Raw genomic sequence first — 72,089 nt, 5'->3', positions numbered from 1 at the left:
TTTCATGATGTTGTTAATATTATATTCAACGTAATGGTATTAAAATATAGATCAAAACTAATCCATCACTGAAAGAATTTTTGAAATCCATCAATAAATGACTTAGAAATAGATTATTAAAGTTTACGTATTTTAGTACGGAACGTCTATAGTTTACGATTCGCCTGTGACGTCATTTGACCTGTTCGGTATCACCGCACCACGAAACGAATCATTCAAGTATTTTTCGTGTTTTTTAACGTAAAGTCGTTTTATTATTTTTTATTTATTAGTGTTTAGTTTTTATTTTACTATAATGGAAGAAGGTTTTGTCAAAGGACAAAGTGATAATTTGCCTAATATTGATATATACACAGTGATGGACTTTTTTTCTTCAAAGCCGTTTTATGTTAGTGCTGAAATAAAAGGAGTTAAACTTTTTAAGTAAGTACATCCTTTTAAGTTTATTTAACCAACCACATGGTCTAACTTACAAATATGATTTATAAATAAAAAACCTAATTATAAGTAAAAAACAGATTCTAGTTTAGTACTGGTTGTTGGTTGTTTACTTGAACTCTTTTGTTTCTCTTTTTATTTGGATGATTCGAATCGATTGATTCTGGAAATGTAATGTTCTCTGGTAGCGGATCCTCTGTTTCATGTGACTCCATGGCATCACACTCAATAATTTCGAAACATTGAATAGAAGACGATTGACTTGAAGTCGACGGTGCTATTTTTGTTAAGACTTTCATAAAATTCAATCCGACATCTTTTTTCATATGCTCCTCGTTCTTTTTGAGGTTTCACTGCCTTTTGACAGTCAAATTTATGAGAATATATTTCGGGTTTTAACTTTAATGTTCCCCCAACCAGTCGATGTTTTACTAAATTTTCTGTGTCATTTTCAACCTGTAAATAAATTATATTTTCACAGCACTTAAATAAATTTACATAAAATATATAGTTATTTTTACTGAATCAGTTATTCCAAACTTACTCACGACTCAAAAGATATATTAATAGTTACTTACATCAAAATGATCTTCACACACATATTTGGTGCTTTTAGGGCCAATTAAATCACGCTTCATTACTTTGCACCATTTTTTCCTTATTGTTATATTATTTGGTACACGAAAAAATATTTTATTGGGATTTTTAAATGTTGTGCTTTGACACATAAGAACAATATAATATTTGTAAGCATTTTTTTTAACTTCTGCCATCGGGTAATAAACAAAATACGAATCGAATGGCGTGAGCAACTACACAACAATACATTCGTATTTCGTACGTACTCGGCGAACACCCGATGTGTCGTCTAGGTCAAATGACGTCACACGACCGAACGCCACGTATAACAAAATTATTCTTAAAACCCCAACTTCAAAGTCCCATAACTTTCTTATTTCTTAAGATATTTTATCGATTCTTTCACGTGTTTGTTTTATTTTATCTAAATTTTTATAATGTATCAAAAAAAAAATTATGTAAACTTCTTCATTAAAATTACAAAAAAATATCTCGTAACGTAATGATGCGGCGAAAAGATCGACACGTCTGTGTAGCATCAGGCCTCGGCCGGCAATGTCTGTACACGGCGTTTACGCAACATGCCTACGCATTTTGTTCGAAAATAAGAATATCTGATTTTAAAAAAATCTATTGATTTTACTAAAAGAGTGACACACAGGTTAAGTAGTATATTGCTTGTAGAATAATCTGACAAAAAACAGAATTATTGAATGTATATAAGTATAGTTATTATTTATTAAAATATTTTTTTAGAGATAACTGTGATTTTTTTCTATCGTACCAAATTAATTACATCATGTTTTCAAAATAACAAATAACTAGCATGTATCCTGAAGATTACCATATATTTTTTTCATTTGGTTTACTGCATTGGATCATATACTTTTTTGCATTATAAAACTTGCATTTAGCTCATGTAGTCCCCTTAATATACAATACGATCCGTAATAATTGTAAGGACCGTAATTTTATAATAGAGATTAGAAACGTTTTAAAAACTTATAAACAGTGTACCTATATTGTTTTTAATATAGAGGAATTTGAGTTAAACTGTAACTAACCTAACCTACAAGTATTGTAAATTTAATTTCCTTACAATTTTACGTTGATATACTTATACATATTTAAATTGTTCTAATTTGTTTATAAAGTTTAATTTGAGACTAAGTGGCTTACTTCGCTTTTAATTGCGATGTGTCTTGTGTGTTAATTTAAACAAACATATATAGATTAATTTTATAGATAATATCCTCTTTCGTTTGTGTGAAAAATTCCGTAATAAATCAAACTTAACCAATTCAAACTTATGTTTAAATGATTACGTTATATTGATAATACCCAAATGATGTTTGCTTTTCAGGATATTATAATAATATGTATATCTAATTATCAAATTTATATCTAATTATTTTTTTATTATCTAATATTTCTATCATTAGATTATAATTTTTCTATTATCGTGATTATTTTATGTTTGTGATTTTTTTAATAAAAAAATATTGTTTGTGATTACAGCTCCAAAGAAGAAATACAATCCTAGACACTACTACAAATACATCCATGCTGCATTTTCCAGTGTGATGCTACATCTATAACTTCAAGAACCTTTGTAAAAATATAGTTTAATATATTTAAAACAAATAATAATTATTTCATAACTTGTGTTTTATTCTTCCTAAAATATAATTATATGTACTACATATGTATATAAACTTTTTATTTCAATTAAACAATAAAGAGTTAATAGTTTTAATTGTCTGTTTTAATAATAACAACAACATAGTATTTTACTAAACAACAAGAGTGTTTTTGAAGTTGATTATTTATTAGAGTATTCATAACAAATCACAATAGTGAATAGTATTTATATATATGTATTGTAACGCTATATGCTAAACCAAGCCAAGCCTAGCCGAGCCGAGCCGAGCCGAGCCGAGCCGAGCCGAGCCGAGCCGAGCCGAGCCGAGCCAAGCCAAGCCAAGCCAAGCCAAGCCAAGCCTTAGAATTGAATAGCCGACCCAGTCTTTTCCGAACGTTACTCATTAACAATTATGCAAAAAGGATTGTCGCCCATGGCAACCGAACAGAAAAGAAAAGACGGGGTCGCTATAGCAACAAGGCGGAAAAATATAACGGAGTGAAAAAAATATAAAGGATTAATAATAAAAAATATATATAACATAGTTGTTGTTATTGCCTTTCGTTTCACTCAGAAGTGGGATATGAAACGTAATCGCCCTAACGAGTTTGTTGGCAATAAAATCCGTCCGCCTGGGTGGCATAGGCAAGAACGAAATGATTCTAGTGAAGATGAAGAATCTCCGCCACCGCTCGCTAGAAAACTACTGAAATATTTACTAGAAAACGAAGTTGATAGGGCGATACGGGAACTCAATCAAGATTTCTTATCACTCAGTCATTTCGAAGGTCATCGTGCAGCGTCTCTTATTCCAGAATTTGATCCCGAAGGAGAAGATTGTACATTAACGGCTTGGATAAAAAAAATTGACCAGTCTGGAGATATTCACGGTTGGAGTGACAAAGTAAACGAGATAAACTTCGTGGTCAAGCCAGTAAGTGGTATAATCGTCTTGATGAATTATACCTACCTGGGACGAATGAAAGCGTATGTTGTTAGAGCTTTTCCCAAACAACGTGACTTCAGTGCATTATTTGATGAAATGATTACTAGGAAGAAACTGCCGAATGAAACAATGACTAAATATTATCAAGATTCAATCGCAATGTGCTTTCGTTGTAATTTATCTGACACCGCTAGCGTTTTATGCATAATAAGAGGCGGCTTAACATCTTCATTGTAATCTAACGCACGTGCATTTCAATGCCAGCGTCCGGATGAATTGTACGAGGGTTTCCTTTGTGCTCTCGCGATTACCGTTCACCTATATTCGAAGCAAAGGACAAGCCGAATAAGGATGCTAAGCAGTTGCCAAACCTGGACAAGAAGATAAACTCTGAATTTGATCCCTGTCCGCGTTGGAAGAAGACTTCGACACATCTTACGAAATTGCTCATTACCTGATTAACGGTTTTGTTTTAAGTGTGGTTTACAAGGTCATATCGCTGCCCTACCTCTTTAACTACCCAAAATAAACCATATGTCGATTCGAACAGCAACATTAAAGAAATCAAACTAGTGCAAAATTATAACGAGATTTACAAAAAGGTTGTGAGAGTAAACGGATTTTTTTGAAATCATATATGGATACGGGAAACCAAGTGAATGATATAAACATTCAAATTGTTAATATACTGACGCTTAACGTTACACCATCAAGTATTTTTCTAAATTTTTCTAGAGGCCTACTAAGAAGTCGCGGTGTCATAGAATTTACCTGAAAATCGATAACAGTAAAGTAAAATGTAACGCACATATAACACAGATTGACAGGCAAGATATTCACTTATTGATCGTCCAACCAGTTATTAATGCTGATCGCATGTCACCTGTGGTGACTAATAAGATTGGAACTCGATCCATTAGTAGAATTTCAGGCGATTGAAGATGGCCAGAAATTTAGGGTGGTGACAACAAACAAATAATCCTTACCACCTGGTACCTCTATCATCAAAGTTCGGGTTCCAGGCAATTCCCAAGGAAATAATGTCTGCACAACAACGCGTCATTTTGAGCTGCAAGAAGTGTCCTACTCAGTACCAGCAACATTGCTTCGAGGCGATGAGGATTACTTGAAGATTATTAACACTGGTATTAAGAACGAAAATTGAGAAGCAGGCGAGTTTCTAGAAAGAGCAGATAGCTGTGTTGAATCTGCCAATTAGCCAAGCCGGGTAAGAACAGCCAAGCCATTACTATCTAAATTGCGTAATGTTTTGCACAACCATAAGCCAAACTGTTTAATGACTAAAGTTTTAAATTCATATGGTTCTACATTTCCGTCTGCCTCCATCTTCCTCACGAATGACATAGATAATAATAGTATTGTAGGGGTACTGGTCCCTAGCTTACTTGTTGTTACTATTCGTAGATATTTCTTGAGTAAAAGAACACTTTCTTGCTGGTCGGATCGGAATGATTTTATTTTAAAAATGTGTCGATATATATACAGAAACTAGGAATAATATTATCCAATGAAATAATTACAGTGCATATTTACAAATTCTTTCGTCCAAAGAAAACGCTTACTTTTCTACCAATAGAAAGTTACACAATTTACAATGATAAAAATTATGATTCAGCCAATTAAAAGTTATACATTACAATTGAAAATATTTTGTAAATTAAACTACGAATTAAATGTTCGATTTTTCGACCAATGACGACGCCGCAATTTCGTATGTTCATTTCGTGTGTTGACACGAAAATCCGATAGAGCGCGCTGGGTAAGCGCCGTATGCGCTTGCCGATTTTCGCGTAGTATAAATAGCTCCCGAATTTGGTTTTTAATTTAGTCGGAGCGCGTCTCTGGACGTCGACGCATGTATGAACAATAATGTTGAATGCAATTCCTACATCACTCCCCTTCAAGAAAATCGTACCTTAGGTTTGATTTTTCTTCCAGATCTTGTTGTATATTCAGATGTCGTATTGGGTTGACGAGGTAGTTCTTCTGGTGATGGATTCGTATTGTAGTAGGCTGGTTTGAGTCTATCTAAACTAACGACTGATGTGCGTAAGGGCAATTGAATTTTGTAAAATTTATCGTAGCGTTTTAAAACTTTATAAGGACCATCGTACGGCGGCGTAAGCGGAGCTCGAACCATATCATTGCGCACAAACACATGCGTACACGTTGTTAGGTCTTTGTACACGAATGGTTTATGTTGAGAAGTGTGTTTGCGTGGCGCTGGTTGTAGCGTTGCCATGGTTTCCGTTAGGCGGCGTACGTACTCTGTGTCATTTATATTTGATTGTGTAGGCACGAAGAAATCGGCAGGTATTCGTAATGTTGTTCCGTAAGTCATTATTGCAGGACTAAAATTATCTTTTCTTAACGCCGTGCGTAAGCCCAATAGCACGGTGGGTAATTTATCCGTCCATTGTATTATGGCTTCTCGTGCTATCAGTGCCGCTTTTAATGTTCGATGCCATCGTTCGACTTGGCCATTCGATTGTGGATGATATGCAGTGGTTCGAATTCTTGTTATTCCGAATTTTTTCATTAAGGATTTGAATAGCTCGGATTCGAACTGGCGGCCTTGGTCCGTAGATATGCGTAGCGGGCAACCGAATCGTGCGATCCAGTTTTCATAAAAAACTTTAGCTACGTTCTCGGCGGTAATTTCCTGCACCGGCACTGCTTCGGGCCACTTCGTACAGCGATCTATGATAGTGACGCAGTATCGATGGTCGTTTGACGGTGGTAGCGGTCCAATTATATCGATGTGTACATGTTCGAAGCGCTGCGACGGTGGAAATTGGCCTAAGGGTGTTACGACGTGTCGATGTATTTTTGCTCGTTGACAATTAATGCATGCTTTAGTCCATATTCCGACGTCTTTATTCATGTTGGGCCAGAAGTATTTCGTGGTTAGTTGTTTTCTTGTGGTCCGTACGCTCGGATGACATAGTTCGTGTTGCGCTTTGAATGCAGCATAGCGATATGTGTTCGGCAGGTACGGCCGCGGTGTGTCGGTAGACAGCTCACACGTGATTGGTTGGCTTATTCCGGGCATCGCGATAGTTGTAAACCGTAAGTTCGGTTGATTTCGAATTGACTTTAATTCTTCGTCATTACTCTGGTCGATTGCTAATTGAGTAAAATCAATTATGGTTGGACACTGGATGTCTTCTATGCGAGAAAGAGCGTCGGCGACTTTGTTTTCTTCGCCTTGTATGTAGTTAATACTTGAACAAAATTGACTGATGAAATGTAGTTGTCGTTCTCTACGTGGTGTGTCGGTACTCTTAGCTTGGCAATGTAATGCGTAGGCGAGCGGCTTGTGATCTGTGTACACGTTTACTTCGCATCCCTCGATGAGTCGTCGGAAGTGTTTTACAGCTGTATATATTGCTAATAATTCGCGATCATATACACTGTAGCGGCGTTGTGTAGCGCTCATTGCTTTTGTGAAGTAGGCGAGTGGTTTCCATTTATTATTAACTTTTTGTTGTATTACGGCGCCGAGACTATGATCAGAAGCGTCCGTCATGATACTGAGAACACTACCGGGGACTGGATGAGTCAGGGTTGTAGCTTCTAAAATGCTTTGGCGGCAATTTTCAAATGCTGCATCGGCTTCCGGCGTCCAGTCGATCGGTGTTTTATCGTTCTTTTTGCGGTTGTGTAAGTACTTATTGAGATGGTGTTGAAGTTCAGCTTGATGTGGTAGACAGTCTCGGTAGAAGTTAAGCATGCCGAGAAATCGGCGTAATTCGACTATGGTTTTAGGTTTCGGATATTTTGAAATAGCTTCGATGCGATCTTGAGTAGGTTTTATTCCTTCTGCCGAGACTTCGTAACCGAGAAAATTAATTTTGTTTTTTCCAAACTCACATTTTTCGATTTTCAATGTAACTCCGAATTTTTGTAATCGTTTTAATACTTCATGTAATAATTGAATATGTTTTTCTTCATTTTCTGAATATAGTAGAATGTCATCGACGAAACAAAAGCAATTTTCCACGCCTCTGAGAACTTCGTGCATGAATCGTTGAAATGTTTGACTCGCATTGCGTAGTCCGAAAGTCATGCAGTTGAATTCGAAGAGGCCGAACGGGGTTATAATTGCGGTTTTCTGTGCATCTTCTTCAGCGATTGGTATCCAGTAGTACGCCATTTTTAAATCAAGCTTTGAAAATACTTTTTTGTTATGCAGTTGATAGGTAAAATCTTGTATGCGTGGTATTGGATAGCGGTCGGGTTGAGTGACCGCGTTTAATCTCCTATAGTCACCACAGACTCTTAAACCGCCGTCCTTTTTCATTACAACATGTAACGGGCTAGCCCACGGACTATTAGATGGTTTACAAATGCCCATTTCCAACATATTCTCGAATTCAGTCTTCGCAGCTTTGTACTTATCCGGCGGAAGCGGACGTGGTCGGGCGAAGAGAGGTGGGCCAGTTGTTTCTATATGGTGGACGACGTTGTGTTTCGAAGGTTGATTGAGAGACATCGGTCGAATTACGTCTGGATATTGCTTCAATATATGATAGTAGGCTTGGTTAGTCCCGATAACGTGTAATGTTCTTGTTTCAATTTCAGCGCCTGTTGATATTTCAATAGCATCAACTGAGAGATCAGTGACTTTATCTATGAGTTTCTTTTTGTGCAAGTCTATTAGCAACTTGAAATTACGTAGAAAGTCTGCTCCCAGGATCGATGTTTTAACGTCGGCAATGATGAAGGTCCATAGAAAATTACGTCGCAAGCCTAAGTCGAGTTTGACAGTCTTTACACCATATGTGTTGATTGGTGTATTGTTTGCGGCAAATAATTTGCAGGCGCTTTGAATTTGTGATTTGTTCCGATCTGTTGCTTTTAAAACAGATATGTCTGCGCCAGTATCCACAAGGAAACGTTCATTTGAGTTGCGATCGTAGACACATAGGCGGTTGCTTGTGAAGGGGACATCGAGATCCGCCGTCGTCGATGTCGGAGCTAGTTTAAATGATTTGTAGTATATTTTTTCATTCGCCTGCAACAAGGTGATTCGCAACGTTTTGCTTTGTCGCCGAATCGGTAGTGATATTTGCATTCCCATGTTGCGTCGCCGGGCTTCACAGCTGATTTACTGCGATATGACGAGCTAGGACGAGATCGTGATTGTGAGCGGTAATGTTGTCTTGATTGATGTCTATATTTTGAGCGACCGCGTATCTCGTTTATTTCAAGTGATAGTTTTTCTAATTGTTTTGTTAATATTGCAAACTGAGTAGACACGGCATCGTTTGTCGGTGTTGATGTTGAGATTGCAGCTATTGTCGTCGGCTCGGAGTATTCGACCATCTTGTCAGCCATGGCCGCGAGTGTGTCTAGTGACGATTCCGTGTTGACGGACAGTACGACGCGTACCTGAGTGGGTAAATGATTGAGCCACTCGATCCGGAGACCGTCGTTGGTGATCATTCCGGAGCTGAGCTCTCTCATTTTGCGCAGTAGCTGCGAAGGTTTTTGATCACCTAACTGTAGACCGCTGATGAGCTTCTGGAAGTTTTTAACATCAGATTTTTCATATACCGCGAGTAGGCGGTTCTTTAATGTATTATATTTTTCTGTAGCGGGCGTTTCATACAGTATGTCAGTGACGTGCTGTAGGTCTGTTGTTTGCAGCTGTTGCAGGACGTATCTGAACCTCTGGTCATCAGATGTCTTCAAGGGGTCGACGACTGCTTCAAACTGTATAAACCAAGCTCGTGGTAGGTCTCGCCAGAAGGGTAGGATCCTTGACTGGACTGAGATTGCAGCGAGGTCCACTTCAGCAGGGATTCTGCAGTCTTGAGCAGTATTTTCTTCCATTATGAGTCGGCAGGTCACCACTGTAGGGGTACTGGTCCCTAGCTTACTTGTTGTTACTATTCGTAGATATTTCTTGAGTAAAAGAACACTTTCTTGCTGGTCGGATCGGAATGATTTTATTTTAAAAATGTGTCGATATATATACAGAAACTAGGAATAATATTATCCAATGAAATAATTACAGTGCATATTTACAAATTCTTTCGTCCAAAGAAAACGCTTACTTTTCTACCAATAGAAAGTTACACAATTTACAATGATAAAAATTATGATTCAGCCAATTAAAAGTTATACATTACAATTGAAAATATTTTGTAAATTAAACTACGAATTAAATGTTCGATTTTTCGACCAATGACGACGCCGCAATTTCGTATGTTCATTTCGTGTGTTGACACGAAAATCCGATAGAGCGCGCTGGGTAAGCGCCGTATGCGCTTGCCGATTTTCGCGTAGTATAAATAGCTCCCGAATTTGGTTTTTAATTTAGTCGGAGCGCGTCTCTGGACGTCGACGCATGTATGAACAATAATGTTGAATGCAATTCCTACAGTATATAGTGGGTAGCTATAGTTGAAATCAGTATAGGGAAATCATCAAATAATCTTGAGTTGAAATATGCCTCTCTAGTTATTATAGTAAGGAAAAATAACGGTGATAGTCGGCTATGTGTTCATTATCGTGCTCTTAACGCTATTACTATAAAAGAAATATATATTTTGCCAAATATTGACGATCAGATTTCAAAGTTAGCCGGTAAAATATATTTTACGACCCTTGATATGACTCTTAAGTTATCATCAACTGTTAATTGAAGACACTCATAAGACTGCTTTTATTACACCACAGTGTTGTTATGAATATCTGCGTGTGCCGTTTGGTTTAGCGAATGCACCTTCAGTCTTAAGCGAACGATCAATAAAATAGTTAATTCGATACGCTGTACACAAATGTCACAATCTTTATAAAGTGACGTTTCAGCAAATAACATTCTTACCTTCTTAGATGATTAGTTAGTAATCACTAACTTCTACTAATTTTACTTCCGGTATAAAAATGTAAGCATCTGTAGTGCAAAAATTTAATTTCAAAATTTAAAATTAAATATAAATACTGCTTTTTTTGCAAAACTAAGTGACTAAGGCCATGAAATTTCACATGACGGTTTGCAACCAGCAAAGCCAAAGTTAAAGGCAGTTTCAAAATTTCCTGAACCTAGGAATATACATGAAGTACGTCGGTTTATACGTCTTTGTAGTTACTTCCGAAAATGTATATATAAATTTGCAGTTATAGCTCACCTTTAGCGGAATTAACTAAGAAAAATGTGCCGTGGTCATGGAGTGGTAAGCAAGTAAGTTAAAGAAACATTTGTGCTCCAAGCCAGTTTTAGCTTTGTATGATCCAAATTTAAATATAGAAATACATACCGATGCATGCAAACTAGGAGTAGCAGGTATATTGTTACAACACTAGTTCGATAGTACCTTGCGTTCCGTTATGTATATTAGCCGAGTGGCGTCTAAGGAAGAAGCTATGTATCATAGTTATGAGCTTGAAACACAAGCCGTTGTTGAATCCTTGTGTAAGTTTCGGGTATATACTGTGGGCAAACATGTAAAGGTGGTCGCAGACTGTACCACTGTCCGTGCCACTCTTACAAATCGCGACATGATTCCCCGCATCGCAAGATGGTGGTTGTAAATATGATATTAGCTTAGAATATTGACCCGGCGAACGCATGAAACATGTAGACGCGTTTAGTAGGAATCCAATTGACGCTGTAAATATTAATCGCTTAGAAGTTACTAATTGGTTTTATACTGTTCAATATCAGGATGATAAATTGAAAAATATTATCGATCAACTGAAAACCGGATCAGCAGGACCCGATATTGTTAATAATTATGTGCTGTTAGACGATATGTTATATCGGAAGGCGTTCACTGGTAATAGACTCGTAGTGCCTGGAGAAGCTAGGTGGAAAATTGTACAAATGCATCATGATGATATAGGACAGGTAGGGTTTAAGGGGGTTACAAAAACTTTACTGGGCTGGTGTCTGCAGATTCACTCTGACCCTATCGTAGTGTAGCTTCTGTATCTGACAGTGCAAGCAGCTATGGTGACCAACTAGAGACAGAAGATCAAGATTGATTTACTAGAAAGCTAATCAACATTGTGTGCCCCATTGCGGGAGCAATTGTTACAGGATGGCCGATTGTAACGCTATATGCTAAACCAAGCCAAGCCTAGCCGAGCCGAGCCGAGCCGAGCCGAGCCGAGCCGAGCCGAGCCGAGCCAAGCCAAGCCAAGCCAAGCCAAGCCAAGCCAAGCCAAGCCAAGCCAAGCCAAGCCAAGCCAAGCCTTAGAATTGAATAGCCGACCCAGTCTTTTCCGAACGTTACTCATTAACAATTATGCAAAAAGGATTGTCGCCCATGGCAACCGAACAGAAAAGAAAAGACGGGGTCGCTATAGCAACAAGGCGGAAAAATATAACGGAGTGAAAAAAATATAAAGGATTAATAATAAAAAATATATATAACATAGTTGTTGTTATTGCCTTTCGTTTCAGTATATAATGTATAGATGTATCTTATATAATGATGCAAAATTTTTAAATCATTCTTAATTCAATTTCATTTTATAAAATCACAGGAACCATATATTCAATAAAGAGACAAATCCATTCTTTAGTATATTTATTGTTTGAATTAAATAAATAGGAAATTATGTAGAAATGTAGATTCAATGCATGGTCACCTGTTTTTTGGATGTTGTCTGCACCAAATCATCATTAATAGTGTATCTGCTCCAAATAAAGGATAGATAAACTGATAGCCTGAAAAATATATTTATTTTATTTTAAAATGATTACACTAAAGAATAATAGTTAATTAATAATACTATGCATGATCCCCATCATATCTTCAAAGCATTCTCAACTGCCATAAACCAATGAATATAAAAAAAAAGTATTTTTATTGTTTTTGAAAATATTAATTTAAACAATATACATATCACAATTATATCTTTTGTTTTAATATTTTGTTCTCTACTTTAAGCAATTTAACGACATTATGATAGTTAAATTAAATTAAATTCTTTTACACGATTATCACTTATTTTCAATGTAATTAAATAACGTGTTAGGATGCCATTTAAAAATAAATTTTAAATTTAGACTCACCTTGCGTTTGTATCATATTTGTAAATATATTTAAAATAAATTAATATTTATTATTCATTAAAATAAATACTTATTAACTTTTTTCTAAGGCAATTCTCAAGAAAATGTGTTAGTTTAAAATACGACTAATTAAATTATATCAATTTCACCGCAGAATTCAATTTCGTTGCTTTTTATTGTTATAAAAGGCTACCATAACGGTTGTAGCTAGTCTTCAAGCATAATATTGCCTCGCACGCTTAATAGTTAATTTTCAAAATAAAGTTTCACTTGCTCTCACCTAAATAAACAAGTGAGTTCAAACTCGATAAGGAATTAACGAAAACGTCAATTTACATGCGTAAATCTGTCAAAAGTGTTACTTGTACTACCAAAATGTCGAAAACCGTTATTTCGACTTCAAACTCGATAACGTTAATTATAAAAACTCTTACTACCGATTTTAGTTCCTCTGCGTTTACGCTTGGGGCGCTGATAGGATTTATATGAAAAGAAAACCGAAAATAAATTACTTGAAGTTAACTGTCAAACTCGTACTAAGGGTACAGATATGATAATAATATTTATATGTTGACCTTTCGGACGCGAGTCCCATTCGCACTTGGCCGGTTTTTTATTGTTTATTTTCATTACAATAATGCAATTATCATAGGAAAAGTTTGCGGCCTTTGAAAATAAGTCTACGTCTCAATAGCTCAAATGCAGCGCAAAGCGATTTGTAAATCGCGAGTACGACTCCTTGAAGTTTTAACATTTTAATGCTTGTTTTATTAATGTCGTACATTACTAGGTCTATTGTGTTGAGGTCTTTGAGGCGGTTGATGTCTCGGAGGCGGACTTGTTGGTGTTTTTGGCATATGACATGACATTGCTTCAATTTCAATTCCGGTTTCCACCATGATGTTTAATATGCTAATATACTATTTTCGTGCGCTCCGTCGGAACTTAATAGCGGTATAATTCCAATGCCAACTAATTTCCAATTCGCTATGCGAGTGTGCCAAAAAAAAAACAGCGGTACCCTCTCTGTCTTTCGGTGGGCGCCACGGGATCGCTTGCGCATGCTACCGTGACGCCCTGACGGTCGGCCCGCCTATGCCTCCAACACCTAGAGGGGGTTCTCGGGGTACTGAGACCCCCTTAGTCCCTGCGACGCCTATTGAGGCGGGGGGAGAAGTTGCGCGTAGCGCTTCTTCCTCCTCCCCGGTCGTCTTCGGCGGCGCGGGTCTGCAGCGGCATCCTCTTCCCGCTCCCGCTCTCGCTCCGCGACTTCCTTCTGCGACATCTCGTTTTCGCAGGAGGAGCGCATCTCCGACCAGCACGTCTCGCTGCCGAGCATCGTCAACGAAATGCTCGGTAGCGAGAGATCTCCGCCCATAGTCGCCGCCGGGGAGTGCCTCTGGGGCCCCCACGCAGCACACTCACTCAGGGTGTGGTACGCCGTGTCGACTGGCGCACCACACTCGTGGCAGGAGTACGCAGGGTACGCTCAAAGGCGAGCTCCTTCTCCTCGTCCTCCTTGGCTTTAAGCTCAGCCTCATTTAATAATAAATACATGTAAATTGAATAACTACGTAAAATCAGCCCAATAACATAATATAATAATAAAATACTAATAATAATAGATGCTGTAAAAGTTAAACCTCTTTGCAATCAATCACAAATTATACCAATTGTATTGTTTTTTTTTTCAATTTCGTCAATGTCGGTTTATGTTTCTGTACTTTATATGTACTTTTATAAATCACAGATGTCATTCGAATCTTACGATGAAAATGACAAATATTACAAAACCATACATTTCGCCTCGTGGTCACTTAACAGTAAATAGAGGAGTTGAAGCAAGAGAAAACGAGATCGCCAACATTCGTTTAGGTACGAGTATCTTTGAATGATATATGTGTGGAATCATGTTTGAGTTGAATATTAGTGGTACCTGTATTATTTACAGAAGCAGAACCGTTGAGCTCTAGTCGTGCGCTTACTGAATGCAGCCAAAGCCATGCAAGTGTTGCATTGGCTGCTGGCGACGCGCCGACTCTACCGTCTTCACCACCATCTATATGCGATCAATCTGCTTCTTACGTAAAAGTATATGTATTAATTATTTTCATATCGATTATATATAATATTGCATAAAACACACTAATGTGGTCGTTTTGACAGGTGGTAGTGCAGAAACAGAAGGGGAGGGTAGGAACGCGCCTGCCTGCTGCCTCCAGCCCCACCGCTGTATTTCCGTGCAAAACAACGGTTTCTTCTAAATTACATTAAATATCTAAACTGAAGTACATCTATAAACATACATGATGACCTAATATACAAACCGAAATTGACATAAATATTTTGAGGATACTTTTTTAACGTTTTACAAATGATTACTTACAACTGAATTCGATAATACGATGATTGCACCTAACATTGTCGCAATTTCTGTAAATTCTACAAAAACTTATATATCATTGTGTTTGTAGTGTTATTGTCGTATTTAGTTTGCCGCTAAGAAAACTCATTACTCGTAATATTTCTCAGCGATTATTTATTTTGTTCTCAATAGCAAGGTGGCGAAAACAACACCGTCCCGGCTACAGTTTTGTTAGCTTGCCCGGCCTTTGCTGCACTACATCAGCAATCGTTAGTCATTGGCACTTAGTTATTGGCAATTTCATATTTAATAGAAGTCGGTTCTAAATAGTATTCTATTATTTAAACAAAGTTGGGACAAAGCCCGATCACTGATCGATACGGGCAAACAAGTCGGTACGCCGTTCCCTGGTGACATGGCAGACGGAAAGTATGCTAATACAGTCCTACAGGGCAAAGACAGAAACGAGGTAAAATTATGCCTACCTGATAACCTCTTTGATTTATTATACCACCAAGTAAGTAATTGTTTACATACTGATAATATAATGATAACGTAAAAACTACATTTTAGAAAAAAACAAGGACTTACTTTTGGAAAAAAATGTGCGATACAAAAAGGCAAGGTCTAGAATTATTTGACAGTGGTAAGAGCAGACTATTTTTAAACGCATTTTAATAAATTATTTTGTAACTATTTTTATACATAGTATACTTCAGATCAAGGACCCGACCGCATTGAGGTATACCACTTTGAAAAGACCAATGAATATCTGTGTGCACGGGACGCCACAGGAATAACGCACGTGGAGCGTGCGGCTCGATACCTCCGGCGACCCGCCACTGCCTTGCTGTCTGAGCTACTAGCCGTGCCGCGCGTTCTGATTGCCGTACCGGTTGCGATAGTATTGCAGATTGAAAGGTTTAAGGCTTCTTTACTTTTCAATAATTTGGAAAACTTTTAGTGATACAATTTTTTTGTTTCATTTACAAATTAAATTTCCATAATCTCATACATACATAGATTATCCATTAGGTAGTGAAGATGTCTATGAAGCTAGAATGGTTGATTGGGCAGAATTGCAATAATTCGACTCCCCGATTGACTATTCCAGCTTTAGAGGTATATATGTAAGATAGGTAACTGCCTAGGCCATCGACTAGGGCCAATAAGGAATTGAGATTCATCGTTAAGGAAACTGTTAGAGGTAATTATTTCTCCTATTTGAATAGGGCTTTCCACGTCCTACCTACGAGTACATATATTACAATTCGATTACAAAGCACAAATATTTTGTCCACTGTTGCTAGAATGTGACTGTTATTATAAAATAAGCAATTTCGCAAAAACTTTCATCATTTGAAAGTCATTTTTCTTTCATTCATTCATTCATCTTTTAGGTGCATATTATTGGGAGTGCGCAGCGTAATGACGGGTGCTCTACAGGCCGCGTCGGATCAGTTGCTGAAACCGACTTTAGCAGTAGCTTTTAACGCGATAGTGCAGCCGCCTTTAGTATTCGCAACACAAACGGCTAGCGCGCTCCGCGAAGTTATGCGTCCCCTCACACTCGCACTTGCCGACGTTCTTGAGCCATTCACACGCCTGGTGTCTTCACTGCGCCTCATCCATATCGAACGTCGATGTACATGTACTCACCAAGTGTGAACTGCTTATTAAATATTTTTTCCACAATCAAATCATAAAAAAATATTTGTTGTTTTATTGACAAGTATAAGTCCTTCTAATACAGGGATGCGGTGCCATTAATAGCTGACGTGCCATTGGTGCCGAACGCGAGTGATTCTACGTTACGAAGTTTTCGGGTACAGTCGGCTTCGTAAGTACATACGAGTACATGTTAGAATGATAATTCGATGCGATCATTGTATCTATCGAACCCGACAGAAACCTTTTTAGTAACGCTTAGCGGATGGATAACATACGCCAAGCGATAGTAAAAAGATCGTGGTAACCAATGTTAGCGTTCGAAGAAGTACTCTCTCTGATCGAGCACGGAGCAGGGCCAGCTGGATTGCAGTAAATAGGATAAAAAAAACCACTATATAGATTATTTTTATATATTATATTTTAAAATGAAAAAAAAAAACAGTCAGTGTGGGCCACGTCTTCCAGGAAGACGAGAAGCTCGAAGTCCAGCGAAAATCTGCTGATGTTCAGCAAACATATAAAATATAGTTCATTTCGAACAGGCGAATATTAATAAGATTTTCGATTCTTGAACTCCTCATCATTCACCAGCAAGCCTTGTCACAAAAATAGTCAACCTTGTCTCGTAGAATTTTAACAAGCGAAAATTCGATGTTTTGTTGGATGAAGTGAACTCGGTGTACATATAATGATTTACTGATGTATAATAGTATCCATTGAATGTGTCACGAGAACGTAATTGAATGTTTTGTTGATCGCTTGGAAGAAATCAGACTGTTTCTGCAAAATTATTATTCAGTTGTTGGCAGTTATGTGGTTTTTAAGTTAATGTTTTTTACAGACATGTCAAAATTTCAGTGAGTTGAACGAGAAGCTTCAAGGAATAAATACTACAATTTGACTGGACTGGGTAGGTTCCAACGCCAAACAGCAATACTTAGTATGGTTGTGTTCCGGTTTGAAGGTTGAGTGAGCCAGCGTAACAAGTGCACAGGGGGTTTTTATTGGCAATGTAAATGGTTAATATTTCTTACAACACCAGTGTTCATCTTCATCAATGGGCATCTTCGAATTTCGACTTTCAAATCAATTTATATTTATATAATAATTTGAATTGAATAACCATAAAATATTTATTTGGTTGTTTAATTTACAAAGCACGTTTTACAAAAGCCACATTATCAAATCTTTAGTTTCTTTCCAAAATATATAGGTATTTAGAATTGTTTAATTTATATTTGAGTAGATGTAGATTTTCCTATAATGTTTAAACTATGTATATAACGATGTTTTTCGACTAATTCATTTGCAGCAAACACATATCACATTACTCAAACGGATGACAAATATTGTGATCAAAAAAATAATGTATGCGAGAAGTAATGAATAAGATTAAATAAGGGAAGAAGAATAGGCCGTTTACATTTATTTTTCACTCCTTTAAAAGTTATATTTACGCAATCCGCAACAAGTATGTTTTAGAGGCAACTGCAAAGTTATTAATTAGTTTGACAGGGTATAGTGTTTTAAGCCTTTTCAGGTTTACCTTTACACCAAATAAATTGATAATGGACTTAAATCGAAGTAACGTGTCCTCATAATTTTTACGTTCTTTTTTGTCTACTATCATATTTTCTTTGCCTTTTATTTTTGACTTCAATTTTACTTACAAAATTACAATAACAATTTCGTGGACGTTCAAAACGCAATTTTTTCGCAAATCCATTTTGAATATCATAGATTAATAAAGCTCTCGAACAATGATATCGTGTCAATTTACTCTCAAATGTTTATTTGGCTTTTCTCCTCTTATGGTTGGGACAGAGTATACACTGAAGGTCTCATAAACGGCATCAATTTTCAAGATATCTTTGAAAATACAGAAAAAGAATATTAAATTGAAACCTATAATTCGGTTTTTTTTAACTTCATAACAGCCTAGTATCCATATCCTTAGGTGTATATTTGTATGCTGAAAAAATACATTAATTTTTTTTGGACAAAAACGATGAATGTAACGAGATTTGGTTTTGGTTGGTTTATTGATTATAAAAGGGATTTTTACAATAAAAAAATAAGTTTATGCACAGGTGGTTTTTTTTTCCTTTTAATAAGGTGCTCTGCCTACACGTGCCCTTATTATAGATTCTAATCGGTTCAGCATAGATTTGATTAGGGTTATTAAACGGTCTTCGGAATATTCTTCCATTCTTGTAAAATCGCTGTTCTAAGTCCTTCCAGTGCTGTGAGCATAGGATTTTTTTGCATATACTGCTTTTTTAAAACTGTCCACGACATGCTCCATGGAATTAAGATCCGGGCTGCGAGTTAGTTAATTCATGGTACGTATCTCAACCTTTTCGCAATATTATGGAACATGTGCAGCGGCATGAGGTCGAGTATTATATTGCATTACAGTAAAATTTTCGCCTCTTTTGACAAACCGTGGTAATGAATACAAGTTCCGTTCGCACGATCATTAAAATGCCACCCCACACACCAAGTCAACCGCCTCCAAAAGGAACACGCTCCTCAAACCTCAATGTAACCCTCCCCACGTCGGCGATACTATTTTGCAACCGTCTGCACCATTTAAACATGTATAACACTTCGGTAAACAATATGGAGGCCCATTGCTCTTCGGTCCAATTAAGATGTTCACGCGTAAATTTGGACCATTTGGTGGTCTAAAAGGGTGATCACCGCTACCTTAGTCTCTATATATATAATATAGCATATTTCTAAGAGACAATGCTCATTTTCTAGATGCAGATATTGGATGCTAAAAATAATTATTTTATTCTAATATGAAATTGATAAAATGCTGATCTATTCGATTAAGTAGCTTACACGTGTAGAACTGACTCACGGCGGCGACTCGCGACTACTAGCAGCGTAGTCTCACGTTACTTATAGCCTGTTCCAATGGAAGTAGGAAAAAAGATAAACAAAAATATTGGTAATAAAACCGAAGATATATTTCGGTGTACAAAACATTTGCACGATTTAGAAATTTCAAGTGCATGAGATTTTTACACACTAAACACAAGTGTCGCCATCTTAGGGGCGGATCGGAGAGTGCGGCGTCGTTGTCCTATACGCATCCGCTGCCCAACCTGTGCCTTGCTACCCCCGGGGCTCGGTTAAAAGCTCAATGAACAAAAGTAACCGAGTGATCTATTTACATATTTAAAAATTTGTGCATCAAATAAATCAAAGTATATATGACAATATGAAAGGTTAATATTTTTTTTTCTTTTGCTATTAGAGCTGAATGAATTAACTAAGAAATTAACTATTAATTAAATTTAAAAAAAAACAACATTTATTTAAATATTTTATTGTTGCGCATCGGATGGGTGCTGGTGCTGCGGCGGCTGCGCGCTCTGCGACGGGTGCGGCGCCAGCGCGGGAGCGGGTGCGGCGGGCGCGTGGTGGGCGGGCGGCGCCAGGTGCGCCAGCACCACGTGCGGCGGCGGAGCGCGAGCCGACCCGCGGCGCAGCGCCAGCTGTTGCAGCTGCAGAGTGCGCAGCGCCGCGCCGCCCGCGCCCCCCTCCGTCACCACACTCGCGCTCGTCGACCCGCTCTGCAAAGCCATCATAAGTGAAACGTTATAGAAATAGTTAATTCGTTGAAGCATATCATTTGTAATAAAGATAATGAATAAGCTCCTAATAAAATACCTGCGATTGGGGTGGTGAAGGGTGATGCAATATCTTTAGATGATGTCGCGCAGCGAGAGACTGTTGACGGTAAAGCAGCTGAGCAGCGGGTGGCGCAACGACACGTGGCGATTCTCCAGAAACACGCGCACGTCTCACCGCTTCCGCTTTACCGACGGCAGCGGCACTAGCCAGCGCTGCCTGTGCACTGTGCGCGGCCACCACGATACGTTGCGGCTGCGCAGTGGGCGCCGGTGTAACGGTCGGTGTCGATTGTGTCGCATTAGCGGAAGCCGAGCCACTGGCGCCGGCTTTCATTTTTTCTTTCGCTATACGCTCAGCGCGTCTCATGGCCACCTCCATTGGAGTCGGTGGCACGTCGTAATCGACCCCGTGATCGGCGAGCAGCGCTGCATGTTTGGGGTTGTGGTGGGCGGCGTCGTCGAGGCGCCGCTTAGGTGCGGCACGACGTCGTTCGGCTGCATCGCGCATCGCGTCGAGCCGTTGAAGCGGCGGACGTGGAGCATCATCGTCGGGTCGGCGTCGCGCGGGTGGCGGCTTGCGATGCTTACGACGCGCGCGCTCGGGATCGGCGAGCGCGTCGTGACGGTCGCGACAGGCACGCGGTGAACGGTAGGCGCGCGCCGTCTCATTCACGAGGTCCGACAGCCAATCCCAGTTGGGAGCATGAGCAGCGGGCGGCTCGGGTGGCAGACGTTGCAAGCGTAGAGCACGACGCAGCGCAGCGTCCTCACAGGGAGCCCAGTCCGGCGGCGGAGCAGCGTGTTCGCGTGCGGGGGTGGGCGGGGGTCTCACGCGGGGCCTGGGCCGCGGGCCGGCTCGTTCGAACAGCGAAGGGGGCGCGTGAGCGGCGCGGGGGGCGGGACGCGCGCGCCGAGGGGAACGTGGGGCACGTGTTTCACGCCAGCGCACGGGCGGGAGCAAGGCGTCGGAGGCGGCGCCGCGACGGTACAGCGGACGCGCCCAGCTCTCGCAGTACACGTCGCCGTCGCTGGAAGGTGGTGTGGGCGGGCACCAAATCTGTAAAGGCGATGGAATTAAGCGAAAACCTTTACTAGAGAGAAATGTGTTGATGCATTATTTCAGATTCCTTACTCACCGGCATTCGCTCTATGACGCCGTTTCCACTCACCCACATCTGTAAACGAAATTATTTAAAAAAAAACAAGATTCGATTATATTAACAACTAAAAATATTATAACTTTATATAAATAATACACTCACCCCCATAAATAAAAATGACAAATAGAAATATTAGCTAATTGTACGTTATTGTACGTTACGTGTTTATTACTTTTAATACACCATATTCAAAATTAATCCAAATAAATAAATTATTATTGTTAAAGAACACACTGCTATTAAATAGATGTATTTTATGTGAGCAGTGCCCTTTTTTCTTTTATTAATGTTTTCTTTTCAGTTTTTTTGGCATTCAGTGATAATAAGAACGTTATTTAATATCGATTTTCCAATTTGAATCTGACGATGATTTCACATACATAAATACAGTTGTGATCAAATAATTAGGAAAGATTCACTATAAGCACTACACTAATCAAGCAAGTACTAATAATCAAGACTCGATGTTCCAGGCACATCTACAGTTATTGTGACCTATGTATCGCGCCACGCACCAAGATGTAGATGCGAGGTATAGGTGGTATAGGGACACTTAATTTTGAAAAGATATGATTTTTTTTAAGATTCATTAAATCCACTAGTCTCATACTCACATTATTTATACTTAGCTAAATCTAAACTTATTACGTTTAATTTTGACGTTATTTATTAGTTTACGTAATTAAATAGTTGATGAAGTTTCACAAGTATATTAAATTTATAATGAAGCTTTCACGATTCCAGTGCCATATTGGAACTAATTGAATAGACAACATTATAAAATGTTGCGTTGCGGTACGGCGACAACTCAGAACGGTCGAAACGGTCGCTATGATAAGACTATCGAAATGATAAGAAAAAAAGTTGCCCTATACATAAACACGTCGCTCTTAATTATTTGACCAAAACTATCTGTATTTAATCTATGTGAATATATTCATAATCTACATTTAGAATCTACAAATCTAATATCCAATTTGTAAGATTCAATTTAATTTATCAATTTTTTTTTATTTATTTCCTATATTTATAAAATCATTCTATTAAAATGAACTGGCAATCTTTTGCATCATTTCCAGAATTATGAACTTCTCTTTAAAATTTTATAAAATTAATTTAAAACGCAATGCATTCCGAAATGAAGGCGCGGGCGGTACCGGGCGGCACCGGGCGGCACCGGGCGGCTGCGGGGCGGGGGCGCGCCGCTCGGTCTCGCCCGTAAATGCTTGCACGCCTTATATCCCTGACGTTCGCGGGCGGTGTCGCCGTTTTGGTGGCTTCTCGCGAGAACACCGAGCCGAGAGCGAGGTCAAGCATTTACGGACGAGTATCGAGCGGCACCAAAACGTCGAACGTCAGAAATATAAAAACGCAAGTGTACATAGTGTCAAATCATTTATTGTTCTGTCTATCGGGGGCGCCCGCGAGCCACGAATCGAGGGTGCCGTTACGGAGCGCCCGTCGCCGTCCACCGCCACCCTCCGCGCCCGCCTCGTCCAAAGTCCATAGGTTAATGTGCACCGTGCCGCGCGACCGAGTGCGCGGGGCACCCGCCGCGGTCACGGGGGCCGAGCTGGCTTCCGGAGCGGGCGGGACCTGCTCGTCGGTCGGGGGCGCGGGCGGGGAGGGCGGCGGAGACGGCGGCGGCGGCGGCGCTGGCGGTGACTTCGTGGCGAGGCGCGCTCGACGTCGACGGCGGGCACGCACCTTGGCGCGCGAGTCCTCGCGACTGTAAGTCAATTCGGGATCCGGCTCTGCTTCGGGTTCCATGCTAGCGGGTTCGTCTCGAAGCGCACGACGTGCCTGCTCCCATTCTCGTAACTGACGTCGCATCTCACCGAGTGCGGCTCGTTCTGCCTCCGTAGCCGCCTCGCTAGTTTCGACAAGTCGCATAGCATACTTCTCCACTGGTGTGAGCTAAAAAAAACAACCTATACATTAAAATCGGTAGGAAGACACATGAAATACGTGAATTTACTAGGTGGAAGAGCTTAATGTAACCCCGTCTGAGAAGGTACTACTCACTCGTGACATACTGTATTGTTACGTTTCAGTTTGAAGGGCGAGTCAGCCAATGCAACTACAGCACAGGGGACATACACCTAAATTCCCAAAGTTGCCGGCGCCTTCACGAAAAGTCAATATTTGATAGTAGGTATGTATCAGTCATATAATTTTGTTAATAAAAATATTTAACAATTTTTAAATGAAGATGGAAAACCGAGTTATGAGCACGAGAGTTTAGCCGCGACCTGTATACACAATGACGCGACATAATCACACACCTGTTTCATCAGTACAGCAAACTCTCCCGCATCGGGGTCCTCGTGCGAGCCGCGCGGCGACGCGGCGTGCGAGCGGTCGCGCGCCTCGTCGTCGAGGGGCAAGGTCTCGTCGAACTCCGCCAGGTCGCCCTGCGCCTCGGCGCGCGCAGCCTGCGCCGCGGCCGCGTCCGCCTCGTCCTCGGCCGCCGCCAACGCCGACTCGAGCTCGCCGCCCTCTGCCGCGTCACCGTCTCCACCGTCGCTCACGGCTTCCGCCTCAGCACCGAATAATTCCTTGATATTTGCCTTAAAATGCACATACGATTATTTTTATAGTATGTATATATATATATATATTTATTTGTATAATTATATAACGTAAATTGCATACAACGAGCTACTTACGGCACGCAAATAGGACGTAGTGAAATGCCCATCTTCGATAGCCAAGTGACCGAGAGTTCGCTTCTGTTCCGCTTTGCGTAAGATATTTTCCTCGACGGTAGCGGCAGTCACGAGTCTATACACGTGAACGTCTCTAGTTTGACCGATACGATGACAGCGATCTTGTGCCTGTGCGTCCATCGTTGGGTTCCAGTCCGAATCATAAAAAACTACAGAATCGGCGCCCGTTAGGTTAAGCCCGACGCCACCGCTCCTGGTCGAAAGAATGAAAGCGAAAATTCGAGGATCGCCGTTGAATCGATCGACCAGAGGTTGTCGCTGATCGACCTTCGTCGCACCGTCGAGTCTCAGGTACGTGTGACCGTGCATCGATAGAAAACCTTCCAGGACGTCCAGCACTCGCGTCATCTGTGTGAATATCAACACACGGTGGCCACCCGCCCTCAATCGCCGCAGCAGACCGTCCAACGTCTGGAGTTTACCTACAAAACGAATTCGTTAAAATGTTGCCAAAAGAGATAATATATATATTAATAAATATAATGATGGATGGTTAAGAAATACGTAAGTACCGCAGTCGTATTGTAGCAGACGCGGGTGCGGGAAGGCGACGGCGTGTCGGGAGGCGGGGGCGTGCAGCAGCGCCAGCACGGCCCGCGCGGGCGCCAGCGCAGCCGACTCCACGGCGGCGACGCGGCGGCGCCAGTCGCGCGCGCCCGCCGCGCCGCACACCGCGCCCGCGCCGCTCGCCACCTGCACCGCGGACGCGCGGCACGACGCCCAGCATATTCCAAATCTACAAATTATCCAATTAATGAACGTATGCAATCTACTGTAATCGTAGTAATACATTTATAAAGTTAATTCTTTTTTTTGACTTCTCAAAGAGAGAGGAGGCCTTAAGCCCTAAATTTACAGGCTGCTAATGCAAAAATGCAATCCAGTTTTTTTTTTTTAATTAATTTTCTGTAGGCTGCAGAGTAGGCTACATTTTTGCTTTTATTTGTTGAAATGTAGCTTAACATAAGGACATAAATTAACATATTTTTTTCTAGAAAAAGCATAGATATGTAAATAATATATGTATTCAATTTACATAAATATATAAAAAAGGATTGAGACCTTCACTGTACTTTATTGGAGTTAAAGTGTTAATCTAATATTAACATTTTAACTCCAATAAAGTACAGTGATCAGAAACACGAACGGTAAGAAATAACTTTTCATATATTACTTACCTATCGATAATGTCATGCATTTCATCTAAAAGAACGTTCAGATTTCGGGGAGGAACAGCCGGCGGTCCCGCGCACACGGCCTCTCGCAAGTCCGCTCCGAACAGTGGTAGACGCCAGCAGCGACGCTCGTTGACCGTAGCGAGGCGACGCAGACAAGAGCGGCGGTGCATGTCCAGACGTGCGCTCGCGCCTCGCGCGGTTTGCGCTGTGGCGGGCGGCGGGGCAGCGTTGACAGTCGCGCGAGCCGTAGACGCGTGGACGGGACCCGAAGCTACGAGTGGCGCGGCGGGGGGCACGCGCAGAGTCGGCGGCGTTCTCGGAACCAGTCGAAGGTGCAACCGTAAAGCCGCGGGAGGCGGGCGAGGTGGCACCACTCGTGGCGTGTCGGGCAGTTCCTCGACGAGTCGGCGCGGCGGAGCGAGATGTCTCGCACGATGTGCGGCAAAAGCACCCGCGCCCTCAACCTCGAGCGAAGCGAGATCTCCGCCGAGGCGAGCGGAGAATTGCACTCTATCCACGATATCAGTGATAAGAGTGAGCGCCGGTATGCGGTACCGCAGCGCAGTCAACTGCAGCGGCGAAGCCACGGGCCGAGGCTCAAAGAGGTCGGGGTGGTTGCACACCTTTCGAAGCTGCATAAGCACGTTGATCACGCTCAGTAGATTGCCAGACACGAGGCACTCCTTTGTTCTATACAAAATTATTTGTTAATCAAAAAGTTTGAGGCTATTCTGCTTATTTCTAAAATATATTAGAATTTAATTGCTTAAAAACTTAACAAACTTTCTTACTTAGCACGTGACATAAAGTCGTCGTAAAGGAAGCGTTGCCGCTTGGACAGGCGACAAAGCAAGACGTGCTCATATTTCCGCGGCATCTGTCGCTCCACATCCGCCTTGAGTCGCCGCAACAGGAATGGCCGAAGTACCTGCATACAATAATTTTACTCAATAAAAATAATCGGAACGTCTATATTTACCTTTATGTTTTTATTGTCGAGGGCAAGTGCCAGTTTTATGTTAAGTTTTAAATGTATTTAAAATAATCAGTCAATGGAATTAAAGGTACATTCCGAGGGGCAAATCTTCTTTGATTATGGGTACACGGCGTTAAAAAAAATAGTTAAAATTTATGATTCAAAATATTAGCGTAAAGCGAGATAGATGGATGCGACGTGCCTCATGCAGACGGCGCACGAGCGCGTCGCTGTAGCGGTGCGAGCCGTCGGCGATGCCGGCCACGGGCGCGAACCACTCGCGGAACTCCGTGTGAGACGCGAACACGTCCGGCATCAGGAAGTGCATCAGCGACCACAGCTCCAGCAGGCTGTTCTGCAGCGGTGTGCCCGTCAGCAACAGTCGCCTGCACATAATCGCGTATCGCTACCGTGTTGTTCCATTTTATATATAGGTAAGTTTCTAAAGAGAAAGTTCGACCTAATCGAGATCGAGAATATAAAATATGATCAAGAGAGTTACCTAAATTTTTTACCTTTCTGTTTGAAAATTCAGTAACATCTGCCACCTCTGAGATTTGAAGTTTTTTATATTTTGAGCTTCGTCGAGAATGAGATATTTCCATTTTTTTCTACGAAAACTTTGATGGTCCTGCACCACAAGCTTGTAAGACGTTATGCACACATGAAAAGAGTTCGCTTTTGTCCAACCGACTCGCTTTAGTTTTCGTTCCTTTATCGTGCCATAATATGTGAGAATCTTAAAAGACGGACACCACTTTTTGAATTCTATCTCCCAATTTAGTACAACTGACGTAGGCGCGACGACGAGATGCGGCCCCCAGTCGTGGTGTTCGAGAGCGAGATGCGCTAGCAACGCGATCGTTTGGATGGTCTTGCCGAGGCCCATCTCGTCGGCCAAAATTCCATTGAGACGCCGCGTATGCATGGTGGCTAACCAATGCAAACCCACGTGTTGATATTCGCGCAGTGAATGTCGCAGAAGTCTCGGGACCGGCGTGCCCACCACAGTTTCCGACAGTGTGTTCCCCGTCGGCTGCAGCGTCGCCGCCAACGACGCGGCCGCCTCCACGCGTTGCTCGCCGTCCGCCCCGTCCGCCCCTTCCGCACCGTCCGCGCCGTCACCTTCTTCCAATCCTTCCATCGTGCTCGCCTCTTTCGTCTCCATTAAAGCTTCGAGCTGCTCCGACGCAGAGGACCCCACACTAGCAGATTCGGAATTATCGTCGTCATCCGAATCTACCTCCGTGTCCGAAGAGTGTTCGCTAGTTTCCGTCACCGGCAGGGCTGCACCCGCATAGCGCCGAACTAGTTCGTTTATATCGAGATCGGCCTCGTCCTTAAGCGCTGCAATTTCGGCAGCAGCGTCCTCGGGTCGCTCGTTCTGCTCCTGTTCGGCGATGGTATCTTCGTCGTCGGCGGAATCATCGTCGGGACCGTAGTCAGAGGGCGGAGGCGAGTGTGCGGGTAAATAGCCGGGCGGCAAAAGATCCCCGAGATCGAGATGCGACTCTCGCCGGAGAGCCTCGATTTCGTCCCGATGGTCGGCGGCGTCGTCCGCAGCCTCCCGCTCGGCGGCGGCGATGGTCTCCTCGTCGTCGTCGGAGTCCCCGCGCGGCTGGAACTCGTCGTCGGAGGGCGGCGTGTCGGGCGCGTGGCTGAGCGCGGGCGCGGCGGGCGCGCCCAGGTTGGCGGCGAGCTGGCGCGAGTAGCGCTCGGTGCGGTCCACGATGTAGCTTAACTGCTCATCGAGAGCTTCCTTGCGCGCTCGCTCGACACGTCGCACGCGCTTCCATTCCACCAACTGCACAGAACATTTACGATTAGCCCGCAGATCGCAGAAGAAACTAGTCTATTTCATTATTAGGACTGACAGTAAAATATAATTATTGTCTTAAAATTTACATCATATCAGAGTTTAACTAGTCATAACAAATTATCAGGCAGAATGCTGGGTGAATTTCTACAAACATATTATGAATGTTGTGTTGAAATGTGAGATTTAAAATATTATTAATTTATATTGTTTTTGACTTAGTATATTTATAATAAAAAAGAGAAAGAACATTAAAAAAGAAACCTAGTGATTTGGTAAATTAATATATTCACTTGAATCTACATCAGAAGCTTTCAAACAAAATAACAATTTCGGTAATCCAAGCTAAAAGTTCAATTTTTAAATCATACTCTTTTGTTAACTACTTACTCTTCACAACCATACAATATATTTAGTAACAAGCAAGAGATATTAATATGACATTACATGATGAATTCACTATATCGGTTTTTATTAGAAGTTAAGTGTGCATTTTTTACATTACATTAGCAGCCTGTAAATTTCTCACTGCTGGACTAAGGCCTCCTCTCCCTTTGAGGAGAAGGTTTGGAGCATATTCCACCACACTGCTTCAATGAAGGTTGGTGGAATACACATGTGGCAGAATTTCGTTGAAATTAGACAAATGCAGGTTTCCTCACGATGTTTTCCTTCACCGCCGAGCACGAGATGAATTATAAACACAAATTAAGCACATGAAAATTCAGTGGTGCCTGCCTAGGTTTGAACCCGAAATCATCGGTTAAGATGCACGCGTTATAACCACTGGGCCATCTCGGCTCAATGTGTGCATTTGGATAAAACTATAATACGTTTTCATAATTCTGATAGATTTCCAAATACAAATAAATTTTCCACAATGTGTCCTATACAAATATGATAAAATTAATAAAATAAAATTGATTACCTTTTCAACATTAGTCCAAAACATTCTTATTTCTTTGGCTGCAAAAGCAGCAATTTTTTTTAATTGTAATTCTTGGGCTTTCTCTGCTTTCTGAGCAGCTGCAGCTTTATCTTGAAAATATTTTTGTACAGCACGAGCACACTAAAATAAAAAATAATATGTTGAAAAGAATATGAATAGGTTAAAATGATATACTTGACACGTCCAAAATGTTGATTATAAATATAATTATTTAAAGCTGACTTTTTGGGGTATGGATTCAAAAAATTGAGTATGCAATAATTTTAACTTATTTTTTAAAAAAAGTAATAAAATCACCTTTTTGGCAGCTTGTTTTTTCCACTTGCGTTCGTGTGCAAAGTCCTGTGCGAGCCATGCCATTTCTTCGAGTAGGTAGTCCCAGTGTGTCTTCGGACGAGGAGGCTCAAGGACACGTGGAAGGCGCCGCTCCGTCCAAAGACCCGCGCGAGCTAGCTCCGCTACGCGAGCCGCAACATAAGCTTCTTGTTTGGCCTTTTCGACCATTTCGTCTGCGGCCGGAGTAGTGGAAGTGACAGGAGCTATGACTACGGGAACAGCTGGCGTTTGTGGAGAGCAAGATGTGATGACGGCGACGGTAGGCGGCAGTGTAACGGGTACGGGGGGTGGCTCTGGTGGCGGTGGAGCAGCGGGTGGAGGTCGCCGTGCTTCTAGGAAGGCTACCAGCTGCGGAGCAGGGGGTCTCTTTCGCCACGCCGCATAATCCATCATGTTACCGCCCGCCTGAAGGAAGTACAGCTCGCTCAGTTGCTCCGTGAACCTGTAACCGAGCGCGACGCTAGAGCGGCGACGCGTCCTCGACGCGACCAACAAACGAAGAGTACAACTTACCTATCGCGCAGGTTCTTCAGCCTGAGTAGTTTATACTCGAGTACTCGCTTCCGGAGCGTAGAAACGTCATCGGTAGGGAGTAGTTTGGTTCTCTTGCGCGGCGGTTCATCAGCACGCTCAGGCGCCGCCACGCCGTTGATCGTCTCATCTCCGACACCACCCCCGCCCCCACCTCCGCCGCAACTATTACCGCGTTCCACGCCCTAAAAATTATGTCTTTTATTTCACTAACTCTAAATTTATTGTTTAGGTAAAAGTACTCTTTCTCTTAGTTAAGAATATTACAACAAAAAATTATTAACAGCTTATACTTGTTGCAGTCAAATGTTAGGTAACTCTGATAACAGAGAATAATTTTTTTTTAATTTTTGAAAATAAAGGGCAAACAGGCAAACCATCTGCCATGATTGACATAAGATGATGACTCATCTTCAGCCTACAAATCTTGGACTGGCAAGAGATATAAACCAATCCTTTTACTATGAAGTATGTGAAACAACTATGAAGTCTAAGCTTTTATGTTCCTTGTACCTGTAACTTCCCTGGCTAACCTACTATACTATAGTATACTATAGTGTTCCGTCTTGAAGAGTAGGTTAAACAATGTGTCTTTTTCACTTATCTTAGTAAGCAAATCATTTAAATTAATTTGCTTGTAAAGCAAAAATTTACCCTTAAATTACATATTTGATAAAGATAATGATACATAAAGATAGAATATATATATATATATATATATTTAAAATGATCATGTGGTCCAGACCAATTATGCCCACAGAAGCCAATCTCAAGTGAAACTAGACTGAAGGACATACTATAATGCATGAGTGTGTGTGCAGACATGGTTACTCTTCTCGATCTTACTCTCATAATTTGATGGAGCCACAAATTCGACACAACCAGGTAGAATTCAGGTACAAAACTAATTGATGTATGTGCTTTGAGAGTGTACACACTTCGTTGATCCAGAATCCAAGTTGTTTCTGAGAATTTTTTATCAGAAAAACTCGGTAAATTTTTATCTGGCCTGGGTTTAAATACAGGACCACAGAATTTTCAGACTAATACCTAGCCACTAGAACAATGAGACAGTCAATATAATCATATAGCTAATATAAATCAGTATAAGCTAATAAGCAAAAAGTATACTTTGAAATTTTTATTATAATTCATCTAATATATTTGTAGCATCCTTCAAAATTAACTTTTAGGTTAAATTCAATTCTGCATTAGATATTATTATTATATTACAAGATTACGATTGTCAATCTAAAAATTATTTTGAAATAAAAGGAGAATAAATTATTATAAGGAAAAGGCTACTCTTAATAAATGTAATTTATGTACATGTGTATATCAATGCACTCCTTAAATTCAGATTAATTACAAAATATTTACTTAACAAAATAAAACTAATTTCCCATACGAAGTCAACACAGGGAGGTAATATTGATACCTACATTTTATTTATTTTTAAACAGTTGTAAATATTAAATTCTGCAGAACTAGGGTGTACCATTTCATTTAGTTCTACGATTAGGTATAGTATCTGAGAATATGGGAGGAAAGCATCCAATGCAGTAATACCTAGACTAAAACTGACCTTTTATTAATCTTTTTTTTTTACATAAAAACTTTCTTGCATAGACCAGACCAACTTATAAAAGTTGATGAACAATTTTAGTTTTTATTGCAGAGAATACTAATTTTAACTTCTTGTACAGTTGTCTTTTTGCACTCCGAAAATATTAATAGCTTAATCGTAATAGCTTAACCTTCTAAGCTTTTATAAAAATTACAATAAATTATAATAGCACTTTTTTCTTTAATATAGAAATGTCATATAGAAATAATTGATATAAGAAAATAACATAAACAAAAATATCAAGTTACATTTCGTCATTGATATGGGGAACAAAAATACATTGAGTCAAGCTACTACTAATGTTTATTTATGTAATATACCTTATAATAAAATGCTTCATATATACCGAGAAGATATAATTTATTTAATGATCATTTTTTACTTTTTATTTATATATAAACTTTTAGTATAACTTACGGGCGTAAAGTTAACAGTACTTATAAAATTAATATCGAAAATGTAACGTTTGCTATATTTACCATGAGTGGTAATGTTGATGTTGCTCCGATAGGTACGGCGGGCTCATTTCGTCCGCTCATACTGCGACATCGCGGGCCAAACACGAATCCAAATACAATTACTTAACTTAAATAAAAAATCAACACAATTTTTTTCACAGCACTGCACTAACTTTCGGACGCCAATTCCTTGTTTTGATATAATATATATTAATATATATTGATATTCAGTCTTCTTAGAGGGGTTATGATAATTACTTTAACAACGGCTTAAATAAGTTAAAACATTTGACATATCCCAATAAATTACATTAACAAAATTTCTGTAAACCCTGTATAAGCCGCTATAAACAGTTCTCTGTGACAAACGTAGTCCGGCGGCAGCCATATTGAAGAAACGATTGATGTTTGCAAAGATGAGATATTTAATCGGCACGTATTTCCTTAAGCTTAAAGTATCACAATTAAATTATTACATATTATGTATTTCTGCAAACGCTTTAATCACATAAAGATAATATTTACAAAAATCACACTGAAATATCACTTTATTTCAATTTTTTCAATAAATTGTTTTGTCTTATTCAGAAATAAAGTTACCACTACTCAAAATCTAGATTATAAAATATAATTGTCAGTGCCGGCTGCCGACTGGACTGGCAATTGGCGACTGCTAATCGGCAGCTACTAAGTTACTAGTTAGCTCTAGTTTCGAAACATTATTTTTGATAAATGTAAATAACTACTCTATTTTATATCTTATGCAACAATTTTTATTTTTATGCAACATTATTCATATGAATTAGTAGATAAATTGAAAAAATAATCAATAAGTTTTATCCACCTATCGCAATCGCACCGTACAACTTTTGTTTTACGGTTTCTTTCTGAGTCAATCTTTTTTCGGAATAAGTCTTTCAAGACCTTTGATGAAAACTGTTTTTTTAATTTCACTAAATGATAATACTACTAATACTGCTTAAAGTGTTTTTAGCATCTTAATTGGTTATGGATGGTAATTAATATATGTAAGTCATATAAAATAGTGCAAAAATAAAATGGAGGTAATGGTTTTGTTCTTAAATCATAAAAATGATTACTGTGACTATGACTGTCACCGTATTTTTAGATGTTGAAAAAGAGTAACTACTGATTTTCTTGCAGGTTCTTCTCGGGAGAATCTACATTCCGAACCGGTGGTAGCTTTACTTAATATAGTTTGTTAGATGACGATTCAAAAGTGCTTGTAAAAGCTTACTTGAATAAAGGATATTTTGATTTGATTTTATCATATTTTAAATATTAACATTTTTTATATTGTTATAAAGGATACAGTAGGTACAGTTTTTTTAATCGAACAATTGAGAACCGTAAAACAACAGTTGAAATACTTTGGAAAGTTTAATATACGAGATTTATTCAAATTTTGGGTATGGCAAGTTTTCTTCTTCTGACATTTAACCACAGAGTATTTTTTAATTTAGTTCTGTGGTTGTTGAGACTATTTAAGCGTATGTTTTTGTACCTGTAGTCTCAATTCTAGACTCTTTGACAATTGAAAATATATGACAAAATATTATTGACGTTTGAATAAGACAGGAATAATAATTGAAGTTAAAATAGTAGAAGTAAATTTTAAAAGCTACTCGAGCTGTATTTTCTCTAAACAGACTAAAATTATTATACATTAAAAAAAATCTAGTGTCAGTTTAAAGTAAACGTATTATATTTTATTTTTAAAATATACGAAATTTGATAGATTTTGAAGTTCTTAAATAGTTCCCATATAGGTACTAAAATTTTAGCCAAAGCGATGTGTTGGCAAGAAAAACAAATAGTACTTAAAACATACAGCGCATTTTAATGTAGGTAAGTATGTTATAACTAAATTTAATAAAACATTAAGATTATAAATTTCGAAAAATAGTAGAAATATTGGTACCGTATTCGAAGCTTATCAAATAATATTAATATTGTTCGACGCCCGGCTTTTCTTAAAACAACTTAATATAGTATTTGCCATATTTTAATATATCTTATTTATTTTCATAGGTTTTATTGTCATTTAATTTTAGGTATTTCATGTATACTAGGTTCATTTGTTGAAAGTTTGACTTAAATCGTTAACGGAACCAGTTTAATACTTGTAAGTTAATTTGAAATTAAACACCTATTAATAACATGTAACAATTTTTTTTTTATACTTAGTATTAAATAGTATTGTAAGATATGAGTGGAATGTAACAAAGAAATGGATAATGCAACATTAAGATGTAAAATATAATTAAAATTAAATTTAATTATATTGTTTTTTCAATAGATAAACTTTTCATAAGCTTTGAAAACAAATCTCTTGGGTCAGCTCCCTATCTCAGGTAAATGTGACTTTATTAACCTACATCATGGTCTTATATGACAGATTTTTATATGTTAGAGTTTAATTATAATACTTTGCTATAGTATAAGATTTGTACAGTTTGCTAACAATGCAATGGATCAATGTATTTCTGTGATTGAATATGGGCCAGAGATTGACATATCCTGGAAAACAGTATGGCATATAGTAAGTCATCAAGTAAAGCACAGACAAATACATTTATATTTTGTTCTTTCAGTATAAGAGTGTGGTGGGTGGAGCGCATGGGGCGCGGAGGACGCGTGCGGCTGGCGGTGGCGCTGGTCGTGGCTGCACTCCTGCTGTGGGCGTGGCGAGGCTCTGACCGGCATGGACCTGTCACGAGCCTCTCGACGCGCGGTGTCGGCGCCCCAGTCGAGGGCCGCGAACTCCCACTTATATTCATCGGTGGGGTACCCCGATCGGGCACCACCTTGATGCGAGCTATGCTCGACGCTCATCCTGATGTCCGTTGCGGGCAGGAAACGCGAGTCGTGCCAAGAATATTGCAGATGCGCCAGCACTGGATGCGTTCCCAGAAGGAGAGTGTTCGGCTCGAACAGGCGGGGGTGTCGAAGGCGGTGCTCGATAACGCGATCGCAGCTTTCTGCTTGGAAGTGATAGTGCGTCACGGCGAGCCCGCGCCGCGTCTGTGTAACAAGGATCCTCTAGTTCTTAAGATGGGCACCTATGTGCTCGAACTTTTTCCTAATGCTAAGTTTTTGTTTATGGTGCGCGACGGCCGTGCCACTGTCCATTCTATAATTACTCGAAAGGTAATGAAGAATTTATTCTTATGAATATACATGTTATAATTCAGTAATGACATGTCAGATTGTATAAATAACTCTGCACAGGTAACGATAACGGGGTTCGACCTGACGAGCTACCGGCAATGTCTGAGCAAGTGGAACCATGCGGTGGAGCTGATGTACCAGCAGTGTAAGACACTGGGCCCCACACGCTGCCTGCTGGTGCGCTACGAGGCGCTAGTGCTGGCGCCCGAAACCACTATGCGCCGAGTGCTGAGCTTCCTCGACCTGCCCTGGGACGACGCCGTGCTGCATCACGAGCGATACATCAATCAGCCTAACGGAGTCGCACTGTCCAAGTATATAATTTTTGATATAACAAATAATATTGTATATAACAGACCTAGAAAGACTGAAAATTGTTAGAAAATAACAATTTGTTTTTTCAAGTCCTCTGCAATATAAATTAGAACAAGCTAAAGCTCATAATTTATCATCCTGATATCCCTCAATTTAGATACACTTATTATTTATTTTAACTATATAATAATTTGTAGCAGCACTAAACCTACAATAAAATCACTTGAATATTACTGCCACTATCTTCAGTTTAAAAAATAAAAATAAATTTATTGACATGAAAAATTAACATAGTCACAAAATATCTAGTGGCCCCATACTAGGCAACCTGTCTTCTGGGTACCAACTCCGGGTTAAAATTTCGTACGTTTAAACAAGAGCTCGGATGATATAAAATCCCATAAAGAAATATATAATAACACATATTTCGTTATACAAAATACGGCAATATATATGAAAAATATTGGAAATAATATAATATAAATATATATATTAAAAGGTGTCTTCCAAGTGTACTGTTTGTAATTATAAATAATATTTAGAAGATTTATGTATAATTTGTTGGCTTATGTTATTGCGTTACATTGATGTACGTAATTATAATGTATATTCGCCTGCAGTGTGGAGAGATCGTCGGACCAGGTGGTGCGTCCGGTGAACCTCGACGCGCTGGACAAGTGGGTGGGCCAGATTCCGGCTGACGTGCGTGCCGACATGGCGGAGCTGGCGCCCATGCTGTCGGTGCTGGGCTACGACCCGTGGGCCAACCCGCCGCGCTACGCCGCCTCGCCTGACGTGTCGCCCGACCGGTCGCCAGACCAGTCGCCCGTCCAAGTCCCGAACGATGAATCTCCTCGAGCGCCTCATCCGCCCTAATATAAAAACATAATTATCTCCATATATTCTTTGATTCACCCTTTAGCGTAGATCGAAAAATAATACTAGCTATTGAAGTATTTAAAATAACGCAACAAAGTAATAGCGGCTCTTGGGTCAAACGGCGAATTCCTGATAAATACCTATTTTGGTAAATTACACCCATTATAGCGCTTTCGTGTAAACGTTTGTACGTTATTTGCGTTGCGCTATAGATAACACAAATGACATCGGTTATTAACCGATAATTTATTAACGACATGATAGTAGTACTTAAATGAGCTTTATAATAGTATGACTATAACGGTTGTTTATCAACAACTAGCGACCCGCCCCAGCTTCGCACGGGTGCAATGCTGATACTAAATATACTACAGAATGTCTTACAACGTTCACAGTTTTTCAGACATTAGACAATACAAACTGCTATGTCCTTACGGTTTAAATCTGTAATGTCTTCAAAAATATTCATTTAAATTACATGCTGTAAAGGGCCATATTGATGTATATTAAATGCACAATGTATATAAGGTTTTTAATTGGATAAGGGTTAATGCTGTATTGCTTAAAATCGCTTCGAAAATAAGCCATTTTTTGTCGTTAGAGTAAAGGATAAAAAATGCGTATTGTAGGTTATTCCTAAAAGATAGACATATACTATTGCGGACTTTTTTGAAAACATTTTTATGGTGTACATCACTAGTACATTATTTTGATCGCAATAAATGTGTTTATTTACGACATCAATTTAGAAACCTCTACTTCTCGACTATATTGTGCATGTATTATACATATAAACCTTCCTCTTGAATCAATCTATCTATTAAAAAAAACCGCATCAAAATCCGTTGTGCAATTTGAAATATTTAAGCATACATAGAGACAGATAGCGTTAAGGGACTTTGTTTTATACTATGTAATGATGATGATGATTTCCAAACGATTTTTATAAATTGCATTTAATCAAGTAATTATGTTCCAACCTAAACTAGCAATTTAAATATTTTTATTTACACGACAGTCCATATTCTACGAATGGTAGTCATTTAAGCCGATCTCGTTGAACTGGTAATGTCCAGATTGTTAATTAAAAAGGGTAATTTGACCAACTGGATGCGACTTCTATATATATGCAAAAGAAAATATTTTCGCGGTCATCTAGGAGAATTAAAGTAAACTACCTCAAGCATATGCTCAGTTAATAAAAGCGCCATCTTACGAAATGTACACGTACTGTATAATGTAAATAAAAGAGCATTCAGATAATTATATTACACATTACGTACGCTAGGTGTCGCCACTGACTTATTGTTTCGTTGACCAAACTAAAAAGATTAGTGATAGACAACTTTCAAAGTAATTTAAATGGGAGTGTCATGTAAAATATGTTTTTAAAGAATTGTGACGATATATTTTGATATATTTATGCTTTCGAATGCATCGTAATATTTGATACACTAAAAATCCAGGCAATGTTTTACAACACTTAGATAACAACAGAATATATTAGAATCGATTATAAATGATAGTAAGGTCAATAAAGAATACGTGGATAAAATTGATCCATTATAAAACGAGGACCTTTACAAATTCCTCGTAAAACCTTGTCAAAAGTCACACTAGTCAAGTAAAAAGTAAACAGACATCTAATTTTGTAGTCCTTGAAAGAATTTCTACAATTTTTTTCAAAGATAAATACGATGAAATATCAAAAGTAAATTAAAAATGTGTGTATAAATTATCATCACTTCGAATAAAATACTTTTTATTTCTGTTTTTGAAATGAGTATGTATATTATAAGAACTTAGATGTAGGTATGAATGTTCACCTCGGAGCTTAGTTTCCGTTTGCTGTATGCGAGTATCCGACGTGATCTTTGTTTGTTTAGCGTTAGCGTGTACTCCTACTCAGTACTTCAGAAAGTCGACGAGGCTTTCCTTTACGGTGGGCTTACAACTTCATGAGTGGGCCCGCACTTCGCAACGAGTCTCCGCCTCTCCGAAGTCTCTGGCGGTCGCTCACGCTCAGTGCCGCACTAGCTCCCGGAGTGAGAGGTCGCGCTCTCTGCGTAGCAGTCCTGTTCGCACGTGCTTATTCGCTCTCGACGGGCGAATATGTTTCAATTTTACGGCCTACCAGTGAAGTTATATATCGCGCGAAAAATACATCCTATTAAAAGGAAGTAACTTTAAAATATATTGTATTATACGAGGATTCGTCATGCAGTGTTCGGAGTGTGTTCACAGTCGGTGAGAAATTTGCAATGTTAGTGACAGTAGCATTCGCACTTCTCTGCTCGTGGTTGACGGCGGCCGGTGGAGCGCGTCCTGCGGCCCTCGATGTGCCGCGCTGCTGCCCAGTCGACCAGGCGCTGCCAGCTGAATCGCTGCGAGCTGACTTGTTAATCGCAAAAGATGTGTCCACCGCCTGTCGTCCGACACCGGACACTCCTCCCTGGGCACCGCTCGTATATGCACCGGCTCGAGGCTCTTTTCTGGAGCGTGGCCGCTTGCCAGTGCATTGGCGATTAGCATTTTCTCGCGTACCTGCTTGTCAAGAACTTCGTGTTTTGCCTGAACATGCTGCACCGTATGCACTTCTTGCAAACAATGGATCTCTGTTGATGCGCGGAGCGGCTCTTGCGCTCCCACCTGAACGATATTGTGCGGATGCAGTTGCTGCTCTCGTTTGTGCCGAGGATGCCGGAGGTCGCGGTCCTTCCAAGTGTTGTGCCGAGGGGCGCGCTTTCGATGGTGCGCGTTGCGTGGAGGACGAAGTTCGTGCGTTAGAAGCTTTGCATGAATTACATGAACTAGCCAACGGTAGTGCAGTGGGTGCCGGTTGGCCGGTATGTGCGGAAGGGTCGAGGTATGCCGTGGCAGGTGCGCTAAGGGGCTCGAAACTGTTTGAGGACGGAGCGTTGGAACTTCATGGTGAAAACTCGCGATTGGAGCCGGGTGAGTGGTGTGCCGAGGCGGTCGCTGGCGAAAGCGGCACGCGAGTGCTGGCATGCGAGGCTGCAGCGCGCTCCTCTCGGCCGGCGCAGACGGCTCGACACGCTCTGTACGGCACCGGGCTCGCTGTGGGAGCTATATTCTTGGCAGCTACTCTAGCGGCTGGCTTCGCTTTGCCGGCGGCTCATCACGCGCTGCACTGGAGATGTCAGACGCACTACGTCGCAGCGCTGATGCTAGGCGATGTGCTGCTCGCCGCTACACAGCTTGCCGGCGATAGAGTGCCGCCCACTCTTTGTCGCGCGCTTGGTGAGAATATTGTTCTCCTATCAATGAGTTCGATAGTCCTGTCAGTTCCTTACAATAATGTGGTATAATCATTCTGTGCATGTGCGGTTTAATGCGGTGCGGTGCAGCTGTGTGTATGCATTTCCTCTTTCTGTCGGCGTTCTTCTGGCTCAACACTATGTGTTTTAACATCTGGTGGACATTTAGGTGAGTACTTTGACAAAGTTTACAGCAAGAAATAGCAAACATTATCTTACATTAGTTAACAGCTGTGTTCCTGTGTGACTATTGTACTAATCAATAAACGTATACTCACGGAACACTTACAATCGAAAAAAAGATGCAATAAATAAAATGTGCAATATAAAGCTTATTTAAAATGTTTGAATGTATGTTCGTTAATTTTTATCTAGTAAGACAATTGTTCAAAGGGAACTCAAATCAATAGAAGTAGAACATGGGGTTCTTAAATATACTTCTACCTATTTAAAACTATTTAGTTGAGGATTATTAGGAAGTCTTAATCACATTTTAATTACTTTATTATTAATAATACAGTGAATAAGGAAAGATTAAGAAATTACGAGTAATCATGAATAGTAATGACGGCTGTTATCGTTACTGTGTCACACAGGCAACAGGGCCAAGTCGGTGCTTAAGTGTATGTACTCGTACATAACATGTATGAAGATTCAAACTAGCGTTTGACGACTCACACTCGTCATAGCGATACTGTAACAGTTTGAAATTGTATCAAAATTGCATTTGATTGCATTCGTCTTATCTACGTTCTTTCTAATTTACGATTCGTTCACTCGGTTTGTGGGTAATTAATTCATTGTGATTACTGAGATTCGACACATCATCTGTTCCGTCTCTAGTACCTATAGTCGCTTCATGTCGCAAGTTTTATAGGTACATTGTTTTTACTCGCGTAGTAAATGTTTTTGTGTGTGGACACGAAAAGCAGGATAAGAAATAATTTAAGTTCAATATGTACTTTGTAAATCATATGTACAATATTTCATAATTGATAAAAGCGAATGGCTTCTTATGATCACATTGTTGTTATGTCATTGTAATGGTATAAATATAATGAGTATGCCCGTAGTAAGTAAGTATCTAAGAAGCGAGTAGTAAGTAACGCGTTGTGTGACGGGTGCTCAGAGATTTCCGGCCGACGTCGCTGGAGCGCGGACAGGAGGCGTGTCGGCTGCGCGTCTACATGGTGTACGCGTGGGGCGGGCCGCTGGTCGTCGCCGGCGCGGCGGCTCTGCTCGACCGTTTGCCGCCCTCCGCTGCGCCTGGACTGCTGCGACCGCGCTTCGCCGTGCAGCGATGTTGGTTCTACGGCGACATGGAGATCCTCGTATACTTCTTCGGCCCCGTCGGAGTATTGCTGCTCGTCAACCTCGCGCTCTTCATCTCCACCACTAGGCAACTCACTTGCGGACTCTGGCGACGCGACGAAGTCAAGTCCACCTCAGAAAGGTAAAGGACGACCGCTGACTAGACGATGGCGTATGGAGTACGTATATACATCGAATTGCTGTTACTTAATGTAAATTTTATCTGTCTATAGGGCGGCTCTCGGACGCGTTTGCGCAAAGCTGGTGGTGGTGATGGGCGTGACGTGGGGAGCGGACGTCGTGTCATGGGCGGCCGGAGGGCCGGAGTACGTGTGGTACGCGACCGACTTGCTGAACGCGCTGCAAGGTGTATTCATCTTCTTGGTGGTGGGCTGCCAGCCGCACGCGTGGGCGGCGCTGAAACGAGCGGCGGCGGCGTGGTGTGCGCGCGCTCCGGGGGGCGCGGCGCACTCGTCGTCGCACCTGCCGTCGTGCGGAGAGTCGCTGACGCACACGACGGCGGCGCCTGCACCCGCCGCGGCCCCCGCCGCCCCCGCGCCGCCGCGCCTGCCCATGGAGACCGTGTGCTGACCGCACTCGCCGCGATCGCGAATATTTATTCTACAGTATTATTTTTGTACTCTAGTAGTTAACGATTACGAATGTATGATGTACTGCGGTACGCGTCGCCAGCGAGCGAATTGAGGCTTTGTATATACGTATGTTAGTCGGCCCGCGCCTCGTGACTCAGTGTACACGTGTGTATGTATATGTGTTATTTATATGATGAACTCTATTGACGAATCGTCATCCGTGAACGTCTTGCCCGTTCGATTGGCTGTTGAAATAAAAATGATTATAAAATTTATGGAATCTTTCATTTCTAACCTCCACTACTACGGGTCCGTGTCATGCGTCCTTACTCATATTATAAACGTGACAGTGTTTGTTTGTTCCGCTCTACTCTACCTTTTATCGTTGAATTATGAATGATGACGTTTGAATATATGTAGATAGTCTGGGGAAAAGGCAAGGAAAAAGGTGCCCCGCGGTGCTGACGTGTGGCCTACATGCGGAATTGCCAATGAATCCGAAGAGAAATCTGTCGACAATTTTCTCTATCTGGTCGGATTTTAGGTCTCTAACGTGTCTACACAAATGTCTGCAACCGCTGTTCTGTAATATAAACTCTCTGTACATTCTTTATAAATAAATGGAAGAACTTAACGTAATTTTTCGTTTAGTTTTATTAACTCTAAATTATAATACCTATATTCATTTACAAGATAAACGCTTTATCTAAATAAATATTGTTTAACATAATTTGAACCATAATAAATATTTTCTACATTGTATCAACGCAGTCTGTGTGAGAATAGACTGGTTTGAAAATCTTTGTGTTTCCTTGGTTGCTTAAATAAAAATAGCTCTTTATTTTATACGTACGGAGTCGGATCAGGTAACTATCATTATATACATCAACACACTACGGCCACTTAGGAGTTGCCTGTTCGTGGAGTGTTGGGTCTCGTCAGGACGAGCGTTCGGTCGGGACGAGCGCGCGTTTATATCTTTTGTGCGGAGCGGCGAAGCTTTCTCCGCGTTATGCAATCTTACCTACATGTATTGGATAATATCCATAATTATACATGGATGAGGTTTTCCAGTAGATATTACAGTAGAATTGTTAAATGCGTTACAAATACAAATAGATAATAACATATTCTATTAGTATGAATAATTCTTTATTTATCGTATATTCGTGCCTCAGTCAATGAAATATTTGTGAAGAGTCTGATATAGAAGTGACGAATTCATGTGACTTGCGTACACTCATTTGGGTGACAGCCGGGACGAGTCGCTTTCGTAATTGACCTTACGACGCACTCGTACGTGCTGCGCATGCCATTCGAACTATCGACCAAAAAAGGATCCAACTGATAAGCCCTCCTAACATTGCCTTGACACGCTCGCGACACGTCGGATGACTTGCAAGAGTTACATTACTTTGGCCACGCTTGTAGTCGCTTGCTACGTATCAAGGGTTGCGTCCTTCTTGTTACCTTCAATTATATTATTGTAAAACGTGAATTATAGGAATGCTCTTCAGTACTTGTCTCAGTCAGTCATCTCTCATATCGGCGGCTGTCGGGCTGACTGTGCACGGGGCACAGTAGGTACGCGCTCCGCGGTGAGAGGCTCAGCTGTTGTAATCGCACAGATGCTGGCGGCGGACGGCATTTGTCATATCATACGTTACTAATTCGGTCGTTCGTTTTCTAATCGCGATGACGTAATATCGAGGGTATTTACGACTAGCTAGATATACATATTTAAAACTAAGCAATCATATTGTACATCACTATTTCCCATAATGTTATTGTTATACCAGTAGGTATTTAGCCCTTTTCTACCTATTTCTGTGTCCAAGTAGAAGTCATTTTTTGCAGGTCATTTGGTCTACCACAGAATCTTTTTTTTATGATATCGGTAGGCGGACGAACAAATACGTCACCTGATGGTAAGTGGTCACTACCGCTCATAGACAATGGCGCTGTAAGAAATATTAAACATTTCTTACATCACCAATGCGCCACCAACCTCGGGAACTAAGAGGTTATGTGCTTGTAGTTACATACGTTGTCATTAAATTCGATTGAGTTATTTTAGTAGACCCTAAATCGGACGGTGATGGAGTGATCCGCGGCGCGGACTGAGCGCCTTCTAGTTGATGTTTAGGTAAAGTTATTAAATTGTCACACTTGTAGCACTTGTGTTATACCTAACTGACAGCAGAGCGCTAAGAATATACCAACTAATTACTAAAGCGCCTAAAATTATCAAGATATTCAGCTTAAGTATTTTTCAAGAGTACAATATTTAAGAATATTATACAACTTGTATCCTCGCGATTGTAACAAAGACATGCAAATACCTACCCAGGGACTTGTGCGGTTTGTGCACACGAATGAAATCTGTATCTGTGACCGTGCGCGGCGTGTACGTATACGCCACGCACACACGCGCGCGCGCCGGTCAATTGGCAATAATTGCAACTGCGCCGCGCACCGGCCGCCGATTGCGATTTCAATCTTATTTAAACTCATCATGTTTAGTAACTGACATATTATTCACAATATATGTTTATTGTATCCACTGCGAGCCGGACCGATCACTCATTGCGTCAGTCTTTCGCAAATATGTATCCGAAAACCGTAACGCCGCACCGTACAGTAAACAATAACAAATATACTATTATGGCAATAATTGGCTTGATTTAGATTTCATTTTATTAGAATGAATAACATAAAATACCTCTCTAAGACACACTTGCGGAAGCAAGGTTACCCACATCGTGATGTGTGTAGTTATAACTGTTACTATACTCGTACCGTAATAACTTAAATTGGTTTAGTGTGTAAGTGGTAAGTTATGTTTCTAAGTGTGTGACATTGAAGTGAAGCGAGGCGAGGTCGGTGGAAAGTGGCGTGAGTACTCGACCGGGCTCGGCGGCGCAGGCGGCGCGGGCTGCGGGCGCTTTCACCGCGAGTATCGCGAGCGGCGAGCGTGTGCTGCGCTCCGCCGGAATGCGATATACTAATTACGAATTAAATACGAATTACGTATTGAGATTTACATCAGTTTTATTCCTTGTTGCATAATACTCACAGTTCAATACTTACTTCTTTTTAAATTCAAACATAATTTTACATTTGAAATTGTTTATAACGTGCGAACTAAAATTATGTTTCAAAATTATGGATTTCCTAATGGTATAAAAGTTAAAACATCCGATGAGCAGGTGTTTCCTAGCGCAGTTTGTTCTCGTTTTGTTGCAAGCGCTCGGTGCATGGACCTGGTTAACAGCCGGCGAGGTCGCGTCGGTACAGCGGCAGCGGCGTGCGCGTGCGCGTGTGCGTGACACTAACCCGTCCCGACTCGGCCCGACCGCCCCGACCACGCACACTACTGCCTTTGGAATGTCAGCACGCTAGAGGTAGTGCATAATTGTTGCAAATGTCATTTCGGTAAAGAACATCGGCTACCAGTATATACTACACTAGCAATTTAACGTTCTATAAGCAAGCACTCAGGATCATTTTTATATTCAAACAATTTTGAGGAAACATTTCGTTGAGACTGGCAATCGCGTGGAAGGTTATTATGCAACGATTTATCGAAGAAAATGTGTGCTAAAGAGGACGTAGCTTTAGTTAGTATTCCCTGCGCGCATCTCGTGCCGCGGAGCCGGACACGCAGTAGACCTCGACCCACTGCTGTCGCTAATGTAATATTATCAGCACTACATTTTTTAGGCTTACGAAGGTTTGTTTTGGCAGAATTATACCTATAACTTAGGTTCTATTGTATCATTAGTAGTGCAACAGTCACGTCATTATACAATTGTTTTTGAGTCGAATCAATAACATAGCGTCATTCGGCTGGCGGCCCTGACGCGTCGCTCATTCTCGTACGAAACAAATTGTTTACAATCAATATAAAGACGGAACCGTCGGGTCCATTGTGTGTCGCTAAGCGTATTCAAGTGTCGAGTTACATCGTAATCAGGGCTGCCACTCGAACGTCGATGAAATTTATGTTGTACTGCGTTACTATCAATTATGAATTTTTGCGTCTCACGAAAATATATTTACATACCTAAGCACCTTTTTTGTTGCTTCCATTACTTTTTTACCTTGAATCTAAGATATTATCTCATTTTAAGTTATATTTTTCTTTTTCTAGTGTTATCGTGCTTGGACTGAGTATACATTTTAGACATTTACATTTACAACGTAATTTGTCTTAATAAAGTTGATGAGTGTTTTGTTACATGTGCTGTTCTTACTTGTAATGTATCGCCGGCATTACGTCAACGCGTAAAAAAGAATAAATACATTTGAATATTGTACGATCAATTAGTATTCTACAACACAAATGAGTTTAAAATAATGTATATCTTCCATGCTATACGGCGTCGCTTCCGTTACCAATCGTTTGTATTTCATTCGATCATAATTTAGTCAACGAGTGGATTAGAATAACTAGTCAGAAGTTATTATTAACTAAATCTTATGAGCGGGCTTAGTATATTGAATTGTTTGTGGTTAGCGTTTCGTCGAAATAGGTCATCTGTTTTGTGAGCAAGTGATGTCTCATCCTAAGTGTCGATAATCGCGTTTCGCCGGCGCAGGCGCAGGCGCGGACGAAGCAATCGCGGCGCCTGCGCAATCACCTAATGCCGCCATAAGACAAATGTGCCCCTAATGCGTTCAGGATAGTGCTGGCCCAGTTCACTCCCGATATTTTAACGTCGATAACTTAAACATGAGCACTGAATGGAAATAGCTGGACGTGGAATATTTATCACTTGCGATGTGATACTGTTGTATCGTTTTATAATTATACGTATTATACGTATAGAGGTTTGGTGTTATGAGATACAACTGGGTCTTATATAATTTCATACCACACAATATATCTCATCTAGTTTTTATTTCCTTAAGTGATAGCACAATGAGACGGATGTTGCTTTGAGAAAGGATTCCTAGTAAACGTATTAAGCGCATTGAGCAGTCGAGAGGAGAATAGGCGGCGAGTGTGAATGGCTCTTTCATTGCTGCGGTCGAGTACAATGCGGGCCTGTCCACTCCGCGCGGGTACATTCGTACTCAACACGGCCGTCGGCCGGTGCCGTCAGCAGAGTAAGTTTTGTCCGTACCTACTCGTAACTCCGCGGAGATAGCTGTTTCGATAGAAAGTTGTGGGTTCCCCACAATATAAGCAACACGGCTAATTTTTCCGTACACATCTTTAAGGCGTATAAATATTTTGTGAATAGGTAATATTGCAACATAATATAATATGAATTCGAGTGATTTATTGAATGAGTCAATGTTGAAAAGTACAGTTATTAAAATAAATAAAATGATTACCAAGCTTTCTATTGTATAATTGAATAAGTAAGTATTTAAAATAATATAACGTTAAGCGTGACCATGTCGAAGTTCATTCTTGATCTCCTTTGCTATTATAATGCTCCAGTTATTATTCTCAAATGTCGTACTGGTGGTTCCCGCGGAGTGCAGCGGGCCGGTGACCCGATTGCTTTGTGCGGGACTGTACGTGCGCCTGCGCCGTCGCAGCTCATGTTTCCGTCTCACGACTAATTCTAAACGGACTTCTTAGAATCGCTGAGGCTAATTGTGTCTACGGTCGTAACACGTAACTGCGGCCTTATCTGGCAGCCTCGTTATTAGCTAACAGTTCGAAGGCGCAGATGTTGCAATCGACTTGTCTTTTGTTCCTAGTGATTCATCGAAGTCGACAAACACTAAATAATTACAGTTTAACCTGAATGGTTCTGATTATTACGCTTAGGACTATTTGGGACATCGTGTTCCGTTTTCTTATACTATACATATCTAACCACCCAGTGTCTCTTTGTGTCTGTACGCGACCATCATATGCTTGCCGTTGCAAATCAGATCTAACAATATTAACATGATAGGCTTTTTTCAAATTATTTACTATAAAATCTTTCTTCCGTGCCTTAGACTGAGAACCATCAGTAATGTCTATACTCTGAAGTACTACTGCCCGTTTGTAAGTACCTCGAGACGCTAAGTGCCGTACAGCAATCACATAAATTACACAATAATAATACTTATCCGCTTCGTTGGCAGTCAATATTCTCAGTTTTACTTTCTGTTAATTTCTGTCTGTTGGTACCACACGCTGCCTGTATTGTGTGGAAATGATAAAAAAAAACATTTTGGAATGTCGGATGTTCGTAAACAGAATAAAATGTGAGTGTATATAATTGTTATTCGTGTGTGAGTGGCCGGTCAATGAACTCGCTTAATGTGCTTGCTCGCTGTTACGCAAATTTCGCTTTCAAATATTTTGTCAATTGCATAATTAATAATTTATACACAATAAGTTCAAATTCTATTGTGTCTATGATATAGAAAGAGACGCTTACATATAATAGAAATTCCGGATTCTCAGCACACGGTTAAGATACCACTGTGCCATCCTGGCTCGATAAATCGATGTGATCGATGTTCTGAGAGGCACTTACCGACAGTTACCGTCACTAATTATTTAATAATTACGTTTAAGATAATTTATTAAAATGTAGATATCGTCAAACTTAATGACCTGACCTACATGCTTATGACAGTTGTATGTTAGTTTGAATGTCATATTATCTGTTCGTACAAACGTCCCGTGTCTTATTCGTTCCGCTGTATATATATAACCATAGCATACATTATACATTATAATTTGTAGGTTCATGCGCCAACATTACGAACTAATCTATGATGGATCAATTTAACTGAAATCGAGTACAAATATTTTAGTACAATAGTTATAACTCTTATCAACTGTATAATGTTAAACTTGAATCATTTCTGTAACGATACCAGGCATACCAAGTGTATATACAATGTAGAAGCTTGAAACAGATCAAAAGTCTATCACTGGAGCGCAAGAATTACCGCAGACCCGAGCACGAGCGCTGAAACAGACTAAAATAGATGATTTCTTTTGATGTTCACATTAAAATAAATTATCACTTATTTTATTTGAAATGACCTGGAGGTCATCGTTTGGCTGTGTGTGTCCACGGAGTGTCACTCACATCCGTGCACACAAATCCGTGCTAGTTGCACTCTCTCTTCGTTAGGGAATATACTTTTATTGATTTGTTTTTAAAATTTATTTATAGAACTGCTGATCAATAAAAAAAGATCAATTTATCTAAATAACAGGAATGCTTTCACTTCTAAGACAAATAAATAAAGTCTGAAACAATTGATAATGTAATTGTCGCGTTTTAGTCTTACCAATCGTGGTTTATTGCTTTCGCATCTAAATAATGGAGTTTACCTGTGTTTCATCATTTGTAATATTGTTCTATGTGCTCAAATAGTCTTCATAATTTGTCTCGTGCTGGCGTATCTTATAATTATAAGGCTTCTCATGACATGCGTTTACTATTTGGAATTGCATTTGTAAACAGTTGCTCACTTATGCAATTCTTGTTTCGAAGGTTCGTAACGAGAAGATGTGTTTCGATCGAAACTGTTATCTATATTCAATCCGTTCGTCAATAAAGTATCATCGTGTCTTGTGACATATAAGACTATAGGTTTTTCATTAGGTAAATACCTGTTATATTGTCAGTGATTATACCGTGGTCGTTGTAATGCCAATCGGTCACGCACCGCCGCAGCCGCCGACCGTTCACCACGCCGGTGTAACCGGACACCGCGCATTCTTCCCGGCCCCCACAGCTGGCTCGGGTTACGGAGGGGCTTTATCGCTCTGCCACCTCTTTACAACCTTTTTCATAGTACTTACACTACTCAAGGTCGAACAAATCGATATTAACTAATTTGCAACTAATTCTATTTAATCGGATAACTTGGCATCTATCGTTTCAGAATTGCATCTCATATTCGAAGCCGTTAGTGTAGTCAAACCGTAACTTCGCGGTAAAATGGCCGCTCGAGACTCAAGGTGATACTATTACTGATGTTGACACTCATTCGACTGGTTAGACTCGCACTGATTCGGTAATCACATACATCTGTACTATTATCTACTCCCATTTTAAGACTTTTTATTCACTTTGTACTTCCTTCGGTTAAGTGTTAAAAGTTAAAACCATAAACACCAGTTTCGATAATCCTGCTTTGGGGTAAGCGAATCCAAATCTCCCGACGCTGTTTAATCTCTTTTGTCACTAATCTGACGCTGAATGTTATTGTTGGAATTCCTTCGCTTAAAGTATTTTATGAATAAATACAACACGTGTAGGAGCTTTTGAATTCTCGGAAGTCGAGTGATAGTGAAACAAAGGCGCCAAGAAGTGTAGATAATAGCCGACTTTCAGCCTGCGCTGCGGAGCACGAACGTTCCCATGATATCGAGGAGTCGTCAATGAATGTTTGTGTATCGCGTCGAAGACGTCGCCGCCGCTCGCGCTGCGCACTGCGCCAGTGATAGTGAAATGAGTACGTACGCATGTGAGCCGGTTCTGAGCGTGTCACCTGTCACGTGGTGAGCGAAATGGCATCCTGTCCCGAATTGCTATCTAATTACCGGTAATCAGTAATGTCAGCCAATGAAGTTAGAATGAAATATTGCCTCAAATGTAATGACTACGCTTTTGGTAAGATTATATCATTGAACGTAAATTATGTTATTATTATTTATTTTTACACTACAATCGGTTTCTCTATACTTGCTACATAAGTACATGTTCCTAACGAAAGATCAAAATGTCATTCTGTACCAACAATTGGTGAAATTGTCTCTCAATATCACTGAACTAGTATTTAATTATATTTATAAATAAACTAAAATAACTATAAAGCGGCGTTATTATTATCATCTTTGGCATCTAATTTATTTAATCAAATTTAATGCCACGTTTAATATTCCTCTCTGCATGTCTATATGTATAGTGTCTGGTTATGTCGTGAGTTCCAACTTCATGGGTCATAGCTAAAGAAGTATCGGTCAGAACACGGTTCCCTATAATAATACATATTACTATGGCCTTTAACGTTGTACCGTTTGACAATGGTAATGAAGCTCGCTCATTATCTTAAGCCCTCAAGTTGGATTCCTTTTAACGAAATATTTAGGCCAAGGGTGAACCTTTTTTATAATATGACTCATTGTTCCTATTTAAACAAGGGTAACGCAGCTAGCTGGGAATTTTGCCGATAAAATAGAATGAATTGAGTCATAAAAATAATAATTAACTACGAGGGAGACCTTAATGTTGCGTTTATAAAACGGGAACGTCATATTAGAGGACGTTTTATAAAATGAGTTTATCAGTGTTAGAACTTTCGTCTTTAAATACTCGCATCTCGGTCATTGAAGCAGCTCAGCATATACAAAATAATTTATATATATATTTATATATATATTAATAATTTATATATACATTGGTAAGCATTAGCACTGCCGCGCACATTAGTAGCATGTGTTCGTATGCGTCCGGCACACGCCACACACGCCACACACGCCACACACGCGGCTCTCGTTGCGCCAGCGTTTCCAGCGCACCGATGTTACGTTACTCGTTAGCACTCCTGCTAGCCCACTGCACTAATTATTATCTTCGGAATAGCTAATGCGGATCGCGCCGTTACAAATGGCGCTCTAAGATTTGTATGACTTCATTTATAAACTTGCCCTTGAAGCTGACGACAGACTGATAACGGTGTTCCTAATTTTAGAATAAAAGGATTTGGTAAGTTTCCAATGTCAATGTAATGTGCTTGAATGTATGAAACTTATATCACAAAATAAAAGTCACTCAGTCGCAATGGGCATTATTTCTTATCTTATTCCAATGTGAGTTTGTAGTTGTGACAATGAATGAAATTAAGAAATTAACTTCGAATTGAGATAGTTTTCGCTTCTCATGCGTCGGCACCCAAGCTAACTGGCTGCCGTCCTAAATTTAGATAATATTTCAACGAGAAAAATCTTGTTAGCTCATTTCGTCCACAAATTTTTGCTTGTTCATTTTACAGTTACAAAACGTAACACAGTGTTATAATAGACAAGAAATACTTCCGGAGAGAGCGAGAAGTAAAATATTGCACATGAACATCGTGGATCCCAGGTTGAGGTCATTTATAGTAATTACCATGTCGAATTTAGTGTGTTTCTAGGCTACATAGTGCTTAATGTAAGAAAATGAAATGAAGTGAACTCGCGACCCTGATAATGACTATGGCGCTGAACGATGTCGCTGGGCAACGGTACCGCGGCCTCGTCTCCGTCTTCGTCTCATCTACAAGTAAGTACTCGCAACTCATCTCGACGCGTCATTCGCGACGTCCACGCGCCGCGGAGCGTGTTGAGAACTTCACGCTCCAAATATATTTAGCTGGAGGTCATTACGGGCTACCTCTGTACTGAGCCATTCACTGGCTGGACTGCAACAAAAGGATCAACACGATGTTATTGAAGAATAATATTTTCTAAGTTACCGAATTGCAGAGAATAATTTTTTTCGATTATTTTTTGCTATTCATGGGTATATATAAAATGTCTATTATCTAAACACTGCGTAAAAATGATTATATATTTTTTGTATTTCATATAAGACTGACTGGAAATATCAGGTTGTTAAGTGTTCCCATGGGCACTGTACTCGTAAAAAATAACAACCACGAAAGCACCACCAATCTCGGGAATTCAGATGTTTCATCCCTTGCGCATATATGTAGTTACACTGGCTCACTTACCCTTCAAATAAAAATACTAAATATTGCTCTTTGGCGGTAGAATGTTTGATGAATGGGTGTTACCTACTTAGACAGTTAAAGTTGCAACAGTTGCGCTAAAAATCTTGTACAGTTGTTTTTTTGTACCATCATATATATATATATTGTTGGTACAATTCAATTCCAATCAAGTGCGTGAAATGCTGCATTGCTGCTCCTAGCTAGGTTATAATATAATATGTATAAAAATGTCACTACGTGTAGGAATTGACCACCGTGTCTACAGTATATTCCTATGAACTCCAATAATCTACAAAATCGTTTATAATATAAGGTTATATAATAACATTCAGGGCGTGACGACATTTATAATCTCTACGTGAAATAAAAGCCTTTGGTATTTAGAACAGTTCGCGGACTTTGATTCGCACGACGCGGAGGCAGCTGGATGTTGCAAAGCAGACAGCTCACAGCGGTCAGCTGAATCATCGAGACGGTCATTCTAGACGAACTTCAAAAAGTAGTGAGTCACTTTCACTCTTACCAGCTTTATTATTGCTAAGAGGAGGATATGCTCACTTCTTATTAGGGTACGATAATGCTAACTAAGACGGAACTTGCACAATATTGGATGAACCGATTGTTTATTGAGTCATCGAACGTCGTTTCGTTGTTATGATACTTTTGAGTAAATCTTCATTCAATATTAGACCGAGTATAAAACAAAGAACATACCTTACTACTGTTTCTGTTATCGGGCTCGTTGCGTCTGTTTGTCTTCGCTCGGTGTACTCGGGACCAGATAACGCAGGATTTGTTTAATTACCTAACATTCTATATACTCACCGTAACCTCAACTATTTGTCAATTGTCTATACGAGTATATAAGCTGACAGATAGGTGACGTAGGAAGTGGGATGTATAAGTTCTGAATATTGTGTTTACGAGGGCACGCTAGATGTTGGAAATATCCGAAGCTAAAGCTAGAACTACGGCAACGATTAATATTTAACCTATATAATTTTATACACAATGAAATGTAATAAATGTTATGTTATGTTAAATATAATTTGTAAATTCCGGCGATTTTGCACTTAATATACTTTTATAAATTTATTTGGAATCTTATGTCCTTCAATATATGATTGTATACGAAGATAATTTTAATAACCTTGTTAATATGTATTCATATTTTACGCGGAATACAATATATAATAATAATCTAATGTTAAATAAAATATGAATCTAATAGTCGTAAATCCTATCGATATTGGGTAACGGCGAGCCCTGGCCTCCTCTGGCCAAGCAATGTTCACCCAATATTAAAGTATATATATAGCATAACTTCTGCAAGGAGTCGGGAGTGCGCTTCGGCTCGCCTCCTGCCACGGCTGCAGTAGTGCATTATTGAAATGCCTGCGCAAATAAGATAGCTCAGTTGGCACGTCCGCGTTATCTGTACGTAAGCAACATTATTCCGACCGGGCGTCATTGTGTAACAGCGTAAAGCGAATATTGAGTTGAATGTTCTATAAGTAGAACAAAGGAACCTGTATCGATAGAGTCGTTATTATAATATTTTGGCGGCATCAAAACGGGTTTGTGGCAGTTAAAAATACTACAATTAGCATCCACGGTAGTTCTGTACAACTAAAAATATCACCCCTCTCTCACACACACACGACAACACCAAACCCCACTCACTTAGCAAACCTTATCGTTTGATTCTTAAGCGTTTTTTATTGATTGATTACAATTTTGTTTGATAGAATATTTTTTTAAATTATTGGAGGGCTCATTTTATCACGGAGTCAGTGTTTATATATTTATATATAGGTATATTATACCAATACTAAAAATTAAATCATTACATAGTATAAAACAGAGTCACTTACCGCTGTCTCTCCCTGTGTATGCTTAGATCTTTATAATTACACAACGGATGTTGATGCGGTTTTTTTAATAGATAGATATGATATACGTGCACAATATGGTAGAGAAACACTGATAATTTTAGATGTGTCTAAAGTGATGTCGTAAATAAACACATTTTTGCGCTTATATTGCAAACGCTGGCTGAACCCTACGAGATAGATCATAATAATGCTCTACAATATTGTACACCTTAAAAAGATCTTCAAAAAAGACCGCGACGGTATATGTCTGTCTTTTAGGGATAACCTACAATAACCATTTTGTATTCTTTAATTTTTACGAGAAATAAAGGCTTATTTTCGTAGCGATTTTAAAATATACGGCATTCATTAAATACCTTAAATACATTATGCATTTAATATAGATCAATATGGCCCTTTACAATATGTAATTTAAAAGAATATTTTCGAAGACATTACAGATTTTACACGCCGGGACATAGCGGTTTGTATTGTCTACTGATTGAAAAACTGTGAACGTTGTAAGCCATTATGTGGTATATTTAGTATCAGCATTGCACCCGCGCGAAGCCGGGGCGGGTCGCTAGTATTCTATAAATTTAAATTGAAAAACAATTTATATGCTTTTATTTATTTCAATATAATGAAATAAACGAGTCCAATATTTGCTACATATACAACAACAATTAAATTTTTTGTGTACATAATAACTTAGAGTTTATGTTCAATGGTACGCCTGTAGACGAGCCGAACTAATATTTTTTTATCGCAAAACATCGAATCCTGTCACAGCGATTACGTACCGTTTTCGATTATATTTATATGATATATTTTATAAACAGAGTAAATAAATATTATAAGCAATATTGTTATAGTCTCCCCTTGAAGAAAAGTAGGTACAATAAAGCAAAAAGTGGTTCAATATAATACAGTCATAAAAATATATTCAACAAAAAAGCACTCAAGAGTTTGATTGGACCGTAATAGGCGATACCTTGCTACTTTTATCCTAGTACGAGTGAATTGCACTGACTGTAACCGAAGCTTGCGATTTATAATTCCATCGGCCCCGGCGACGTCGCCGTTGGCGCAAACTACGTACGAGTGTGTGTAGCAGTAAGACGCAAACGTGTGCTAGTTATTAGAGGTTATTAATAATTTAGTATTGGTAGTGTGTGGATATTATTGAAACTAATGTATGATACGAATATAATCACACAAAAGATCAAAACGCTATGTATACGTATATATATACAAATATACATTAATATATACGTGAATTAATGAGTTCGCTTGTTCCAACTTTGCATGTACCTGTTTATGAACATGGCCGCCATTAGTAGCATTCCGATAGACGACCGCTCGGCGAACACAATTACATATTATAATGAAAATGCCCTTTGTATTATTTAAATACTATAAACATGATTACGTAGGATAGCTCGCCGTGGACAATGTGAAACCAGAACGCCGTCGCCGCTGAATACCCTCATGAATACGTAATGATCTGGGACCTTTACTTCGGAATGTTAGTGCATGACTTTAAATAATAAATAAGGGATCGCAAGCGATTTGGAGTCGGCGGCGCGAGCTCGCAGTGCTTATTTGCCAATCACGACAGAGTTAAGACGTCGCCCGCTGTTGAACCGCCCTTACGAGTAAAGACACCTCTTATGTTTTATATATATTTTCTACGTGTTATATATATTGTTGGTGTGTGTAAATACCTTTGATAATGCGTCTGTATTCACATGAAATAAACGACTGTACATAAATAAATCCAGATTCAAGCCATACATACTGTAATTATTAGTTAAACAATGAAATTTGTCAAACTCGCATAGCTGTCTTGGCGTTGCACGTCGTGACACCGGCGCTGGACGGTTCCGAGACGGTCGGTCACTGAATAATTCAGGAGTTGCACAGTTCACACAATCTCGACACAATTGTTCGACGTTCAGCTTCCTAAACAGTAGAATTCTATGACCAACAGATTCGACTGTATGCTTCCATACTATGAAATATTATTAATATATAACACAACAAGATAAATTGATAGAAAAATCGGATGAAGAAGAGTCTTTAGGAATTCAAATGTAAGGAACCTATTATGGGCTTTGTTAGTGAAATAAATTTTTGAGAACTAAGTAATGTATCAACTTCAATCAGAAACTAGACACTTTAAATAAATAAAAAATAAAAATCAATTTAATGGGTTCATACTACCGTGAAATATAGTAGTAGTTAGCTGTAACTGTTACGTCGCGGTGTCGTGCTCCAAACGAGTTGGAAACGAAATAGTCGTCACGGCCTGCGTGATATCATAATGTTTTAGTAGACATAACTGTTCGCGGCTTCGGTTAACGTACCTCTTATAAACACCGGAGGACTGCATTTCCTCGCGTTGTGACGGTCCGCTCCAAGACGGCAGCTGATAGTGCTGTTTTCGGAATTATAAAATTAGGCTCATATTCGCTTTAGCTTGGTAAGAACATACTATAATAGTATACACAAAAACGACTGTTTAATTATTCGTCCAATTCACGGTCTATGGCCGATAAATTGACAAACAGCGTTCGGTCGATCCAAAGATGTCGTATGATCGTACAACCTACACGCCGCGCCTCAGATGGTCGCCGACAATTACTGGGAACTAACGAGATTCATCACGCGAGTGAGATGAATTGGGAATGGGTCTCTAGGTCGATTCGTTTTAGCGGAGTACAGCTCAGTGTTGTTAATTTGTTCCAGTCGGTGTGTGACCCCGATGTTCATTATTTGGAAGAGTTATTGCAAATTGAGTGTAATGAATATTATTATTTCATGTTTATTCGAAATCTGGGCAAAATTGAAAAAACGAGAACCAAACATTATTATTTACTAATGTTAATCAACTCAAGATATTTCACGATTGATCGCAACTTGTACCAAGATTTAAATACATACATTTGCCATTTTTAGTGTTGATATCTTAATAACAAATAATAATAACCAAGATTCCGAAGCAATAAAATACTTAACTAGCTTTACTTTCACTATAAAGAGTATTTAAATATAGCAGATTTGCGCAGAGGCAGCATACGTGTGCTGCACGTGGCCTGCGTGTGTCTGCACAACGCTGCGCGGTCGGCGTCTGCACGAGGCGCACGTGTGTCTTTGCGCAGCGCTCCAAAGCCGAAATATACATACATATATGGTTCATATTACTCACGATACTCCTACCGTTTTGAGAAAAAAAATGCTTCAAAAATATAATATATCTGGTTTTAATCTATAGACAACGAATGGTCAGATAAAGATATCAGAGTTCCGATCCAATATAGGAAGTTCGATGAACCGTGGTCATAGCCGAGTGTTTATAATATATTATGTGATCTGATCACTTGATGACCGATGAATTGAAGCGTTAGTAGCCCAGCGGTCATATAGCGGTCGCCTAGCGATGTGAAAGTCGCAGATGCTGACCCTTCGGGAGTGTCTTTCTTACTCCTAATTCCTTAGCTTTAATCTCTTTAAATCGAATTTTGCATAAAAAAGTAACATATACGATGAATTATATATTCATTTCCCGACTGACGATACCAAAATTATAAAACTAAAGAGTTTATATGTTTGTTCATTTAAAGGCGCTAATGTCAGGATCAACCAACCCAACTTGAAAATATTTTAGCGTTTAAAAGCACAATTATTGTGGAAGAAGGTTTGTATAATATCAAGCTGAAATACACGGACGGAGCAGCAACGTTTACAGCGGGAGCAACCGCGCGGAGTAGCAAGCGAAAAATATATGCGCTTTGATCGGTCGCTTTTGCTTAATTTAATTAATTCGCTTACTAAACAATTTTCTTCAAAAAGAGTAAAATACTTTTACGACTTTCTATTGCTATATTACTCGTATAGGACGTCGTCAACAGTATTCGAAGAATGTTAAACGGTAGATAATCAGGTCACAGTGTATCGGCGCGGCTCTCATTAGAACAGGGGCGAGGCTGTGCGCTTGACCGCGTTGCGAGCCTTAATACGTCTCAAATAACTCGCATTCTCAGGATATAATTGCAACATACCATAAATATTTTATGTTCAATAAGACGTATTAGTATCGATCATAAAAAAGAGTTAAAATAATAATAGCTCGTCTAGATAAGCCGCGCCGGGAATTGCCTTATAAAGAGTTTTTAATGAGCACCTTGTAAAGGTTCCTTTGTTCAAGGCTAGCCTTCGGACAGTGACGTTACTTGACAGGTTTACGAAATGACAAAAGAAATGGTAATAATGACTTGTTGGCTCCGAAATTAATTAATTCTTGTCATATTCTTGATCGTAAACTGGTTTCCTTTATAGATTAAAATATATATTTTTTAAAATAACCGTATAAAACCTCAAGTCAATCAACAGTTATGTATAAAATGCTAAATTGGAATATTTTCATAGTGTTATTGTTGCCAAACCAAGTAACAAAGTAGACACCTCGCAGCCTGCGAGCCGCGATTAAAGGCGAACAATTATCGCATGACAATTCTCGGTATACCTATGTAACGACTGATCAGCATTTATTACTATCCTTATATATAAGTAAGTATATTATCGTTATATAACAATAAACTATTTCACGATTGCAAATGCTATAAATATGTCCAATTAATATATTAAATATGTTACCTCTGAATCAGAACACTAAATGTTAAATTAGATAATATTTATGAAGAACATGATTTAAACGACAGCTTGCTGTACCAGTACAGTATAAGAACCATTCGTCTAGAATGACATCTTAAGAGTTAAAGCGGCGGAAACACTGGAGAGCTCTAGCGATGAGGCGCAGCTGTCTTCGCGAGGTACAGTAAGCCCGTCTGCGTACGTTCTACCCACTCATCACATATTCTGTCACCTAACTGCAATTCTGAATATAGTTATGTTTCGGTTTGAAGGCTGAATGAGCCTGAGTATCTACAGGCCCAATATATAACATCTTAGTTCCCAAGGTTGAGGGCGCATTGAGGTTTTAAAGAGTGGTTAATATTTCTTATGACGGTGGTGATCACTAACCGTCAGATGGTAACCACTTGCAATGCTTGAGAATAATGTCGATGACGCTCCAAATGAAGTCTGCGTGGAAGGCCGTAGCCTCCTTCTGTGTGAACATCATCCTGGAGACAGCGGAGCGGGAACAGGAAACGGCTGATTCCATTCGGCATCGTGTGTGCGGTAGACGGCTATCGCAGATATATCTATATCTAGTCAGTAAGAATTAATCATAGCTCGGTCCGCCCTCTATGGGCCCGGGTACTTTCTCAAAGGTTTTCACTGAGTGAAAGTAAAGGAAACAAAAAGACCAACATCTTATTTGAATATGAGTTGTGGCGCGGTTTAGTTACACTGGTCGGTTACATGCATTACAACGTAACCAAGTGCATCTCCTTACCTAAGTATGCCACCTATCCCAAACATTAATAAAATACATGCCTCGTGATGTGAGAACACTCATCCAAGACAGCTATTTTATTTAATACCAATGGAAGCTGTTTGAACAATTATGTCGTGAAATGTGTTCTTAAAACACGAAAGTAATCGTTTTACCTGAATATAATCAATGTGATATTCCAGAATTAGTACGAGCCATTTTTATCGTATTATTTTATATTGTTTAGACATTGTAGAGATGTCATGAACAAAAAATAAGACAAAGTGAGTTAGGATTTATTGGTGACTCATCTCATTCACCGTAATTATATAACAAATTTAAGACAATTACTGATTGGACAAAGCGAATGGCTGTTAAACGATATCGGTTTAAAAGAATCAATAGCGCGCTCTCCGTGGCAGCGCTAAGCGATCGCTAAGCGACGCTAACGAAGTGAGGTCAGAAAGCACTTTACTAAGTTGCACCTTGACTGGCAGTCGACCGCAATTGATTCTGATTCGCTTGATTGTTGCAATTAATCACGGAATGGATAAGAGCTCCGTCGCTATTCTGCTTTGAAGGCTCTGCCACCACTTTAGTGATGTACGGTTTTCAATTATTTCCGTAGTTGTACATATGTATATCTCTTCTGTAGGATAAAGTTTAAAAAAATACCATCGTCGAATTAAATTATGTATAGCTTCAGTAAAGATATTCGTCGGAAATCGTAGATCGTAGTCACTGTTTTATACATTCAGGACCCCTTTTTGGTTCTTGTATGAAGGAGTAGCTGAACCCGCGGTTTCAAACTTGCATCATCAGGTCAAATGCATGCAGTGTGATGTCTCCACAGTGTCTACTGAAAGTTGAGTTGTGTTTTTTCGTTGAATAATCGTCTTATAAATCGTTGTTAAGCAAATGCGATGCGCATGTTTTCTAGAACACACGAAGGATCGTCATAACATATACACGTGCCCTATATTTTAGACTTTAAAATTATTGTAGTCACGCTGTGGTTTTGCGTAAGCTAATATACTTATACTATGTGGAGGGTATAGTTTAGCATTTTACAATATAGGTAGGCGGACTGGCAAATGCGCCACCTGATGGGAAGTGGTAGGTGTGGTACCCGTACACAATGGCGTTGTAAAAATATTAACCATCCGTAGAGTATAACTCACCATACAAACCGGCACAGAACAATACTGAGTGTTGCAGTTTGGCAGTAAAATATCTGATGAGCGGTTGGTTGGTTACCAACCGCACCCGCTTGCATGAAGTCGTGCCAACCTAGAGTGAACAGGTATACCTACAGGCACAGGGGACATAACATCTTAACATCTCTTCCCAAGGTTGGTGACGTATTGGTATGTGAAGAATGGCAATATTTCTTACACGTGATGGTTGGTCTTGCGCTGTTGGATTTCATTAATTTATATTATGATTTATATTGTAGTTTAATATCTCAGAGAGGAGGTTTGTTCCCACCGAGTCACTTATGACTTATGCAAGACTCTTCAACGCACGTACGCTCAGAGTGAAAGTGAATTACTCTGCTCTTCGATTACAAAGTTTAGTCAACGAACGATTTTATTTATTTTATTTAAAATACTTTATTGCACAACACAGGAGTACATAATATAAACACAGAACATTAAATAAATAGTGCGCAAAGGCGGTCTTATCGCTTATAGCGATCTCTCACAGACAGCCTCTGGTGATGGAAGCTTACAACGAAAACAGGTGAGTGCAGAAATAGATAGAGAGAAGATAAAAACTATAATATAAAAATATTTATACTAATGTATAATAATCAACTACACACAGCTACATCCCAATAATACACACATAATAATATAGTATATAATTATAGACTATCAATGTACATATACATAATTAGAAACTACATATAATTACATACATAGGTACATACTTGCATACATCATTTAGATATGGATAGATAATAGTTTTTCAAACGATGCTTAAAGATGGACACGGATTTAGACTGCCGTATATCAGCGGGGAGTGCATTCCAAAGTTTGACGGTTTTCACAGGGAAAGAGTTGCTGTAGGTTTGTGTCCGGCTGCAGGGTGTTACTAGTTTGTTATCCTCACTAGAACGCAGGTTGTGTATTCTGTCAGACCCAACGATATTTGTAAGTTAACTTGGTATCTATCTAATTTAGGTGCAAATTGTTTTTATTATTTAAAGTTATCACGGTATACATATTTTATAGATAAAGTATAAGTAATCTTGATAAATGTATGAGGATGAACCAACCTCAGTAAAACCGAACTACCTAAATACCTTAATGAATAATACAATTTAAAACCTTTTAAACCTTTGCCCATTAAGCTTTCATTCGTGATTCTATTGCAAAGTAAGCTTTCAGACGGTTCGTGACGTCGCCGCGGCGTCGAAAGCGAATGGCCGACATCTCTTCGGTAATTAGCTGACACGAGTGGGCGCGGGACTTTCATTCATGCGATACGAACAAATCGCTGGTGAATGACGTATCCTATGTTACGCTGGTCCTCGCGCCTCGCTCTTCATTTCATTATTTCAATTTCTTACGATATCAATAGCAAGTTCACAACTGAAAACTAAATGTTAAGTAAGAAATCATAATCAATCATAAAGTAATATTATTTTATACACCCAACAAACACGTGTATGTGCACACACTCTCACACCACAAACGCGCGAACATAACAATATATACTCGAATATCTATTTTCCTGGAGAATTATAATGTAGTTATTAAAAGTAGCTCACATTTCGAAGTCTTGTTTTAAGTTGGTAAGATTATTAAAAAGATTAAAAGTATCTCTAGTATGAAAATATATTATTTTCTGCCATTTCTTTTGGGTTATTGTTTGTGTTATCGATGGTTTACGAATGGGATTGGGCGTTGTCAGCGCGACCAGCCCCTTGTGTAGCAATGTTGGGATTCTTCTCACGCTACACTTAAAACGTTGCGCTGGCTCGCTGCTGCTTAGTGGTGATGGGTGATGGATGGCGCCAATGATTGACAGCAACCGGCCTCCATACGCTAGGGGCGAAATCGGTGTCCATTACATTACATACTTGGTATGTATTGAATGTGTGTTGCGATCAAACCGTACTTCGTGTTTATACTTAAATAACGTTATCATATACTCATACTTTATTTATTTAATAATAATTAGTACGAAGTGACATCGAGAGTGTTCGTTTGCGCGGACTTCATCACACGAAAGTGAATTTAATGTTCTATATATATTCAATATTCTGTCGTAATCAAATTAAAAATTTGAAGTTTTTATGTTTATGTACAAAAAATGGTTTTGTCAATAATTAATAAAGCCTGTTCTAATGTTCATTTGATACTTAATGAAATTCATTAATTATTATCAGTTATTATTATATACTTTTTTTTAAGGAATTTATACTAGTCCAATTGTTTTCGTTCAATATATTTACTAGGAATATATTAAATAATTAAGAGAAGTGTCTATGCCGGATAACTCTTTTATAATAATTACGTACACAGTGAGTAAATAATAACTTAACAATAATACAATATTTAGGATTGTTCTCTGAAGTTTTACTGGAAGCTACAACACTAGTGCGGGTAACATGCACGATTAGACTTATTGCATAGAGATAGTCACTTGTATCATGCTCATGTATGTGTAATGATTGCAATTCGTTTATAATTTATTTGATAGTAATCATTCGTTTTTCTAAGGACAGAATTAAATAGGTATTCTAGCGTATTAAGTCTTTGTGCCGCTTGGAACGTAGTGGCTGTATGAAGTGCAACCAAGTACTTGAACAGGAGTAGTGTGGTGCAAAGGGGTGACCATATGCGGGGAGTTCATGTTAACACACCCTTTTCCATACTCACTTAGGGTTAGCCGATTCCCTTAGGGAATGGCCCCGAGCTTGATGTACACTTATAGAATGGAAAGTATGTTAAGTGTTGCAAATAAATAAAAATGTTGAAATAAAATGCGTGTTTGGTATTTGTCAACTTTAATATCTATATCATAAAATTAACAATCATGCCTCTGAAAGTAAACTCGTTTCGTTAAATTATTTCCTTGCGCCTTTTGAAGTCGTAGATCTACGAGCGGAAGCCGGGCCGCACAGATGGACGTCCTCGAACTGCCCGACTATATCCAAGACGGGGTCGACGATCGCGCTAGATAGCGAAACTGTTGACGTAAGACGAGACTAAATTATTAGCTCACTCGGTCTATTTACGTACAAACCAAAACAGTAGAACCTTCCAGTTGGCGGAAACGGGCCCAGAGGAGAAACATTTTACCTAATCGACGTATCATTATAAGATACTGATTTGTTATTATAAATGTCATAAAAAAATTGTCGACGTTCCTTTATCTCTACTTAACCGTGTTACGTCCGTAAGTGAAACGTCACAGTGCAGTGTGCAGTCAACAAAGCGATTCTCTCGAGTGAAGGGTTCGCCGAGAGCGCATGTGCGCCGCTATCACGCGCGGCACGCACACGAGCAGCGACGCAGGCGCAGAGCGGCGCGGCGCCATGTGCTCTTCGACACTTACAGACCAATTCGTGTTTATCTCCCTTGCTAACAAGTCAGTGTTGTCACTTGTAATTGGATACATATTCTGTAGTTGCCTTGCGTTGTTATTTGTTTTATTTGAGGCCCCATTCGGCTTGTCATTTAATTCCATATACATGATCGTTATTCTGAGCTCTAGGAATTACTTAATTATCGCTCTTGCTTTTACCCAGGATAAAAATATGACCTGTTCTTGAAATATGAAGGGATGCACGAATGTAGATTTATAAAACGTTAGGTAGGTCGTCTGTCTAGCCGGCACCGCTTCGTCGGTCGCGCTGCGCTTCGCGAGTCATTCGACTCATTTATCATCCGAGTATATTCTGAGTACAGTATAATCACATAAGTATATCTCACATTTAAGAGCTGAGAAGATAAATAAACCCTGAGTTCTGTACATAATCGGACGAATAGAAGTTGCGGGGAAACAAAAAGAAACCGATCCCCATATTGGAAGCTAATCGTCCGTGATTACACCGTCGTTCCAATGCAAATATGGAAGTCTATGTACAATTTTTTCCCGCTCCGTATTCGCGAGGCAGGTGCTCGGCCTCAGGTGAGTATCGCGCGAGGAGGTTACGCAATGCTCGTCCTTGTTTAGGCTCGCGCTATGCGGAAGTGACGGACGCGCCGGACTGCGTTCCAGAAATACATAAGTCCTTAACCCCTGTCTCAGATTTAAATGGAAACGAGGAAGGCGCTGCGCTGTTTACTTCTTGTTAATGTTCAATAATAAAAACTTTATTCGCAATTTTAAATGTATTGCACCTCCCCACTTTTATTAATTATTAACGCTAAGCTGCGTGATTCAAATCAAATCCAATGGATTTTATTCAAGTAAACTTCACAATAAAGCCGTTTTTGAATTGTCAATATTTAAACACTAGCACCGTTTCAGAAAGTAGTCCTCTGCGAAAAGATACGGCAAGAAACTCGCATAGTTGCTCTTTTCAAATAAACAGATTTAGAATGCTGCTCAATCAGTCCTATGATGGAACTCGAGGCTAAATTCAGGCGTTTTTTTTCTAAAAACGTATTCTTTTAATCAATAATAAGATTTATATATTAATTTAGTCGTAATAAACATTTAAATTTTTTAAATGGTAACCTGACTACAACAGGTGGTAGTTATTAATTTGACAATCAATATATAAGTGTATTGCTTCACTATTGAAAAAAGGATTTGATTTGAACCAGAACTGTACTTTATGAATCGGCAAAGTTAAAAATATCCGTGGAGTTTTGTTATAAAAATATATTACCCCAAGAACTTGTGTTATAAGCTTACCCTTATTCCTCGTGTTCATACAATGGTTATTAGTGACTCAATCAAAGCGATCAATATTCTTGCGAATTTTCATAACATTATAGATATACCTACCACTTATGGTATGGAGTCATCGGTTTAGCTCATTAGCGTGTTATCTATAACGGTACAACACATGTACAATAAATTAAGATACATACTCGTATATCTTGCAAGGGTAGAGGGGCCCTCGCCAGATGTCACGTGGTCGGATGTGGCATCGATTAATACACACGCAACGAATATCCTTGCGTCTTTAAATAATTATATTTATACAATATAGAAGATATTGTACATTTTTTCCACAACCTTTCTTTATAATGGTGTTGCCACACTGCAGTTATAAAATGTTTAAACACATTATTGAATAATAACTGACACTGATTGAAGATATTTACAAACATATATAAAACTTTGGTACGATTCGTTAGACGTTTTCAACGCGCGCACACAGGTGGAAACGATGTAGCATTGTTACACATTTTGTATTTCAACTGTCCGAGGTAGGTGAGCGGTTTAATAACATTAAAACATATTTGGATTAATAATTTGTGACAAAATGTTCATTGATAGATATTCAATATTTTTATAACATACTAGCGACCCGCCCCGGTTTCGCACGGGTGCAATGCTGATACTAAATATACTACAGGATGTCTTACAACGTTCACAGCTTTTTTGTCATCAGACAATACAAACCGCTATGTCCCTGCGCTTTAAATCTGTAATATCTTCGAAAATAATCATTTAAATTTCATGCTGTAAAGGGCCATATTGTTTTGTTTTTATATTATTATTTAGTACTAATTGGATAAAGATTAATGCTGTATTGCTGAAAATCGCTTCGAAAATAAAGCAATATTTCTCGTAAAAAGTAAAGAAAAAAAAACGGTTATTGTTTTACTTACTTACCATCACGGACTTTTTTGAAGAACTTTTTAAGATGTACAGCGTTTGCAATGTAAGCGCTAAAAACGTGTTTATTTACGACATCACTTTAGAAACCTCTAAAATAATCGGTGTTTCTCTAACATATTGTGCACGTATTATACAGATAAACCTTCCTCTTGAATCAATTTATCAATTAAAAAAATAACGCATCAAAATACGTTGTGTAATTTTACAGATCGAACATACACAGGCAGACAACAGCGGTAAGTGACTTTGTTTTATACTATGTAATGATTATGTCGGCAGCGTGAAACATTTTGTGGAAATAATATTGTAGTAGATTGGAAGAAGTGTTATGAGTTTTTAAATAAGGGAAAGTACACTTCGGCTACTGTTAACATTAGTGCTCTGCGCTCGCAGCGGCCAGTCGCCGGTCGCCGGTCGCCGGCCAGCGAGCCCCGAGCGGCCAGGTTTGGAAGCGGCTTAATGGCGCGATAACGATTGTCTCGCTGATATAAATAGACGCGCGCAAACAATGACATAATTATCATACTCGTTATCGCTGCATTATGTTCAGAGTCATTAGCTTCTATATGCTTTACATTGGTTCAAACAACGGCGATAGCGCTGTGACAACTTCCAAGGAATTCTATTGAACTTGCTGTAGGTACTAATTATTGTTAAAGACATTTGTATAAATTCTTTAATTCGTGCGACTAATTAACTTAAAGTAGTGTAGGTATATTATTATTACCGTCGTAAACAAGAGTAGGTGTCTCGAGGTTTATTTCGAAGTTCCAATAAACTGGAATGTTGCGTGCGTCGTTAGCTCGTTCGTTCAATTGATCACGCGTGTCGCTCGGAGTCCAGAGAGCTGAGCCAATAGTAGTACGGGTGATGATTCTTTAATCATTTAAAATTTTAGCGAACACTTTAAATAATTACAGTAAAGTTTGTCTTTCTTATATTTGTTTGAAATGCAGTGCTTACGGGCTGAAACGAATAATTACTTGGTTAGGGTCAGTGAAGGGTGCAGCAGCTTCAATACCGCAGATTAAAAAAAAAAATTATTAAATTTACCGCACCGATATTTAAAAACCTTAACCAGGCTTGTATTATTTGTCACCTCTCTACAAAATTTTTGAAGATTAACAACGAATCACCTCTTATTAGATGCAACGTTCCAAACACAAAATTACTCTTCGTGAAATATTATTTTAATGACAACACTCTTATAAAGATCAGACAGGACGCTTTTCAAAACATGAATAGTAAATTGCTTCGCTCCCGGCACCGGACGGACACAACGACAAAGTTTATTGTTAAGCCGAATTAAACAAATGTTTAATTTATCGTAAATATTTTAAATTAACAGTTTTTGCGGAAAATCGCAAAGGAATTAGTGTTGCTGTATTTTCTAAAGGATAAAATACAATTACGTCACAATGGTTTATTACTTGAAAGATTCGAATGATTAGAATTAAGATATTCCAGCGTATAGTATTTGTATAATCTTCCCTATAAAATATCCAGGCGTAGGTATTCCTGATGAACCTTTTTCGAGCCGATTCCTTCCCCAATATATCAAATGTTTGTCCATTTGAAACAAAGGCCGCCGACGTCACTCGCTCAGGGATCATTTTACCCTAAAGTCTACATATGATGTCACAGTTTTGCTTGGAGACTAACAATGGGACCAATTAATCTACGTCTATTTTGATATAACAGCAACTCAGACTCTATTTATTCGATAATTATTTTAATATGATTCAATTTAAGTGATTTTTAATATAATCGAAATGATTTACATAATGCGTTGTTCGATTTATATACTATTAATAAGTATATATAAAAGCGAAATACCACCCACATTAATCACGAAATCTCTGAAACGGTAACACCTACAAACTTGAAAGGTACTTCCTTATAAGGTGTAGACATCCGCCAAGAACGGATTTCACGAAACTAAACCCCTAAAGGGGTAAAACGGGGCTTGAGAGTTTGTATGAAAGTTCTATGTTTTTGAAGTAAGAGATTTTAATTAACAATTTAAAATTAGTAATTTAAAATTTCCGCTCTATAGATGGTGTGAAGTGTTCTAATAATGTATCTTAAGAAATCAACCCCATTTTGGGGTTAAAAAATGCTAGTATGAATATAATATTTACCCGACAACGAAAGGCTTCCGCAATCTGATTCGTAATATTCTGAACCTCCTCACCCAAACACGGCAACATAGTGACTGATCAATATCAAATAAACTAAAACTTTTGTTCGCATTATATTCATCCCACTGGTGCAAGTCATATCTGTGCGTGGTGCTGCGTGCAGGTCTCGTCAATTCGTAAATGACCACAAAGTATATCGTCAATACGTTACATTAATGTGTTGTGGTGATGTATGTTGTCGTAAAAGTTTAAATTAATTTGTGACGTTCATTTAAAGTGTATCGGTAGAACTCTCACTTTCGCTAATTTATGTAGATACCTTCTAAACCTTGAATAAAGTCGGACTGATATTTTCTGTGAAAACAGTTCGTCGATAGCTCACTTCGAGTCGCTAATTAAACAAGTTTATAAAATAATGATTTCTTAACGACAAGACGTCGGTAATTTATTAGCCGATAAGAAAGTTTACACAATTTTTTGATCAAATATATTTTACATAAATACATTTTTCTTGGAAATAAAAGTGATTGGTAAACACGGATGTAAATTGTGTAAAATGATACACTTAAGTCAAACGCGAGTGAAAGTACCAGGACAACATAAGCGCGCAGGGTGAAACGGAGCAAATTGCCCGGAGACAAGTCGTTTGAGGTTGCAGTTTGCTATTAGTCCGCTTCACTCCTGCCCCTGCAAATCTGCAATCCGTATCGGCCGACGACGCGCGAGGCGCCGGAAAGAACTGTTAAAATGAAAAACTTCATGCCTGATGTCTTCTTCTATCAGAAGTTGAGTTATATGTTTGTAAAAAAGGAAACTTGTATTTATTAATGTTTAGATTTCAAAAATCAATTAATAATCAACAAATGTAATACCTTAATGCTATCTGCTAACAGCAAGACATTGATTGTATGATTGAGTTGTACAATGTTTGTGTTTTGAGTTGAAATACACTTACCTTGTACTAAGACTACAGTTTCGAGTTCTGCAAGCGTTAATAACATCCAGTTGAGAGTTTCACGGTGCAACCTTGCTTAGCAGCGAGCGTATTTATAGCGCAGAGGCTCAGAGCTCGTTCTAACTAATTAGAATAAAACTAGTTTAGCGTCTGGGTGTTCTCTAGAACTAACACAATTTTAGGATCGCCGTTCGGGTCGCTCATATGATCCAGCGGAACGAGGTTCAGGTTTAACTGGTAACGTTTATTTATGGCCCTTTGTTCGTAAAACTATTTTAAAATAATAATTTTGCGTTTAAAAGTGAAAGAATATATATATTGAATACACGCCAGATTTATTTATGTAATGTTTCAAATGTTATTGATGCTTTAGATGCTAGTGAGTGAGTATGGGTGAGAATTACTTTTATATCCCCTAATCTCCCATTCTGCCATCAGTCTGTACGGGAACTCAAGTGTGTAACAATGACTGTGATTAATTGTCAAGCTTCACCTCACAACTGTAATGAAAGCGAACTTGTATCAGCAATGATACAGTATAATTAATCAACAGCGGCCTAATGATGCTGCGGTCACGTAAAAACGACATCCCTGTGAGACGGCGGTGGCCTCCGCTAAAAGGAAAGCGACGAGCGATCCGTCGCGTCGCGCCGGCGGACTCGCCCGCTTCTCGGAACGTGCTCATTACTTGACTGGGGTCTTTAAATACTTTGTTGGTGTCTCGTGTCTCTGGGGCAGTGAGAACTGAAGCCCCGAGTTTCTCTCATCTGAGACTGGGATTACTTTTTAACGGCGGCTCTGCGTCTCCTCTGTCCGCCGTACTTTACGCGTGTCATTGCACACAATGTTTTCTTTATTCTAACAAGTATAACGTGCCGGCTTAATGACATACTTTACTACAACGTAGGTACTTCTTTTAACTACCTACTTGCATTTTATTTACTTTGTATTAATAGCATGTTATAACTAATAATATAATTAATATAATATAAATTTGTAATAATAATTAAAAATGAATATTATTAAATACACTAGTTTATTCAATATTAAATACAAATTCGTTTTTAAAGAGCTGACGACGTTGATAAGAACGTTTTCTTAAGATGGACGCCACTCAGCGTGGCGAGTCGCGATCTAAGACCGAGTCGTTACAGTACAGGCGGACAATATCGAACGATACGATCATGTTCTCGGAGTCGAGTAATGTGTTAAATTGTAATTCAGTCGTAATGGCGCAGACACGAAACCGTAAAGTAAAGTCAAGAGCAAACATGAAATCTCCGAGTTAGTTAGTATTTTACAAGTCACGCAATTATTAGTTATGTTATAGTTTATGGTCGAGTCAATTACGCTTTATATAGAAAAATCAGACAGACAGCGCCGGTCATGTGGACTTCCTGCTGCTAATACGGTTGGTGGCGCTCCTCACGCCATTACTCCCACTTACGGAATAATCTAATCTCGTGCGACTTGCGTGTGACGAGGATCATGAGAACAGCTCTCGTGAATACTGGGAGGTTAATTTTTACCGAAATCGTCGAGATTTTTTGTCGTTTATTGTAGTTTTCATATACTTAGTGCGCATTAGCAAATCATATCATCTTTATTAGCATAAAAAAAAACAATATTTAACCCATTTTTTCAATAAACCCATTTATACCTACAACAAATCTTTCATTATCTGTATGGGAAACTAATTGTTTCAAAACAGCTTAGAAAAATAACATTTAACATCTACGCGAATGGAGTTCTGGTCTTTACGATTCAAGATTTTATAATTAGGAGGATAAAAAGATCAATATAAATACAGTCATTGTATAACGATGGGGATGACAAACGAGAGCTACACAGGAAACGCTTGCGCGGTCCTGCGCCGGAGCGATCGGGCGGCGCTATTGTGTACGTGTGATCGAACTAAGAGCATTTTGGTTTCTCAAATTAGTGGTAATTAGCTGTACTTATTATTAACGCTTAATCTGATGTGTACTCCGTAGAAACGAATCGGAACGCTTGGGCGCAAATGCTCTTTACAGTATTTGTATTGGTTAGTTTAAAGTAATGCTTGGATATTCGATATATTCCCAACTTCTTTGAATATCAATATTTTTCGTAATTCAATTGTAATATAATACGTCACAAATATGGGAACCTTAGCTAGCGTCGTATTCGCAGTAATCAATAATACAGCTGAATCGAGTAATCGACGCGTTGGCCGCGCTCGCGTTACCTTCTGCGAACCGACGCCGAGGATGGCGAGGACAATGCGACGACGAAGTACAAAACAACAGAGACACCGCAACGTGACGCCGCCGCCGCCGCCGCCGCTGCCGCCGCACGCCGGGTACGTGTCGCTCCCAATCTATGATTCTTGTATGCAATTGTCTCATCGGTAATAATTCGAGTGTCGACCTTTACTTCGTATGCCATTTATGTAGTGATCCTGTTCATGATCACCTCCGTGTTCAAATAAAATAATATAAATAACTATTTATCAGTTAATATTGCTTTTGATACTTTTCAAACCGATTTATATCTAAATTAGGAT

General features: G+C 39.4%; 4 protein-coding genes and 1 long non-coding RNA gene across 6 annotated transcripts; 4 read left to right on the top strand and 1 right to left on the bottom strand.

Moving 5' to 3' along the window:
• Positions 1 to 14,411: 14,411 nt before the first annotated feature.
• On the top strand, positions 14,412 to 14,964 carry LOC135193402 (uncharacterized). The gene is made up of 3 exons (XR_010309216.1): positions 14,412 to 14,532; positions 14,609 to 14,748; positions 14,824 to 14,964. It is a non-coding gene; the product is annotated as an uncharacterized LOC135193402 (long non-coding RNA).
• Positions 14,965 to 15,211: 247 nt separating this feature from the next.
• LOC135193390 (uncharacterized) lies at positions 15,212 to 16,693 on the top strand. The gene is made up of 5 exons (XM_064215662.1): positions 15,212 to 15,291; positions 15,374 to 15,491; positions 15,596 to 15,668; positions 15,742 to 15,943; positions 16,423 to 16,693. The coding sequence occupies exons 2-5, from the start codon at positions 15,438 to 15,440 to the stop codon at positions 16,688 to 16,690; spliced, it is 597 nt and encodes a 198-aa protein (XP_064071732.1). The 5' UTR covers positions 15,212 to 15,291; positions 15,374 to 15,437; the 3' UTR covers positions 16,691 to 16,693.
• A 3,320-nt stretch (positions 16,694 to 20,013) lies between these two features.
• On the bottom strand, positions 20,014 to 32,730 carry LOC113404783 (helicase domino). Its single transcript, XM_026645805.2, has 15 exons — positions 32,122 to 32,730; positions 29,998 to 30,200; positions 29,446 to 29,926; positions 29,128 to 29,268; positions 26,899 to 28,187; positions 26,586 to 26,769; positions 26,199 to 26,335; positions 25,408 to 26,097; positions 24,742 to 24,965; positions 24,170 to 24,651; positions 23,786 to 24,070; positions 23,208 to 23,417; positions 21,477 to 21,515; positions 20,378 to 21,397; positions 20,014 to 20,280 (listed from the first exon to the last, which is right to left on the bottom strand). Exons 1-15 carry the CDS (start codon positions 32,179 to 32,181, stop codon positions 20,032 to 20,034), a joined length of 5,694 nt encoding a protein of 1,897 aa, XP_026501590.2. The 5' UTR covers positions 32,182 to 32,730; the 3' UTR covers positions 20,014 to 20,031.
• An 882-nt stretch (positions 32,731 to 33,612) lies between these two features.
• Positions 33,613 to 36,505, top strand: Tpst (Tyrosylprotein sulfotransferase). 2 transcript variants are annotated; one of them, XM_026645807.2, is made up of 4 exons: positions 33,613 to 33,969; positions 34,716 to 35,271; positions 35,353 to 35,606; positions 36,228 to 36,505. In XM_026645807.2, the coding sequence occupies exons 2-4, from the start codon at positions 34,741 to 34,743 to the stop codon at positions 36,481 to 36,483; spliced, it is 1,041 nt and encodes a 346-aa protein (XP_026501592.1). In that variant the 5' UTR covers positions 33,613 to 33,969; positions 34,716 to 34,740; the 3' UTR covers positions 36,484 to 36,505. The 2 variants fall into 2 exon arrangements, with proteins under 2 accessions (XP_026501592.1, XP_064071652.1); XM_064215582.1 differs by lacking the exon at positions 33,613 to 33,969 and adding an exon at positions 34,381 to 34,475.
• A 1,894-nt stretch (positions 36,506 to 38,399) lies between these two features.
• Positions 38,400 to 41,943, top strand: LOC113404784 (probable G-protein coupled receptor Mth-like 1). Its single transcript, XM_026645806.2, has 4 exons — positions 38,400 to 39,747; positions 39,855 to 39,933; positions 40,894 to 41,217; positions 41,309 to 41,943. The coding sequence occupies exons 1-4, from the start codon at positions 38,748 to 38,750 to the stop codon at positions 41,664 to 41,666; spliced, it is 1,761 nt and encodes a 586-aa protein (XP_026501591.1). The 5' UTR covers positions 38,400 to 38,747; the 3' UTR covers positions 41,667 to 41,943.
• Positions 41,944 to 72,089: the final 30,146 nt, after the last annotated feature.

Source organism: Vanessa tameamea, chromosome 8 (genome assembly GCF_037043105.1).
Source record: "Vanessa tameamea isolate UH-Manoa-2023 chromosome 8, ilVanTame1 primary haplotype, whole genome shotgun sequence".
NCBI classification, from domain to species: domain Eukaryota; kingdom Metazoa; phylum Arthropoda; class Insecta; order Lepidoptera; family Nymphalidae; genus Vanessa; species Vanessa tameamea.
Note: the sequence above shows the minus strand (reverse complement) of the source record. Positions and strands in the feature narration are given on the sequence as shown.

Coding starts and splice junctions, on each gene's coding strand:
- LOC135193390 (XM_064215662.1), top strand. CDS start 15,438: ATGGCAGACGGAAAGTATGCTAATACAGTCCTACAGGGCAAAGACAGA. Junction 15,492..15,595: donor AGGGCAAAGACAGAAACGAG/GTAAAATTATGC, acceptor ACTACATTTTAG/AAAAAAACAAGGACTTACTT. Junction 15,669..15,741: donor TCTAGAATTATTTGACAGTG/GTAAGAGCAGAC, acceptor AGTATACTTCAG/ATCAAGGACCCGACCGCATT.
- Tpst (XM_026645807.2), top strand. CDS start 34,741: ATGGGGCGCGGAGGACGCGTGCGGCTGGCGGTGGCGCTGGTCGTGGCT. Junction 35,272..35,352: donor ATTCTATAATTACTCGAAAG/GTAATGAAGAAT, acceptor AACTCTGCACAG/GTAACGATAACGGGGTTCGA. Junction 35,607..36,227: donor AACGGAGTCGCACTGTCCAA/GTATATAATTTT, acceptor ATTCGCCTGCAG/TGTGGAGAGATCGTCGGACC.
- LOC113404784 (XM_026645806.2), top strand. CDS start 38,748: ATGTTAGTGACAGTAGCATTCGCACTTCTCTGCTCGTGGTTGACGGCG. Junction 39,748..39,854: donor CACTCTTTGTCGCGCGCTTG/GTGAGAATATTG, acceptor GGTGCGGTGCAG/CTGTGTGTATGCATTTCCTC. Junction 41,218..41,308: donor GTCAAGTCCACCTCAGAAAG/GTAAAGGACGAC, acceptor ATCTGTCTATAG/GGCGGCTCTCGGACGCGTTT.
- LOC113404783 (XM_026645805.2), bottom strand. CDS start 32,181: ATGAGCGGACGAAATGAGCCCGCCGTACCTATCGGAGCAACATCAACA. Junction 29,269..29,445: donor AAAAACAAGCTGCCAAAAAG/GTGATTTTATTA, acceptor TTTTTATTTTAG/TGTGCTCGTGCTGTACAAAA. Junction 24,071..24,169: donor CTACGTCCTATTTGCGTGCC/GTAAGTAGCTCG, acceptor GTGCATTTTAAG/GCAAATATCAAGGAATTATT.